Raw genomic sequence first — 72089 nt, forward strand, 5'->3', positions numbered from 1 at the left:
ATGAGTTTCACATTTTGAACTGAATTACTGACATAAAGTAACTTTTCAATGATATTAATTTTTTTTGAGATGCACTAGTATATCCTGATAGTAGATAAAGTGAACCCAGTTAAACATATTAGACTTGCTTGTTCATTTATTGAGGAAAATCATCATATATTAGAAATTTGAAAGGAGTTCATTCTGTGCCAGATTATAAACCTATTGAAAAAAAAAACTGACAAAAATAAAACAGAAGCAAACTTCTAGAAGTCGCAATCCACAAAAACACAGAAATTAAAGAAAAGCCTGCCAAAATTCATACACACATCATATTTTTTAAATAACAAGCAAGCAAATTATAATAATGTAAGCCAATTATATTTAAATATATAAATTTGATATACAGGGGTTGGAGAATGAAACTGAAACACCTGGTTTTAGAGCACAGTAATTGATTGTGGTGACGGACAGTTCTGGTGGAAACAGGAGAGTTGAGGTGCACATTGAATTCTGCGTGATTTGATCAGCCGTGGTTTTATGTTTTTTGGATACAATCCGGGTTAGCACCCGAACATCCCTTTCAGACAGCTTCCTCTTACAGCGTCCACAGTTAATCCTGTTGGATGTGGTTGGTGCTTCTTGGTGGTATGCTGACATTACCCTGGATACCGTGGCTCTTGATGCATCACAAAGACTTGCTGTCTTGGTCACAGATGCTCCAGCAAGACGTGCACCAACAATTTCTCCTCTTTTGAACTCTGGTATGTCTCCCATAATGTTGTGTGCATTGTAATATTTAGAGCAGAACTGTGCTCTTACCCTGCTAATTGAACCTTCACACTCTGCTCTTACTGGTGCAATGTGCAATTAATGAAGATTGAACACCAGGCTGCTCCAATTTAGCCATGAAACCTAAAATCCCACACTAAAATGATGACAGGTGTTTCAGTTTCATTCTCCAACTCCTGTATATTTTTTCAGTTTTGAGTTTGCATCATACTTCTTTTTCCTTTAAATTCTTAAACTTTTGATTGCACTGATTTTATTTCTGTGTGTCTTAACAAAATTAAATCTAGATTTTCCTGTTTAGGGATTTAAAAATGACATTTGAATGGTGAAATAATACTCGTCTCCTCTTTCGTGTTTGTAGTAAATGAGTTTGTGTTCTGCTGTCTGTACTGCGTTTATTTCTCCTGCTGTACCAGACAGTCGATTAGTGCGTGCAGCTCCTGCAGAAACGCTCAGGTGATGAATTCTAATGATGTCTATTTATTTATTCTACACACTTATCGTAAAATCGCACACTCCTTCATTGGTTCACCTCCACTCTCTGACTGATTGCACGTTGTTTTTGTGTCATTCTGTCAGCACAAAGGAATCCGGATGTTTTTTATGTGAAATAAGAGAGATATAAGATGATCGAGGCGTAATCAGTTAATCAAAAAATAATAAATCAACATATAAATAAATACAGAGACAAAAGTAAGAACGCAGGAACAAACGACATACATTTCTCAAGATCAGGCGAGACGTGGACCTCAGCCGCTCTGCTGCAGACCGGCGCTATGCTAATTACTGCTGCGGCAGGCGGGAGATGATTGCAATTACTGAATAAAATGGGCGTCATTGTGCTGATAATGAATCAGCGATGTTAAACAGAGCGACGGAGCGACGGCGGCGTCAAGACAAAGAGACTCCACGTCTCTGCAGGAGTCAGACATTCACATTCTTTCCAGAAACACAATCTCTATACCGTCATTTTACTGTCAATAGTCGTGAGAGGGAAGTTTTTGAATGCAAAATCCTATTTTTTTAATGCAGCGCTCACAGATTTTATTTGCTCACGTGTAAAATAAACACAGCAAATTCTGTTTTTAAGTGTATTTTTAAAGCGTGACCATCGAATAAACTCTATGACAGAGTTAAAGTAACTCTTTTCTGGGAGTTTTAACTCTTTAAACTCTGTTCAGGAGTTAAATCTGAGCTGTTGTGGGAGTTAAATGATTTATCCCATCTAGAGTAAAATACAGCTCTCAGCTGCTAGAGTTAATTTTACCATGAACTCAACACTTCACAGTGTTAACAAATAATGCAAACGTTTATGTTATTAAACTAATATTATTAAACACACTGGAATATAAGGAATATAGGAGTTTAAATTACAACAAAAAGCATCATTACTGATTAAAATAACTCGATTAATTTCATACTCATCAAGTGGATGTCAATGTATAGTTATTTATTGCATGGGAACTTTAATCCTGCATTGCAGTTTTTAGTGCTTCCAGCACTTTGTCACTTTACAGTGCAGAAGATAACTTAAGGTAACTTGCTCTTATAGCCAACAACACGTCAGCTAGGCAAACAACCATTATATAAAATATCATGAAATACCCTAATGAAGGGAAGCCCTGGTGGGCAAGACTACACACTGATGGTAAGCTAGTATTGGGGGACACATATGGCGTCACATCAATGTCAAAAGTCGGGGGCGCAAAAAATTACCAGGTGAAAAAAATTAACCAGCGTGTTTTAACATTTTGCATGTGTAAACTTCTCACGAACGCTCATGTGAAGCTCACAAGCACAAAAAAGGGAATTGTGTGCGCGCTGAACAAAATATCGCTCTCAAGTTTCATTTTTTCTCCTCTCGAATTCACAGTCCTCCTCACACGCTATGCGAATAACCTGCGTTTTTTGTTTTTGCTCGAGTGAGTTTTTAGCACTCGAGTTTTGAAAGGGGTGGTTTTGACAGTTTGGAGGCGGAGTCAGGATCGCCTCCCTCAGCAAATGCTATTGGCTGATATCTCCAGGGTTTGTGACGGACCGCCTACCTCTACAAGCCGGAGGAGGGTGGAGAAAAAAGGACGACCCTAAAAAAAACAAAAATCAGCATCTCAGAAAATTAGAATATTATACAATAGGACCAATTGGTACTTTTGTTATGCAGTGTGGGGAGTGTGCCAAGTCCTGCTGGAAAATGAAATCCGCATCTCCATAAAAGTTGTCAGCAGCAGAGGGAAGCTGTAAGATATGAAGTGCTGTAAGATTTTGTGGGAAAACAAAACTGCACTGACTTTAGACTTGATAATAAAACACAGTGGATCAACACCAGCAGATGACAGACATGACTCTCCAAACCATCACTGATTGGTGGAAACTTCACACTAGACCTCGAGCAGTTTGGACTGTGTGTCTCTCCACTCTTCCTCCAGACTCTGATCCCTTGATTTTCTTTAAATGAAATGTAAAATGTAGTGATGATCAGTGATGGTTTGGAGAGTCATGTCTGTCATCTGCTGGTGTTGATCCACTGTGATTTGTGAATGTGATTCTCTCAGTTTGAGGGTAATGAATGGGTTGAGTAAGAGGTGCGGTTTCGTCCCTGGTCCAGCTGTGATTTAGACAGATGGATTTCTTTATTCAGCCTGACTGACAGCTCGCCACCTGTCAATCATACCTGAGATGATGAATGGAGGGGGATGAAGATCAGTGGAGCATGAGCCTCCTCCTCCTCCTCCACACACTCCCCGTCAAACGGAACAGTACCTGAACAATTAACACCTTCACCAACTCAGAACATTATATTTATACTGCTTTTTATACCACTCACTGTGGCCACTTTATTGGAAACACCTTCGACAGTACCTTGCGATTCCAATAAGCCAGGTAACAGAAAACGTCATAAGAACGTTTAGCAATGTTCTGAAAAGGTTCCAATAAGGTTAGCCTGTAGCATTATAGTTATAGTAAACATCGTTTCAGGAACGTCCTGAAAACGTGTGATATCATAATGTTTTCCATTACAACGTTATTAAAACGTTTCTCACATAAAGTTTTAAGCTACATGGATTCTAACATTATGGAAACATTAAAAAGAAAACATTCCCAAAACTACAAATTGAAACACTGACATATGAAGTGACGCTGCAACATTGTTACCAAAACATTTTATTAAGGTTAAATTAAAATGTTCTAAGAATATCCAAAAAAAACATCTAAGGACGTTAACTGTAACATTCAGAAAACCTTCTACTTTCCACTGTAGAAATTGCCCTAGATTACTTCCAATAATGTCCTAGCTAACAGAGAACGTCATAAGAACGTTTAGCAATGTTTTACAAAAAGGTTCCAGCAAGGTTAGCCTGTAAAAATAATTTGAATCACAACATTAGTAAAACGTTTCTAACATAACATTCTCAGTTAGATAAATACTAACATTATGGAAACATTAAGTTAACATCCTCAAAATTAAAAAAAAAAAATTAAAACATTGACATGAGAGACGTTGCAGCAATGTTACCAGAATGCTAAAAGAAAACGTCTAAGGACGTTAACTATAACATTCAGAAAACGTTCTATTACCAAAAATAGTTTTCTGGGGTTCACTTTAATGGACACCTAATCAATTTTAACAACAAATAGTGGTTTGCATCACTTTATTAGAACATTAGAACATTTATTAGAACATTTCTCACATAACATTCCCAGGTATATGAATTCTAACATTATGCAAAAACTACAAATTAAAACACTGACATAAGATGAATACCAGCCCAGCTAGATGAATACTGACATTACGGAAACTGAAGTGGCGCTGCAGCGACATTATCAGAACGTTTAAAAATTGGACTAAAAATTAAGGACATTAATTGTAACATTTAGAGAGAATGTTATGAGAATGTTTAGTTCTTATTAACATTATGTCAACGTTAAAAGTAACATTCCCAAAAACTACAAATGAAAACACTGAAACAAGTGACATTGCAGCGAAGTTACAGAAAATTTAAACAGAACATCTGGAAGACGTGACTGAATACACATTAAAACATTGAAGTCATACTGTAGTGACTTTACCAGAATGTTTAAAAAATGTTCTAAGAACATCTAAATAACTTAGAACTTCAGAACGTTCTAAGAACTTAAACTGTAACGTTCAGAAAATGTTCTTCTAAAACAAAAATTGATATCTGGGATTTACTTTATTACTCCTCTGTCCTGCTCTTCCACTCACTGTGGCTAATTTATTATAAATGCCTATTTTCTGTATTGTGTTTTCACTGTTTTGCCACTTTATTAGGAACACTAGTTTACTATATTGTATTTTCACTTTACAGACACTTTATTAGGAACACTTACTCTGAAATCTCACTCCTCTGTCTGGTTTCTGTGTAAAAGTCTGTGTGTTTTGTAATGATTTTAATCAGCTCAGAGGTTTTTAGCATAATTTCGCCCACCGTTTTTTGGTGCAGAGATATTGTGAGCACTTGACGGGTGGAGAGCGCTCTCCGTCGCCTCTTCACCAGATCACAACTTGGTATAATAGTTCTGTTTACACTTGAAATGCTAAAAAACAATTCAGAGTTAATGTACTTCCCAGCTGGCCTGACCTTTCTCTCCTCTCTTGAAAAAGTTAGCCTAGCGCGACAGTTAGCCTAGCGCAACAGCTTCTGTAATGAGTAAACAACAGCGTTTCTTGGCAGCAGATTGAGAGAATATGTTGTAACGATTGGCCTTTAAAAGGGAGAAAAAAGAAAGAGAAAACTTGTATGAAAGAGTGTTTTTCTGAGGAGACGAGACGGAATCAGAAGCTTTAGCATTTTTATCTGGAATAAATAAGTTATAATAATGAGGAAATGCATTTATACTCTCAGAAAAAGAGAGTTATTGATGCTCATCAGGCTGCAAAAGAGTAACAACTCCACCAATCCACAGTCAGACAGAGTGTTTCTGATAAAGTGGCCACTGATGGTCGTTTATAAGACTAGTGTTTCTAATAAAGTGACCACTGATGGTCGTGTATAAGGGCTGGTGTTTCTAATAAAGTGGCCACTGATGGTCGTGTATAAGGGCTGGTGTTTCTAATAAAGTGGCCACTGATGGTCGTGTATAAGGACTGGTGTTTCTAATAAAGTGGCCACTGATGGTCGAGTATAAGGGCTGGTGTTTCTAATAAAGTGGCCACTGATGGTCGTGTATAAGGGCTGGTGTTTCTAATAAAGTGGCCACTGATGGTCGTGTATAAGGGCTGGTGTTTCTAATAAAGTGGCCACTGATGGTCGTGTATAAGGACTGGTGTTTCTAATAAAGTGGCCACTGATGGTCGTGTATAAGGGCTAGTGTTTCTGATAAAGTGGCCACTGATGGTCGTGTATAAGGGCTGGTGTTTCTAATAAAGTGGCCACTGATGGTCGTGTATAAGGGCTGGTGTTTCTAATAAAGTGGCCACTGATGGTCGTGTATAAGGGCTGGTGTTTCTAATAAAGTGGCCACTGATGGTCGTGTATAAGGGCTGGTGTTTCTGATAAAGTGGCCACTGATGGTTGTGTATAAGGGCTGGTGTTTCTGATAAAGTGGCCACTGATGGTCGTTTATGAGACTAGTGTTTCTAATAAAGTGGCCACTGATGGTCGTGTATAAGGGCTGGTGTTTCTAATAAAGTGGCCACTGATGGTCTTGTATAAGGGCTGGTGTTTCTAATAAAGTGGCCACTGATGGTCGTGTATAAGGGCTAGTGTTTCTAATAAAGTGGCCACTGATGGTCGAGTATAAGGGCTAGTGTTTCTAATAAAGTGGCCACTGATGGTCATGTATAAGGGCTAGTGTTTCTAATAAAGTGGCCACTGATGGTCTTGTATAAGGGCTGGTGTTTCTAATAAAGTGGCCACTGATGGTCGCGTATAAGGACTGGTGTTTCTAATAAAGTGGCCACTGATGGTTGTGTATAAGGGCTAGTGTTTCTAATAAAGTGACCAAAATAGAAAATAGGTGTTTCTAATAAAGTGGCCACTGATGGTCGTGTATAAGGGCTGGTGTTTCTAATAAAGTGGCCACTGATGGTCGAGTATAAGGGCTAGTGTTTCTAATAAAGTGGCCACTGATGGTCGTGTATAAGGGCTGGTGTTTCTAATAAAGTGGCCACTGATGGTCGTTTATGAGACTAGTGTTTCTAATAAAGTGGCCACTGATGGTCGTGTATAAGGGCTGGTGTTTCTAATAAAGTGGCCACTGATGGTCGCGTATAAGGACTGGTGTTTCTAATAAAGTGGCCACTGATGGTCGTGTATAAGGGCTAGTGTTTCTAATAAAGTGACCAAAATAGAAAATAGGTGTTTCTAATAAAGTGGCCACTGATGGTCGTGTATAAGGGCTGGTGTTTCTAATAAAGTGGCCACTGATGGTCGAGTATAAGGGCTAGTGTTTCTAATAAAGTGGCCACTGATGGTCGCGTATAAGGACTGGTGTTTCTAATAAAGTGGCCACTGATGGTTGTGTATAAGGGCTAGTGTTTCTAATAAAGTGACCAAAATAGAAAATAGGTGTTTCTAATAAAGTGGCCACTGATGGTCGTGTATAAGGGCTGGTGTTTCTAATAAAGTGGCCACTGATGGTCGAGTATAAGGGCTAGTGTTTCTAATAAAGTGGCCACTGATGGTCGTGTATAAGGGCTGGTGTTTCTAATAAAGTGGCCACTGATGGTCGAGTATAAGGGCTGGTGTTTCTAATAAAGTGGCCACTGATGGTCGTGTATAAGGGCTGGTGTTTCTAATAAAGTGGCCACTGATGGTCGTGTATAAGGGCTAGTGTTTCTAATAAAGTGGCCACTGATGGTTGTGTATAAGGGCTAGTGTTTCTGATAAAGTGGCCACTGATGGTTGTGTATAAGGGCTGGTGTTTCTGATAAAGTGGCCACTGATGGTCGTTTATGAGACTAGTGTTTCTAATAAAGTGGCCACTGATGGTCTTGTATAAGGACTGGTGTTTCTAATAAAGTGGCCACTGATGGTTGTGTATAAGGGCTAGTGTTTCTAATAAAGTGGCCACTGATGGTTGTGTATAAGGGCTAGTGTTTCTGATAAAGTGGCCACTGATGGTTGTGTATAAGGGCTGGTGTTTCTGATAAAGTGGCCACTGATGGTCGTTTATGAGACTAGTGTTTCTAATAAAGTGGCCACTGATGGTCGTGTATAAGGGCTGGTGTTTCTAATAAAGTGGCCACTGATGGTCTTGTATAAGGACTGGTGTTTCTAATAAAGTGGCCACTGATGGTCGTGTATAATTGCTAGTGTTTCTAATAAAGTGGCCACTGATGGTCTTGTATAAGGGCTGGTGTTTCTAATAAAGTGGCCACTGATGGTCGTGTATAAGGACTGGTGTTTCTAATAAAGTGGCCACTGATGGTTGTGTATAAGGGCTAGTGTTTCTAATAAAGTGACCAAAATAGAAAATAGGTGTTTCTAATAAAGTGGCCACTGATGGTCGTGTATAAGGGCTAGTGTTTCTGATAAAGTGGCCACTGATGGTTGTGTATGAGGCTGGTGTTTCTAATAAAGTGGCCACTGATTGTTGTGTACGAGGCTGGTGTTTCTAATAAAGTGTCCAAAATAGAAAATAGGTGTTTCTAATAAAGTGGCCACTAATGGTGGTGTATGAGGCTGGTGTTTCTAATAAAGTGACCCAAATAGAAAAAAGGTGTTTCTAATAAAGTGGCCACTGTTGGTCGTGCATGAGGCTGGTGTTTCTAATAAAGTGACCAAAATAGAAAATAAGTGTTTCTGATAAAGTGGCCACTGATGGTCGTGTAAGAGGCAGGTGTTTCTGACAAAGTGGCCAAGCTGTAGTTGTTGAGTGTTATGTTGGGGTGTAAATGATGTTCCCCTTCGCAGTGAATTCAGTGCAGCTGTATTTTCTGTGGATTCCTCTTAATCTGGGTCAGACAATCCGGGTCTGTTCAGAACCCGCGGCACGTTCCCGGTTCTGATAGCCGTCCAGAACACAGCGCCAAAACCCTGCCGCCTGTTCTCTCCCGGCTGATTGACATGGGCTGCGCGGTGTCGCTGCAGATATCACAGACCTGTCCTAGAAATCGGGCCGGCGGGTTCTGAGCCGTGTTATTGGGACGAGCGGTACCGGGCCGGTCGGGCTGATAAATGACTAATGGAGTTGTACGTCGGCCCCAAAGGGCAGGAAAATATTCAAATCTGCACTAATTACCCTGCTTTAACGAGGGATGTGGAGCGTGGATATTAAACACGGCGTTCTCCGTGTTCCGGCTTAATGACGGGCTGCAGAGGTGGATTTCCATTTGTCAGACGGTTCTAGACGACTGCAGTCCCGTCTCACTGTTTCTCTCCCGGGAGACGCCGTGTTCTCGCGCTAAATCGACACCTACATGACATCTTTCTGGCGAGGCTTTCAGCAGCAGCACACTCGTTATTACATCCTCTAAAACTCTCCTCTCTCTATACCTTCTGTTTAAAGACCAGTCCTTACACTTCCTCTTACACTGCTCTCACAAAAACACAGATCTTACCTGATACAGAGACAGCTGTGCTAAGCTAACTGCTACGCTACAAAAATTACATATTTTTAATGATGTAGGGAACTACAAGCAAAAAGTAGTTATTGTACATTACTGTTGTTTTTGCCATTTTTAACAACCCTAATTATGATAAAAATGGCAAAGCAATGCAAAACTATACTCTTATCTGTGTTAATATTAGTATAACAACACCTTAGTGATCACTTAGCAACACCCTAGCAACCAACACCAGTTAAAGTTTAATCTCTTTTTCACAATTACCACAGAATAACAGTTTAAGGCAGTTGAACTTTGTGTTTTTCTGCAGTAGTGCTGAAGGAATACTGTATACGTTTGGAAATGTCAGTGCTTTCTTTATAGGCTAAGCTGTTCTACAGTAGCAGTGCCTCTGGTTTCACTGTGTATACTCTATTAACCTTATATATTGTGTCCACTCACCCCAAACACAACTACAAATCAGAGGGTTTCTGCGCTGAACTGAACCACTGCCCATCCTGTCTGATGGTTGTTCCTGATGGCCTACATCTCTCAGACCAGCCTGGCCACTTAGCGACGGAATACATTCCACACAACTCTAAACCAGGAAAAGCTGGGACAGTGGGAAAAATTAAAATTAAAAAAAAAGAAAATTAGAAAAAAACAAAATATTTAAGGCTCAATCCCCTCTCTTCTACCCCTAACCCTTGTTGATGTTATAACACAGTAAAAGCAAACTTCATGTAGCTTCAGATTAGCGCAAAAACGTAATGGAATGGAATGGAAAGCTTCCATGGCCAAACAACTCATCCAACATCCAAGCCTTACCAAAATCACCAAACCAAACACAATGCAAAGTGTTGTATGCAGTGATGTAAAGCACATCATCACTGACCTCTAGTGCAATCTGAGATTGGCAGTTGCTAAAAGAACAATACTTATCTAACTGCATTGTGCCTAAGTGTAAAGTTTGGTAGAGGGGGGGGATCATTATGAAATGGGGTTGTTTTTCGGTGAAATGAACTTTTTTTGCTTCAGCAGACTAAGAGAGTTTGGACAATTTCATGCCTCAAATCATTTAACAGTTTCAAGCTCCATGAAGACATGCATGAACTTTTTGAGTTTGGTGTGGAAGAACTTGACTGGCATGTACAGAGTCCTGATCTCAATCTAATAGATCTAATTTGGGAAGAATTAAAATGGAGACTGTGAGCCATGCCTTCTCGTACAAATCACCAAACGCAATGAAAAGCATCCGATTCAGCATTTCACCAACAGACTCTAGTGCAATCTGAGTTTGGCATTTGCTAGGAGAATGGTACTTGTCTGATTGCACTGTGCGAGTGCGTAAAGTTTGGTAGAGGGGGGATTATGGTATGGGGTTTATTTATAAACCCAAACCACTATAGTGCCTGCTAAATAAGGCTCCCAATGCAAGAATGATGAAAGATGTCTTGAAAAAAGAGACGTTTAGAAATCCTCTTTCTTTCCTGCACATTCTTCCTGGTGAATATCACCAAATCAAAGCTGGAGAGAGAAAAATACTGCCTTTGGGCCCCAATCTAATCTTTCTCCACTCATCTATCACAGGCCATATTGTGAGCTGCTCTCAGAGGCTGATTTGAAGCAGTGGGATTAAATGTCTGTCAGGCAGGGTTATTGTTGTGAATAACAGCATGCGGGAGGAAATGGTAACCATCCCAGGAAATTAGTTGTCTAGCAGTGACAGAGGCACCATCTGTCTGAGAAAGAGAAAAGTAAAATAATTAAAGCGGGAGCAGCGAGTTGGACAAAAAAAGGCTCCACTGCATCGAGCTGCCATGTGCTTCGCTGCTATTGTGCTTTATGTGTTTAAAATAAATAAATAAAGCAGTAAAAGAGCCCGGCGTGAGCTAACAGCGAGCGCGAGAGCCGGCGCCTGAACGCACTGCACGCTAAATAAACACACATTTCAGCCAAACTACTCAAACCTCCCGCTGAAAACTAACACCACAGTTTCCCATTAAAATTACTGAAATAAAACTGAGGACAGGCATTGAAATGTGACGTAAAGTCTGGGAACTAGAGCTTCTCTCACAAATCAGATATTTTAAAACAGAAAAATGAACGGAGATCAAATTTTTGTGCATCTTTTAGAACTAGGATATTATCTCATATATTAATAATATCAATTAAAATCAGAGTTTATCACTAATCAGGCAACAGAGGTGTGTAATGAAGTACTAATACTAATACTATGTTATTTAAAGTATCAGTCCATAATATTATTTTTTGTTTCTAAACTGAAAGAAAAAGCATTTCTGAGTGGAGAAGAATATGGATAAAATACTGTGTTTAATTAATGGTACCTGCTAATCCTAATTCTAATATATTTACTCTAAAAACTGAATGTCGGGTTACTTTTCGTGTGAGTTCTTCTTCTTCTGGCCACGTCACACGTCTTTACGTACTTACGTCACAAGTACAGCCTCTAAAAGAGGATCCGGCTCAGTTTTATTGAACGCGAGCGGCTGGTGGAGCAGTGGGGACTTCAGAAGAGGAAACTCAGAGCTCAGTAGCTCCTCCATTCACTCATAGTAAAACCAAAGAAACGAAGGAGTGAAGTTTCTGACTGAGCTCTCTCTCTCTCTCTCTTTTTCTCTCTCTCTCTGACTGAACATAACCTGGAATTGGATTCATCCACTCTAAAAGGAGACCGCATCACACCCACCCAGTTTAAAATGATTCTTACGCATGCTCAGTGCAATTACCCATTCTCACCAGAGAGGGCCCCAAAACTTACAGACATCAACTTTACGTGAGAAACGTTTTTTTATCTAGACTTTACTGAAGTAATTATTATTATTATTATTATCTAAACTTTCTATTCCTTACATTTTAAAAATAGCCTCTTTACTCCTATTTCGTTTTTTCATTTTTTGCAGAGACTCAAGAGAACTCCAGACAAACTCCAGTCCAACTAAGCTTTTTTAATAGATTTACATTGTTCTGTATGTAAAATACATTCATTTTAATAAGCATAGATGCAGCTGAAACAGGGAACGGCCTAGTGCATTTTATTTTATATATTCAACCATAAAAGTTCAATATTTTATCATTATAGTCATTATAGCTTTTAGAAAAATATGTGTTTGTGGGTAGTGCACTAAAGGACTCTGTGGGCGTGGCCTAAGCTTTTGTTCTTAATGGCTTTTTTAATTTTTTCCCCTTATGTCACTTTTACTTTTATATTTTAAGTAGTTTTGAATCCAGTCCTTTTTTAAATTACTTTTGCTTAAAGAGTAAAAAGCTTGAGTTGATACTTTTTCTAATTTCCACAGAAGTATTTTATTAAACACTAGTATCTATACTCTATTCTACCTACAGAGTAATGAATGGAGATACTTTACACACCTTTGGTAATCAGATCAATGCATTCACTTGCACTCTATAATTTAAGACAATTCAAGTCAATGATTTAAGTAATAATCAGATTTTTGATTTTGCAACCAGCCAATAAAACATCACAGAATAAGAATAAAGCTCCGACTGAAACCAACAACAAACATGAGATCAGATTTTAATGCAGCTTTTGGGGCCTGGGATCAAATCTGAGATGTGATTCCCGAGAACAGAGACGCAGAGATATCAATTTAAATCCGAGCTCCTGTAAGAATATCCCGTCCTCCCGCTGATGGGAATTTGATTGAACACGGATATCTGAAGACAAACACAAACCACCAACAAATACAGTGTGGATTACAGAGTTATAAAACCTCCGAGAAGAAACAAACAGCTCTAGTAGACACAATTTTCAAGATATAAAGACAAATTAGCAACCACTTAGTGACACCATAGCAACCAACAAAAAATCCATAGCAACACCACAGCAACCTCCTAGCAACAGCTTAGCAAAAAACGACGGATTCCATAGCAAAACATTATTCACCACTTAGCAACACAACACACAAGCAACCACCGCAGATTTCATGGCAACCACATAGCAACACCTTAGCAACCACCTTGGAGACATTAGCTAACACTTATGAACACCATAGCAACAACCAGAAGTACCATAGCAACACCATAGAAGCCACTGAGCCACAGCTTAGCAACCAACTGGGATACCTTAGCGATTGGTATACTCACAGGGCACTACTCACAGAACGCTCCCACAGGATGCTGGCCACAGGACGAAGGACACAGGACGCTGCACACACGTCACTGCCCACAGAACGCTGGCCACAGGATGCTGCCCACAGGACACCATCTATTGGACGGCACCCACAGGACACTGCCTACAGGATGCTGCCCCCAATATGTTGGCCATGGGAGGCTGCCTAAAAGGCACTGACCACAGGACACTGCATACCGGATGCCGCACACAGGATGATGGTCACAGGACACTGCCTGTAGGATGCTGCCCACAGGATGCCGCACCCAGGACATTGCCCACAGGATGCTGCCCACAGGACAAAGGCCCACAGGACGCCGCCCCCAGGACACCGCCCACAGGACACTGCCCACAGGACAAAGGCCCACAGGACACCACCCAAAGGATGCTGCCTATAGGACAAAGGCCACAGGATGCCGTCCACCGGATGGACACTACCCACAGGACAAAAGGCACTGTCAACAGGATGCTGCCCACAGAACACTGGCCGCATAATGTTGGCCACAGGACACCACCCAAAGGATGCTGCCCACAGGACAAAGGTCACAGGATGCCGTCCACCGGATGGACACTACCCACAGGACAAAAGGCACTGTCAACAGGATGCTGCCCACAGCACACTGGCCGCATGATGCTGCCTACAGGATAGTGCCTACAGAATGCTATCTAAAGGAGGCTGCCTACAGGACACTGGCATCCGGACACTGGTCACAGGACACCACACACAGGAAAAAGGCCACAAGATGCTGGCCACTGGATGCTGCCCACAGGACACTGACCACATGATGATGGCCACAGGATGCCTCCCTTAGAATAATGACCAAAGCACGGCACATACAGGACACTGGCCACAAGACGTTGCCCACAAGATGCTGCTAATAATAATAATAATTCTAGGTATTGAAGAACATGCTAAAAGAAATATAGAGGAGAATAATAAAGTATACAAAGAAACTGATACAGGAAAACATTACAGTATTATACAACTACACAGAGTCATATATATAATATTATAATATAATAATAATATTTAATAATATGTTTATGTGAAATATTAAGGACTCAAAAGTTGTTAATGTTGAGTTAAGTTCACTAAGTGCATTAGTGTCTGATTTCTGATTGGAGGGTAATCTGGCCCATTTGTCTGGATCTCCTCAGAGAAATCTCTCTCTCTGAGGAACTAAAACTCAAACTGTGACAGTTTAGCATCTAAAACCCTCTGTACTGCAGCCATTTAAATTCAGCTTCATGTTCAGCACCACTATACCATCTGTCCAGCTCTCAGGGCTCCTCACCGCTTCTCAACACGCAGAACTGACTAAACGTTTCCTGCTAAAAAATGACTATTTAAGAAAATGGGTTTTCACATCTTTGTTGAATTAGAATTGGCTGTCCTGATCTGAACTAGAGGACCAGCGTCCATCCAGACATGAGTTTATAGACTGATTATGAGCTAAAATATATTCCCAGATACAAGACCGGTTAAAATACCAGTTAAAAGTTTTACAACACTCCCAGTTTGATCTCTCTAAGTATCAGTCTGTATTATTTAGTTTCTAAACTGAAAGCAGAAGCATTTCTGAGTGGAGAAGAAAATGGATAAAATATAGTGGTTATAATATATTGGTCCTAATATATTCATTCTAAAAACTGGGGTATCGGGTCGCTTTTTCACGGGAGTTCTTTTTCTGGCCACGTCACGCGTCTTTACGTACTTATGCCACACGTACAGCCTTTAAAAGAGGATCCGGCTCAGTTTTACTGAACGCGAGCGGCTGGTGGAGCAATGGAGACTTCAGAAGAGGAAACCCAGAGGTCAGTAGCTCATTCACTCATAGTAAAACCTCTCTCTCTCTTCCGCTCTCTCTCTCTCTCTCTCTGACTGAACATAACCTGGAATCGGATTCATCCACTCTGAAAGGAGACCGCATCACACCCACCCAGTTTAAAATGATTCTTCTGCACGCTCGGTGCAATTACCCATTCTCACCAGAGAGGCACTAAATCCCCCAAATCACAAAATTAACGGGCATCAGCTTTAAACTCTTCAGGTCCAGTCAGTAACCAGAAAACCTAAAAAAATTAGAATATCATTAAAAAGTTACTTTATTTCAGTAATTCAATTCAAAATGTGAAATATATTATATTATATATTATATAGATTATATAGATTATATTATATAATATTATATATTATATAGATGTATTAAACACAGAGTGATCTATTTTAAGCGTTTATTTATTTTATTGTTAATAATTATTATTATTATGGCTTACAGCTAATGAACCCCCCCCCCCCCCCCCCCCTTATTATATTAGAATATTATATAATAAGACCAATTGGTATTTTTGGCCGTACTATGGGCAGTGTGCCAAGTATCTCAATAAAAGTTGTCAGGAAATCACTGCACTGACTTTGAACTTGATATACATAATGGGAAGTTGTTTGTGAGGAAGAGAGTCAGGTAGAGATTTATAAGGAAAATGTTGTCTGGAGTTATCTGAAGTACACAAACTATTTTAATTTAATTTTATTTCTATTGCAAATGTATCTGATAATTTTTTTAAAATCAATTTTAATGTCAAAATCATTATTTTTGCTACTTATATGCTTATATAAGTATTTAACTCCTTTAAACTTGTGTGTAGGAGGCAGTAAGAATTTTAAAAGTCTAACCCTGGCTAGCACTGCTAGAGCAGCATTAGCATTATCCGCTAAACATGCTAGCTCTTTCATTGTTCAGAGGTTAGTACATCAAGCCGTAGTCTGTGTTTTTACCATCTTAAAACAAGCTACGTAATATTGTCCTGGCTTACCAGACCACTCAGGGTTGCTCAGTGTAGCGCTGCTAGCAGATAGCCACTAATGCTAATTCTTAGAAATGCTAATGCTAAGAAATTTGGGAATCTAAGCTTACTGTAGATAAACAAAAGGGCTTTACTCACCCAAATAAACAGTTTTCATTAGAGAAATCTGTGTACATTAACATCCAGCACTTGTTTGACTTTAAAAGAAAGTCTTTTTTTATTACAGTTTTGTTTACTTAGCTTAGCTTTACTTAACTTAGTTAGCGACGAGATCTGGTGAATTAGGAGCTCCTGATAGTGTCTCTTAAAATCTGGTGCACCTTATAGTGCGAAAAATACGGTACTATTGACTAAAAATGGGCATCTTCTCAAAGCATAAGGACTTTCAATAAAAAAATCTAATTTTATCCACAGATTTGCTGTTTTTTGGAAGGTTAGACGTCTGTATATCACAGGTTTTAAACAAAAGAAAAGAGCAGTCAGGAGGGAAAACAGTGTTTTTATTAAACACGTCGTGTAGTCGGAGAAACAGGGAAGAGAAGAGCTGAAATTAGTCCCGTTTTCAGTGCTGTTGTTGGTAAAAATGCACCTGGGGCCTCTTTATGGCGCTACATCATTTTTGAATATGAAGTGGGAGGCTGAGTCAGTGAGCAATTACACAGAGCTGGTGGGGATTGGGGTTTTGCTCGGTGGGGCTGGGGGACGGCTCAGTGTGCTGAATGCAACCAATCAGCACGGCTTATTTATGCATTTATTACAGTCTCAGCCATATAACAACCACCACCACTCAACCGTCCAGCCGAATATATACGAGCTTCTGCAGGATAGACTGGACTTTCCATTCATAATTGGCAAAAAGTGCACCAAGCAAAGTCAGAAGAGTTTAAACACTTTAAATTCAGTTTTTTTTTTATTTTAAAATGTTCTGCATTGTAGATTACAATATGCCACTATGATCAGGAGATTGATGGTTCGAATCCTGTTCATGCACCATGCCCTTAGCTGCCGGAGCCCCGAGAGAGCACAGTTGGTCTTGCTCTCTCTCTGGGTGGGTACAGAAGATGGCGCTCTTTCTTTCCCCTCATCACTCCTAGGGTGATGTGGATCAGCACAAGGCTGCGTCTGATGTATCAGAACCGAGTCGCTGCGCTTTCCTCTGAGCGTTAGCGCTGTGATGCTACTCAGCAATGCTGCATCAGCAGCAGTTCAAAAAGAGGCAGAGTGTTATATATATATATAATGTTTACGCGGGCGAGTGACGCGGTGAGTGACGCAGCTTCCGGCCTGCGAACCTGCTTGCTGTTTGTTTAGCTCCTCTCTGTTTTAGCTATTTGTTTACGTTTTCTACTACTTATTAACTTTTAACCGTCTTATAACCCTCCTAAACTTATAAAATCCCTCAGGTAGCCATTATTTTTGTGTTATTTATCGATTTTTGCCGTTTTTTTTGTGTGTTTTGTGCTTACTTCGAGGTAATGGCGTGTGCGGAGGATCGTGCTCTCCTGACACTCAGCGAGGAGCTCATCCGTCTGGATCAGCAGATCCACCGCCTGCTCGAGAGGCAGTCGGAGCTCCACAGGCAGAGGACGAGGCTGGAGGAATCCCGCGACGCCGCCTTCGCGGCCGTCTCCACCCCGGTGTTGCCGGCGCGGCGGACCCCGGCGGTCGTTTGCTTCACCCCCGCTCCGGGAGGGGCCTGGGAGCGGCAGCGCGGCCGAGGAAAGCGGGTTTCCCCCCTACCTTCTCAGCCGGATTTTGCCTCCGCAAACCGGTTTGAGGTCCTCAGCTCGTCGCCGTCGCCTCCTTCACCTCCCCCAGCCCCGAGGAAAACAGATAAGGGCAGTACCCTCATTGTCGGAGATTCCATTGTTAGGCATTTAAAGGTGTCTAACGCTAAGTGTAATGCTGCAGTGTCGTGTTTTCCAGGAGCTCGGGTCCTGGACTTCGCCCGGCGGCTTCCTACGGTGCTTCGGCATCGCGGGGACCCCGGCACCGTCATCCTGCATGTGGGTACCAACACTTTCGCACTCTTCTGGACACCGCTCGCAGACTGACCCGCGCCCGCCTCCTCATCTCTGGTCCGATGCCCACCTATCGCCGCGGGAGCCAGCCGTTCAGCCGCCTCTACGCTCTGCACTGCTGGCTGCGGGACTGGTGCTCTGCTAGTGGAGTTGGCTACGTGGACAACTGGGAGAGTTTTCGGGAACGTCCAGCCCTCTTCCACCGAGACGGGCTTCACCCCAGCCGCCTGGGATCCACCGTCCTCTCTGGTAACATTGAGGCGGTGCTACGCCGGGACTGACTGGCTCTAACCAGTCATACCGGCCAGGTTAGTGGTCTAAGTAATGGGCAGTTTAGTAATATGCATTGTTCTAATGAGTTATCTTGCCACTTTCCTGTGCATAAGGCTGTGAGTTTTAATTATGTGCCTTTTTCAGATACAAGTGCATTTTTACCTTGTAGGATTGAGACTGTGTCTGTCCCCCGTGTCGCTCGAAACCGAAAAACTCAGAAAATCTGTTTTAATAATCTTATTAAAATTAAAACAACAGCATCCGTCTCTCAGAGTACCAGCAGCGTCCGTATGAAACTAGGGCTATTAAATATAAGATCGCTAGCACCAAAATCAGTTATTGTTAATGATATTATTACTGATAATCACCTTAATGCACTATGTCTGTGTGAAACCTGGATTAAACCTGATGAATATATCGCTTTAAATGAGTCTACCCCCCCAGGTTTTAGCTATTTCAGTTACCCACGCAGCTCTGGTCGTGGCGGTGGTGTTGCCACAATCTATGACTCAATGTTAGGTATATCTCAAAACTCACAATTGGATGCTAAGTCGTTTGAAGTTCTTAGTCTTAAAGTAGCAGGCCCGTCTCCTGCTTCCAAAACGCAGCATTCGTTCCTGCTTATAACACTGTATCGTCCTCCTGGACCCTACTCAAATTTTATTAGTGAATTTGCTGACTTTCTAGCAGCAGTAATTCTTCTTTCTGATAAGATCATAATTGTTGGAGACTTTAATATCCACTTTGAAAAGGACCAGGATCCACTAAAAAAATTGCATTTAAATCAGTTTTAGATGCTCTAGGCTTTAAACAAAATGTAATTGGCCCCACTCACCGATGTAGTCATACATTAGACTTAGTTTTGACACTGGGTATTGAGGCTGAGAATATAGTTACTCTTTCTCAACATGACTCAATATCCGATCATTATCTAATTATGTTTGAAATAGTTTTTAATCAAAATATCCTCCTCCCGCCCCGCTATATCAGCAAGCGTAAAATAACAACCGCAATTGCTAATGAATTTGTAAATAAACTCCCCGACTTAACCATCTCCCTTCCGTCCTATGAGCATGATCTCGAGCACAAAACAGAAAATCTACAAACTGTGCTCCGCTCTAACCTTGACCGCGTAGCGCCGACAAAAATAAAACAAATCAGGGATAAAAAGCTAGCACCGTGGTATAATGACCACACACGCACATTAAAACAAACCGCTCGTAACTTTGAACGTAAATGGCGACACACAAAACTAGAATTTTTCCGGCTAGCATGGCAGCACAGTCTCACAGACTACAAAAAAGCCCTAATTAAAACAAAATCCCAGTATATTTCATCGCTTATTGAGAAAAATAGAGACAATCCTAGATTCCTTTTCACTACTGTGGCTAAACTCACCGGCAGTCAAAAACAAACTAGCTCCGTTATCCCTGTCGACATTAATAGTAATGATTTCATGAAGTTCTTTGATGATAAAATTAATAGCATTAGACAAAAAATTCAGTATCACCCCCAAAATTTACTTATAGATATCGATGAATGCTGCTCCAGCTCTGAGACACACCTAGAGTGTTTCAGCCCGGTTACAGAAAAAGATTTACTTAGTGTAATTAACTCATCAAAATCAACATCATGTATATTAGATCCAGTACCCACACAATTATTGAAACAGGCACTGCCAAAGGTGGGAAAATCATTACTAGAAATAGTAAATTCATCCCTTAGCATGGGCTACGTACCCAATTCTCTTAAATTGGCGGTCATTAAGCCCATTATCAAAAAGCCAAATCTGGACCCCCGCGAGCTTGCTAATTATAGACCAATTTCTAATCTTTCCTTTATAGCCAAAATCCTAGAAAAAATTGTGTTTAACCAGCTGCGCTTGTATCTACAAAGTAATAGTATGCATGAGGTTTTTCAATCTGGATTTAGACAAAACCATAGTACTGAAACAGCTCTACTTAGAGTAACTAATGATTTACTTTCAGCTCTTGATAGGGGCAGTAATGCCATCCTTGTACTGCTAGATCTAAGTGCTGCCTTTGACACCATAGATCACGCTATTCTACTTGATAGGTTAGAAAATCTTATAGGAATTAAAGGATCAGCCCTCACCTGGTTCAGATCTTATCTGAGAGATCGATTCCAGTGTGTTTACTTAAATAACGAATGCTCTTATCAGTCTAGAGTAAAATATGGTGTCCCTCAAGGATCAATACTGGGTCCATTACTCTTTACACTTTATATGCTACCACTGGGTAAAATTATCCGTAGGCATGGTATTAACTTTCACTGCTATGCTGACGACACGCAACTTTACATATCTGCTAAACCCAACGAGGAGTTCTGTATAAATCAAATAACAGACTGTATTAAAGACATTAAAAATTGGATGACACACAACTTTCTCTTACTTAATTCTGATAAAACTGAGGTCCTTCTATTAGGTCCTAATATTGATAAAAACATAAATGTTAATACTGTAGACATAGACGGTCACTTAATTATACCTGGTAAAACTGTGAGAAACCTTGGGGTCATCTTTGACCCAATTCTTTCGTTTGATGCTCACATATGTAGCATAGTCAAAACTGCATTCTTCCATTTAAGAAATATAGCTAAAATCCGCAGTATACTCTCTCTGGAAGATGCTGAGAAGCTGGTACATGCATTCATAACCTCCAGGCTGGACTACTGCAACGCGCTGTTGGCTGGAAGTCCACATAAATTACTCCATAAACTCCAGCTAGTTCAGAATGCAGCCGCAAGAGTGCTTACCAGAGCTAGAAAGTTCGATCACATTACACCTATTCTTTCATCCCTACATTGGCTACCTGTTAGATTTCGTATAGATTATAAAATACTTCTCCTGACGTATAAATCCCTTAATGGTCTGGCCCCGCATTATCTACAGGAACTCCTTACTCCTTACAATCCGCCGCGTTCACTCCGCTCCCAAGACGCTGGCCTGTTATTAGTCCCGCGTATTAGAAAAAACTATGCAGGAGGAAGAGCGTTCTTTTATAAAGCTCCCCAACTTTGGAATAGCCTCCCTATTAATATACGGGACTCAGACACACTCTCAATCTTTAAATCTAGACTCAAAACATTTCTATTTGCTCAAGCTTTTGATTAATGTCTCATTACAATTTTCTTCCTCTTACAGCTTATCCAGCAAATATAAACCCTGTCCTAATCATCTGCTTTCTCTTTCTCTCCCCATGTCCTGAGCTGCTGCTACCAGTGCCCATCCCACTCCAGCAGAGTTTTATAAAACCATTCTAACCCCTTTCTCTTCCCTCCCCTCTCTGTTCTCTCTCTCTGTCTTTCACACGTGTGCTGAGACGCCTGGCCGGCCGGTCTTCCTGGATGTGTCCGTCTGTGGTTCCAGCTTTCAGGAATCAGCCCTGTCCTTCTACTCAGAATTATTACACAGCCCTTCTAACTTCTGCTTTTTTTTTTTTTTTTCTCTTCCTTTCCTTTCTGTTTTCTCTATCTATCTCTTTTACATGTATGGAGATGCTGTTCCTGATGTTCCCAGCCTGGCTCTCCACTGCCCGCTGTGTCGTTCTCCGGCTCTGCAACCCTGCACTGATTACCATTAACACACTCAGTATCTGTTTCTGTATTAGCCATAGCTCTATAGTTTTTGCCCATCACATTCTTATATTCATAAATTAGTACCTGTTATATTAGCCATAGTTCACATTAATTCTCTGTGCTGTTTTGTTCTGTTATTTGTTTGTTGTTTGTTGTTTGTTTGTACTGAGCGGGTCGACCCGAGTAGGATGGGTTCCTCGGACTGAGTCTTGGTTCCTTCCAAGGTTTCTTCCTCTTAAAGGGAGTTTTTCCTTGCCACTGTGTCACCATAAAATTGGCATCTCTGTGGTGCTGCTCATAAGAGGCGTGGACCTGTTTTTCCTGTAAAGCTGCTTTGTGACAACCTTTGTTGTAAAAAGCGCTATATAAATAAAATTGAATTGAATTGAATTGAATTGAATTGAATATATAATATATATATATTCTTTTATTTCCCCAAAAAAATTGTCAGTGCTCCTTATGTATGAATTCTATCAGTCAGGTATTAAGGAGCAGTAAAGTCACTGAGTACAGAGTTATACAGGAGTTTTAGTTAAGTTTAGTTCTCCAGCAGTATTAGCATTAGCCGCGAACCATGCGAAGTGCTAGCTCTTTTACCGTTCAGAGGTGAGTATATCAGACTGTAGTCTGAGTGTTTACTGTGTTAAAACAAGCTACATGGGATGAACCGCTAGCTAATATCACGCTGGTTTATCGGAAAACTCAGGGTTTCTCAGTGTAGCGCTGTAGTCTGGCAGCGGTTAGCCGCTAACCGCTAATGCTAATGCTGCTGCACCCAGCCTTAGTGGAAATCTGGAAATCTAAGCTTACTGTAAATAAACAGAATAAAAGCGCTTTACTCACCCAAATAAACAGTTTTCAGGAGTGAAATCTGTGTAGATTAACATTCAGCACTTGTCACCTGGAATTAATGCTTTCAGTTAACAGCTGTGCTGAACTCATCAAGGGTTAATTACTTGAATTTCTTGTCTCTTAATAAAGTGTTTGAGAGCATCAGTTAAAGTAAAGTAGTGAAGAGGTAGAGTTACAGGTATACAGTGAATAGCCCTTTGAAGGAACTTTGAAGATTTTTTTTAAAGTATCCTCAGGTGCAGTCTCTGCAAAAAACAATAAAAACATTATAATGGTGAAACTGGCACTCATCAGGACCACTCCAAGGAAAGGACGAGGCAGAGTTTTCTCTGTTGTACAGAGTTACCAGCCTCAGAAACTGCACGTTAACAAACAGATCCCCAGATAAGAGCATCTAAATGCTTCACAGAGTATTTTGGTTTCTTTAAAACATTTTTAAGTTGCTATGTAGGATCAATTAAAATGTAAAAAAAATAATTTTAAAAATGAATGAGACGGTGTGTTCATACTTTTGACCGGTACTGTACAGCTGCTACTGGGAGCTTCTGGACCCGAACATACAGTCAGATCTGTTGTTGAGTGAATAAGCATCATCGCATCTCAAAATAGCTCACTAGCCCCTCCCCCCTCTCCCCTCAGGACAGGTACAGGTGTTAATTACTGTCAAACTGAGTGGAGACTGAAGAGCCTCGGGCTGAACTGTCTGAGAAACACCTCCAACACAACAGAGCAGACTGTCCTTCACACGACTTTACAGAGATTTCAGCATTAGCACAGACACGGACGGGTTTGATGGACACCGGACTGAATTCAGAGTGATTTCACTCCCACACACTCTCTCACACTGTCGGCCCCAATTTACACACCACAGACTTTTATATCACACTCGTCTTTTGAAGATCAGCTTTAAAAGAAAAGTTAGTTAGTTATCTTCAGGGTCAAAGTAGGCCCAGAACCAGTGCCTTATGTGCCAAAACCCCGGTTGCAGAGTATAATATGGAAAACAGCCTAAGCTATATGTGTCAAAACTCTGGTTGCAGAATATAATAACGGAATCAGCCTAAGCTATATGTGTCAAAACTCTAGCCGCTAGTGCCAAAATCTTGATTGCTGAGTATAATATGGGAATCAGCCCAAGCCCCATGTGCCAACACCCCGGTTACAGAGTATAATATGGAAATCGGCCCAAGCATTATATGCCAAAATCACGGTTGCAGAGTATAATATGGGAATTGGCCAAAACCACATGTGCCAAAACCCCGGTTACAGAGTATAATATAGGAATCGGCCAAAACCACATGTGCCAACACCCCGGTTACAGAGTATAATATGGGAATCGGCCCAAGCCCCATGTGCCAACACCCCGGTTAAAGAGTATTATATAGGAATCGGCCAAAACCACATGTGCCCACACCCCGGTTACAGAGTATAATATGGGAATCGGCCCAAGCAATATGTGCCAAAATCCCGGCTACAAAGTATAATATGGGAATTGTCCTAAGCAATATATGCCAAAACCCTGGTTGCAGAGTATAATATGGGAATTGGCCCAAGCCACAGGTGCCAAAACCCTGGTTGCTAAGCTTTTGCCTTTTTTGCCTTTTTACTTTATATACTGTTCATTTGCACCCCTGGACACTTTGTCACTTTACTGTACATCCTGTACATTTGCACCCCGGTCACTACACTACGCACCTAACTTAAATACAATACTTGCACAGGTTTATGTTTAATATTGTCATATCTGCTGATACCCGTTATATCCTATACTAAAATTATTCTTTTACTGCACTACCTCATATCTACGACTCATTACTTCCACACTTTGTGTAGTTTTTGTATTCATATATTTATGTATATATCTGTATATAAGTCTCAGTTTATAATTTTAATTTTATAGTTTAGAGTCTTATATCCCTTAATGTGCTCTCGTACTACACTTATTGTTTGTTTCTACTGTGTTGTGTAACTGCTACTGGCTGCTACATTTATTTCGGGATCAATAAAGTATCTATCTATCTATCCATCCATCCATCCATCCATCCATCCATCTATAATATGGAAATCGGCAACACCCCGGTTGCAGAATATAAGAATTATGCAGAGTATAACATGGGAATCGCCCAAGGCCACATGTGCCAACACCCCAGTTGCAGTGCATAATAAAATAACTGGCACAAGCAATATGTGCCAAAACACCCCGGTTGCAGAATATGATAATTATGCAGATTATAATATGGGAATCGATGTGAGACACATGTGAAAACACTTAGGTTGCTGAGTATAATGTGGGAATTAGTCCAAAACCTGTACCAAAACCCTGGTTACAGAGTATAACATGGGAATTGGTCTGAGCCAATATGTGCCAACACCCCGGTTGCTGAGTATAATATGGGAATCAGTCTGATCCATATGCGCAAACATGAGTTCTGCAGAGTATAATATGGGAATTAGCTGGAGTTGCATGTTTTTACGCCCCGGTTGCTGAGTATAAACCACATTAGGCCCAATTCCACCAGCTCGACGTAGAGTTGCAACTGATGATCAGTCATACATAGTTGTCTGAGAATGCATTTATTCGAGAGCTGCCTACAAACATTTGGAAATATAGTCTCCTAAGTATCACCTGACTCAGCTTATCAGCTCTGGATAATGAAAATAGCAGCGTTTCAGGGCGAGGGTGTTTTGGCGGGTCCGTGTGAGCAGGTCTTTACGTTCAGGCGGTGTTTCTGCGGGTTTCTGAGAGCTGGAGTGTTTTCTTTGACTGCTTAATGCACGGGCTCTCCCCTGGGCCGGGGCTGAGCGGCGCTATCACAGTCGAGTGGTCTCCACGCTAATGCGTTTTTCATCACCTCAGCCAAAGCAAGGTCCTCATCAAAGACTCATGAAATTCAGATGCTGCGCTGCTCTTCTTATCGCGCATCTCGCCGCCGCATTATTCACCAGCCTGCAGTGGCTCACGCCGAAAAAATCAAATAAATAAAACACTCACTCGCGGCTCTGAAAAACACCCCCACGTTTACACTGCGCTCTGTTTATCCGTCCTTTTAGAGAAAGTGACCGCGTGTCACCGGCTACGATCTGCGGGTTTTAATAGCTGTGTAAACTCCTGAAGTCGGACGCGAGACGCAAGCTAATACTCCAGAGCAGATCAGGCAGAGTCCACATACAGCACCAGTCAAAAGTTTGGACACATCTCTTTTTCTCATTCAGTGAGATTTCATTCTTTTTATGTATATTTTGAAATTTTACATTGTAAATTAAACATTGAAGACTATATTAAAGCTATACCCTATCTATCTATCTATCTATCTATCTATCTATCTATCTATCTATCTATCTATCTATCTATCTATCTATCTATCTATCTTTAATTTAGTGCGTTTTCTTGCTTTTTATGATATAAATTTAACATTGAAGAATACATTAAAGCTATACCCTATCTATCTATCTATCTATCTATCTATCTATCTATCTATCTATCTATCTATCTATCTATCTATCTATCTATCTATCTATCTATCTATCTTTAATTTAGTGCGTTTTCTTGCTTTTTATTATATAAATTTAACATTGAAGACTATAATAAAGTTATACAGGAACAAACGACAAATTAAAAAAATAAAAAATAATTTTATGTATATATTTTTTTTACATTTTGTAAATTTAACGTTGAAGAATATATTAAAACTATACAGGAACATACAGCAAATAAAAAAAAAAGATTCTATCTGCAGGACCGTCAAAACTTTTTATGATTTTTTACATTATAAATTTAACATTGAACACTATATCAAATGCTATACAGGAATATATGTCAAATAAAAAAGCTATTCCAAAACTAACATTTAAATATATTTACTGATCTATCTATCTGTCTGTCTGTCTGTCTGTCTGTCTGTCTGTCTGCAGTACCAGTCAAAAGTTTTAATTCAATGTGTTTTCTTTCTTTTTATGATTGTTTTATATAGTTTATACAGAGTGAATAACATATAGTTTATTCACTCTCGCTTTTCCTATTCCATCATTCTTTCTTTTCACTCACACCACCTCTCTTACTCCAACAATCACTCCATTTTTCTCTCACTTTATCTTCAGTATTTCCATGTTCCAGTTGTTTTTCTCTCTCTCCTTCAGGCTCTTTTTCTCTTTCCATCATTCTTCCGTTTCTTTTTCCTTCACCTTTGTTCTCTAATGTTCAATCTTTTCCCCTTTCTTTCTGTCTTCAGTCATCTCTAACACTCTTTATCTCCTTTCACTTCTGATTTCTTCTCTTTCTCTTTATGATTCTCTCTTTCTCTCTTTTACCTTTATGCGTTCGAACTGTAACCTCTTTTAAAAACTGAATTTCTTTAGTTATAATTTATTATAACTTTCTTTTAAATCGTTTTTATAAAGCTCTTTGAATTTCCTCTGTTTAAAAGGTGATACAGTAAAATAAATTTGCCTTGACTTTTCTTTAACTCCTTTCTTTCTCTCTCTCTTTTCTCTCTCTCTTTTTTTAATGTATTATTGTCTTTTTAACTCTTTCACTCAACCTGTTTTTTTTTCACTTTTCACACTGTTCAGCTCTCTCCATCATTATCTCTCTTTCTCTCTTTCTTTTTTAACGAGGAGTAAATTAGCCTTTCTTACAATAAAAGTATCTCTGTCTCACACACACACATTTATACACACACACACACACACACACAAACTGGGAGTGAGTGTAGTGCTGAGAATCGATCATTCTAATTAGTCATTGTGAAAAGTCATTATGATAATTGGTTGATAATACTGTGTGATGACTGGTTAATGCGGCGGGATAATTAAGAGCTGCTGGAATACAAAAGCATAACGACTATAAACAGCAGCGTCGCTTTGATCTGCAGGGAAATATATAAATATATATCAATTAACTGAGCCGACCGACGCCGTCCAATCACACGGCCCCGTTAACCAATTACTGCACTCAACGAGAATCACACAACTCTGATCACTCCAACACTATCACTCTACCAGATCACCTCAACTCTAATCACCACAACACTATCACTCCAACTCTAATCACTACAACATATTTCCATACCTCTATCACTTATCACTATCACTCCAACACTGATCACTCCAACTCTGATCACTCCAACTCTAATCACTCTAGCAGATCACTAGAACACTATCACTGTAACTCTATCACTTCATTACTATCACTACAACTCTGATCACTCCAACAGATCACTACTACACTATAACTCTAACTCTGACCACACCAACACTATCACTTCAAGTCTAGTCACTACAACACTACCACTTCATTACTATCACTCCAACTCTGATCACTCCAACTCTGATCACTACAACAGATCACTGCAAACCTCTCACTCCAACACTCTCTCTCTTACTCCAGCACTATAAATACAGCACTATCATTCCAACTCCCATCACTTTACCAGATCACCACTACCCTATCACTCCATCACTATCACTACAACTTTGATCACTCTACCAGATCAGCACAAAACTCTCACTCCAACTCTGATCCTTCCAACTCTGATCATTTTGCCATATCACTACAACGCTATCACTCCAACTTTAATCAATCCAACAGATCACCACTACACTATCACTCCAACTCTGATTATTCTATCACTGATCATTCCAACTTAATCACTCAAATAGATCACCAGAACAGTATCACTCCAAATCTGATCACTACAACAGATCACCACAACACTATCACTCCAACACTGATCACTTCAACACTATCACTCCAACTCTGATCACTTCAACACTATCACTCCAACTCTGATCACTCCAACAGGTCAGCACTACACTATAACTCTAACTCTGATCACTCTACCCGAACAATAGAACACTCACTCCAATACCACTCTCTCACTGCATCATTCACTCCATCTCTATCACTCCAACACTATTACTCCAACACTCACTCCATCGCTTTCACTCCAACACTATTACTCCAACACTCACTCCATCTCTATCACTCAACACAATTACTCCAACACTCACTCCATCTCTATCACTCCAACACTATTACTCCAACACTCACTCCATCTCTATCACTCCAACACTATTACTCCAACACTCACTCCATCGCTTTCACTCCAACACTATTACTCCAACACTCACTCCATCGCTTTCACTCCAACACTATTACTCCAACACTCACTCCATCTCTATCACTCAACACAATTACTCCAACACTCACTCCATCTCTATCACTCCAACACTATTACTCCAACACTCACTCCATCTCTATCACTCCAACACTATTACTCCAACACTCACTCCATCGCTTTCACTCCAACACTATTACTCCAACACTCACTCCATCTCTATCACTCCAACACTATTACTCCAACACTCACTCCATCTCTATCACTCCAACACTATTACTCCTACACTCACTCCATCGCTTTCACTCCAACACTATTACTCCTACACTCACTCCATCGCTTTCACTCCAACACTATTACTCCAACACTCACTCCATCTCTATTACTCCAACACTCACTCCATCGCTTTCACTCCAACACTATTACTCCAACACTCACTCCATCTCTATCACTCAACACTATTACTCCTACACTCATTCCATCTCTATTACTCCAACACTATTACTCCAACACTCACTCCATCTCTATTACTCCAACACTATTACTCCAACACTCACTCCATCTCTATTACTCCAACACTATTACTCCAACACTCACTCCATCTCTATCACTCCAACACTATTACTCCAACACTCACTCCATCTCTATCACTCCAACAGTATTACTCCTACACTCACTCCATCTCTATCACTCCAACACTATTACTCCAACACTCACTCCATCTCTATTACTCCAACACTATTACTCCAACACTCACTCCATCGCTTTCACTCCAACACTATTACTCCAACACTCACTCCATCGCTTTCACTCCAACACTATTACTCCAACACTCACTCCATCTCTATTACTCCAACACTCACTCCATCGCTTTCACTCCAACACTATTACTCCAACACTCACTCCATCTCTATCACTCAACACAATTACTCCAACACTCACTCCATCTCTATCACTCCAACACTATTACTCCAACACTCACTCCATCGCTTTCACTCCAACACTATTACTCCAACACTCACTCCATCTCTATCACTCCAACACTCACTCCATCGCTTTCACTCCAACACTATTACTCCAACACTCACTCCATCTCTATTACTCCAACACTCACTCCATCTCTATCACTTCAACACTATTACTCCAACACTCACTCCATCTCTATCACTCCAACACTATTACTCCTACACTCACTCCATCTCTATCACTCCAACACTATTACTCCAACACTCACTCCATCTCTATCACTCCAACACTCACTCCATCGCTTTCACTCCAACACTATTACTCCAACACTCACTCCATCGCTTTCACTCCAACACTATTACTCCAACACTCACTCCATCTCTATCACTCCAACACTATTACTCCAACACTCACTCCATCTCTATTACTCCAACACTATTACTCCAACACTCACTCCATCTCTATCACTCCAACACTATTACTCCTACACTCACTCCATCGCTTTCACTCCAACACTATTACTCCAACACTCACTCCATCTCTATCACTCAACACAATTACTCCAACACTCACTCCATCTCTATCACTCCAACACTATTACTCCAACACTCACTCCATCTCTATCACTCCAACACTATTACTCCAACACTCACTCCATCTCTATCACTCCAACACTCACTCCATCGCTTTCACTCCAACACTATTACTCCAACACTCACTCCATCTCTATCACTTCAACACTATTACTCCAACACTCACTCCATCTCTATTACTCCAACACTATTACTCCTACACTCACTCCATCTCTATTACTCCAACACTCACTCCATCTCTATCACTTCAACACTATTACTCCAACACTCACTCCATCTCTATCACTCCAACACTATTACTCCTACACTCACTCCATCTCTATCACTCCAACACTATTACTCCAACACTCACTCCATCTCTATCACTCCAACACTCACTCCATCGCTTTCACTCCAACACTATTACTCCAACACTCACTCCATCGCTTTCACTCCAACACTATTACTCCAACACTCACTCCATCTCTATCACTCCAACACTATTACTCCAACACTCACTCCATCTCTATTACTCCAACACTATTACTCCAACACTCACTCCATCTCTATCACTCCAACACTATTACTCCTACACTCACTCCATCGCTTTCACTCCAACACTATTACTCCAACACTCACTCCATCTCTATCACTCAACACAATTACTCCAACACTCACTCCATCTCTATCACTCCAACACTATTACTCCAACACTCACTCCATCTCTATCACTCCAACACTATTACTCCAACACTCACTCCATCTCTATCACTCCAACACTCACTCCATCGCTTTCACTCCAACACAATTACTCCAACACTCACTCCATCTCTATCACTCCAACACTATTACTCCAACACTCACTCCATCTCTATTACTCCAACACTATTACTCCAACACTCACTCCATCTCTATCACTCCAACACTATTACTCCTACACTCACTCCATCTCTATTACTCCAACACTCACTCCATCTCTATCACTCAACACTATTACTCCAACACTCACTCCATCTCTATCACTCCAACATTATTACTCCAGCACTCACTCCATCTCTATCACTCCAACACTCACTCCATCTCTATTACTCCAACACTCACTCCATCGCTTTCACTCCAACACTATTACTCCAACACTCACTCCATCTCTATTACTCCAACACTCACTCCATCGCTTTCACTCCAACACTATTACTCCAACACTCACTCCATCTCTATCACTCAACACTATTACTCCTACACTCATTCCATCTCTATTACTCCAACACTATTACTCCAACACTCACTCCATCTCTATCACTCCAACACTATTACTCCTACACTCACTCCATCTCTATCACTCCAACACTATTACTCCAACACTCACTCCATCTCTATCACTCCAACACTCACTCCATCGCTTTCACTCCAACACTATTACTCCAACACTCACTCCATCGCTTTCACTCCAACACTATTACTCCAACACTCACTCCATCTCTATCACTCCAACACTATTACTCCAACACTCACTCCATCTCTATTACTCCAACACTATTACTCCAACACTCACTCCATCTCTATCACTCCAACACTATTACTCCTACACTCACTCCATCGCTTTCACTCCAACACTATTACTCCAACACTCACTCCATCTCTATCACTCAACACAATTACTCCAACACTCACTCCATCTCTATCACTCCAACACTATTACTCCAACACTCACTCCATCTCTATCACTCCAACACTATTACTCCAACACTCACTCCATCTCTATCACTCCAACACTATTACTCCAACACTCACTCCATCTCTATCACTTCAACACTATTACTCCAACACTCACTCCATCTCTATTACTCCAACACTCACTCCATCTCTATCACTCCAACACTATTACTCCAACACTCACTCCATCTCTATCACTCAACACTATTACTCCAACACTCACTCCATCTCTATCACTCCAACATTATTACTCCAGCACTCACTCCATCTCTATCACTCCAACACTCACTCCATCTCTATTACTCCAACACTCACTCCATCGCTTTCACTCCAACACTATTACTCCAACACTCACTCCATCTCTATCACTCAACACTATTACTCCAACACTCACTCCATCTCTATCACTCCAACACTATTACTCCAACACTCACTCCATCTCTATCACTCCAACACTATTACTCCAACACTCACTCCATCTCTATCACTCCAACACTATTACTCCTACACTCACTCCATCTCTATCACTCCAACACTATTACTCCAACACTCACTCCATCTCTATCACTCCAACACTATTACTCCTACACTCACTCCATCTCTATCACTCCATCACTATCACTCCAATACACATTCTATCTCATTCCATCGCTATCACTCCATCACTATCACTCCAATACTTAATCTGTCTCATTCCATCAGTATCACTCCATCTCAATCAATTCAACAGTAACTACATCTTTAACAAATACATCACCTCTATCACTCTAACTGTGACATCATCCTTATCACTAAAACCATGACTCCACCCTAATTTCATCTCTATCACTCCATCACTCTATCACCTTAACAAATACATCACCACAATCACTCTAACTGTGACTCCAGCTTAACCCTAACAATTACTTCGTCTATATCACCCCAACTTTATCACACCACCACTCACTCTCTCTCTCTCTCACTCACTCCATCTCCATTACTCCAAAAGTACCTACAGCTCTATCACTTTAACAAATACATCACCTCTATCACTCCATCCTTATCACTAAAACCATCACTCCATCACTCCAACAGTAACTTCAGCTTAACCCTAACAATTACTTCATCCTCATCACCCCAACTTTATCACACCACCACTCACTCTCTCTCTCTCTCACTCTCTCTCTCACTCCATCTCCAGTACGCCAACTGTACCTACAGCTCTATCACCTTAACAAATACATCACCTCTATCACTCTAACAGTGTCTATCACTAAAACCATCACTCTATCTCACTCCATCTCCATTACTCCAACCCAACAAACAAGCTCCCACATCACTTTCTGATTCTGTGAATCTGAATGCTGAAAGAAGCTGGACGGACTCAGGAACTGCACTTCATGCTCTACTTTTTTGGACATTAAAGAATTTTATGTATGATATTATTTGTTACGCTGCATTAATCAGACTCATTATTCATTTACAGCAACAGCCCACTGCTAAAAAAGCTTGAGAGCAGCACTGCTGCGCCCCTAAACCTTTACGATGCTGCTTTGTTGGGGTAATGTTGGCGTAAACAAAGCTATATAATATAAAAATAATGGGCTCTCTTGTAGTTTTAGCATTTCCATCTCATATCTGTAAAATACGGCATCGTTTTAACCGCCGGGGCTCCGCTGTTCCTGCCCGTAGATCTGGCCAATTATTTCGCAGGCCGACCACTTTACAACTGACCGGGATCAGCAGTAAACCCCCGTAAACAAAGGGAATGGAGTTTGTTGGCGCAATAAACATTTAAATTATGTACAGCCATAAAGAGCTTTAAAATGCCCTCTAAAAACGCCACATCGGCGTGATGCACAGGCGACTGCAGGCTGGCAGAGTGAAATACTGCTGACGCAGGGCTTCACCACGTCGCCAGCGCTTCACACACTCACACACACTCATACACACTCGCTGGGCAGGGAGTGTGAGGTGCCCAGCAGCTGGTGTGTCTGAATCAGTGGCTTCTTTTTCATTGCAGAACCCAATAAAAACTAGTTCTGTGCTACTTTTACTCTTGGATTTCAGAATTTCCTAGTTCTAAGTAGGAAATCTTTTTAGGTTTCCTTTATTTTTTTTGGCTTTTAGGTTTCTTTATTTTTCTTTATTTATTTTATAATTACTTTTTTACATATTGTTTTGTTTTTTTAGTTATTTTTTTAATTTTTAATTGTTGATTTGTTTTAGCAGTTTTTTTCACATTCCTTTTTAGTTTCTTGCTTTTCTTTTATTATTTTTAGGTATTGCTTATTTATATTTTACTCTTTTATTAGTTTTATTACCTTTTATACCTATGATTTTATGATTCCTACTCTTAAATAATTTTTACCTTATTTGTTTTATATCCTTATATTTTTAAAATGATCCATTTTTTTAATAATTCTTATACCCTATTAAAATGCTGTTTTTTTATTTCTCTTACTTATTTTATTCTATGTAAATTTTTTGTTGTTGTTGTTGTTGCTGTCAATCCCTTCTCTATGTAAAGGAATCATGTAGTAACTTAAAAGTATAATATAAACCAACATACTCTAATTTCTTTGATTTTACCAAATTAAAAACCTCTGGAATATAATCAAGAGGAAGATGGATGATCACAAACCATCAAACCACCAAACTGAACTGCTTGAATTTTTGCACCAGTAGTAAAGCAGCATAAAGTTATCCAAAAGCAGTGTGTAAGACTGGTGGAGGAGAACATGATGCCAAGATGCATGAAAAATAAACTGTGATTAAAAACCACCAGGGTTATTCCACCAAATATTGATTATTTCTGAACTCTTAAATCTTTATGAATATGAACTTGTTTTCTTTGCATTATTTGAGGTCTGAAAGCTCTGCATCTTTTTGTTATTTCAGTCATTTCTCATTTTCTGTAAATAAATGCTCTAAATGAGAATATTTTTATTTGGAATTTTGGAGAAATGTTGTTTGTAGTTTATAGAATAAAACAACAATGTTCATTTTACTCAAACATAAACCTATAAATAGCAAAATCAGAGAAACTGATTCAGAAACTGAAGTGCTCTCTTTATATTTTTTTCTAGAGCTGTATAAACATTTTTGATGGTCTTTGCGTTGACTGCAATTGAGGATACTTTCAAAGCTTTTAATTTTTTGGTCTGACCTTGTGATACTGTAAAAATGTCCATATTTGACGCCACATATTGGTAAATATCAGCAGATCTTCTGAATATATCTACACTGATGGGCGTGGTGTTCTGGAAATGAGTTTTGCTTGTTTATCTTGGTAACAGAAAACACAGGAGCTCCACTGACTGAATACAACCTAGACAGACGCCAACAGTCAGATGTTCATTGCTATCTTGGCAACACAGCAGCACAAACCCAACTTTTACATCAACAATAAACAGAATAGTAAATAAAATAACATTGCTGTTCCCGTAAATGAGCTGCTGGAGCTCCTTCACAGCGTCAACCAGCAGCTCAGTTTCCTCTGCTGAGAAGTGTTTGTTGAACACGTCCAGGTAGCTGCACCGTTAAAATAGCAATCCACCAAAGTCAGAACTCACCTGATCTACTCTTAAAGAGAATGATGAGCAAGAGAAACTCTGAATGGTTTATTTCATGTTACGCCCACAATTAACCACACCCATGTCTCATCAATTAAGAGAATTAGTACATGCCTTTTGAGCATTGTGAGCCCCACAAGGTGTACTTTTCCTGTCATTAAGATAGCAAAGACACACTAACACACCCTAAATCAAGCTGCATAGTGCACAATTGACGCTCGCCTATAGATAACTAAAATAGAGCACTCTGAGATCACCTGAGATTATCTCAGAAACAAAGCCAGCAGCTCAGTTTCCTCTGCTGAGAAGAGTTTGTTGGACACTTCCAGGTAGCTGCACCGTTAAAATAGCAATCCACCAAAGTCAGAGCTCACCTGGTTCTACTCTTAAAGGTAATGATGAGCAAGAGATACTCTGATTGGTTTATGTGACACTCTGATTGGTTTATTTTACATTACGCCTAGAATTAAACACACCCATGATTAATTAAGAGAATTAGTACATGACTTTTGAGTGTTTTGAAATGCACAAGGTGTACTTTTCCTGTCGTTAAGATAGCAAAGACACAATGATATTGCCTACAGATCACTGAAATAGAGTTGAGTAATAATCTACAATGCAGAACTTTTTAAAAATAATTTAAAAAACAAACTTTTGACTGGTACTGTATTGCAAAATAATTCCCGTTTGCGCTGCGTTTTGAGCTGTGCAAGGTGTACTTTTCCTGTCGTTATGATAGCAAAGACACACTGATACTCCCTAAATCAAGCTGCACGGTGCACGGTTGACGCTCGCCTGTAAATCACTAAAATAGAGCACTCTCAGTCTGAAACAAAGCCGGAGTCTGAAGAGTTGAGTAATCTGTGGAGAAAGCGCCGCTGCTCACAAACGTGCCAAAAACTCACGACTTCAAACAAAGCAAATTCCACATTCCCAAACATTCCTTCATCCTCAAATCAACAAACTCTACAGAATACTCTCACAACTACACAAAACTAACGGAGGGAACGCCACTCAGTCGCTGGAGAGACGAGAGACGCTTTTCTTTACTAACAGAAGAAACAGAGAGTTTTTACTGAAGGTGTTCAGTAGAGTCTGAATACGGCACGCTCTGTTATCAACAGCACACAGGAGGAGCTTCATTTAACATGCCTACACTGCGTAAGAGTGTGTGTGTGTGTGTGTGTGTGTGTGTGTTTGTGTGTGTGACTGTGAATAAAACACACCTCACCTGCTCTTTCCACCTTATTCTGAATAACACCAAAGAAAAGGCCACGTTTGTTTATCTGTAGTAAATCACTGATACAGATTAGAACCACAGTAATAATTAACCTACAGCAGGGGTGTCCAAACTTTTTTTGTTGGGGGCCAGAAGGAGAAATATATTTGAAGTCACGGGCCACAGACTCTGTAATAAAACAAATAATGAAATATACCACTTTAAATAATACATTTTCCTGATTATTTCATTTACACACCATTTTACATGACTTACTATCTTTATCTTTGACAGTGTTGTGTAAACTAAGATTTTTCAAACTGATGTTTAATTTCAAGATGTCTCTTAATATTAAACTCCTTAATTACGACAACTTTTAGACTCTTTGGCCCGTTTTTCTGCGCTAAAACTGAGCACTCTCTCTGCTTTTAGACTCTTTGGCCCCGTTTTTCTGCGCTAGAAATGCGTACTCTCTGTTCTTTTAGACTCTTTGGCACGTTTTTCTGTGCTAGAAATGCGCACTCTCTCTGCTTTTAGACTCTTTGGCACGTTTTTCTGTGCTAGAAATGCGCACTCTCTCCGCTTTTAGACTCTTTGGCCCGTTTTTCTGCGCTAGAAATGCACACTCTCTCTGCTTTTAGACTCTTTGGCCCGATTTTGTGCACTAAAACTGCGCACCCTCTTTGCTTTTAGACTCTTTGGCCTGTTTTTCTGCGCTAAAACTTCACCCTCTCCGCTTTTAGACTTTTTGGCCCGTTTCTGACACCTAGCGTTCAAACTTTGAATCTCACATTATAAAAACCTGCTTAACAGCGGGCCAACTTTCATTCTATTTCTAAAATACCTCGCGGGCCGCTCCAAAAAAGGAAACGGGCCGCAAATGGCCCGCGGGCCGTAGTTTGGACACCTCTGACCTACAGAATAAGTAATACAATTTACTGTATTTTTGCACTATAAGGCGCACCAGATTATAAGGCGCATTATGCCTTCTTATGGGGAAGCACCTAAGTAAAAAAACATGTTCTTTTAAAGTTAAACAAGGGCTGGATGTTAATCTACACAGATTTTTCTCCTGAAAGTGGTTTATTTGGGTGATTAAAGTGCTTTTGTTTATTTACAGTAAGCTTATATTTCCAATATTTTGTCTAAGGGTGAATTTTCAGTGAAGTTTCTCCAGCACTAAGGCTGGGTGCAGCAGCATTAGCATTAGCATTAGCCGCTAACCACTACCAGCACTAGCAAGATGTAAATGCCGCCTGATAGCACTAGACTGAGGAACCTTGAGTTTTTTGGTAACCCAGGGTGATATTAGTTAGCGGTTCTTCCCACGTAGCTTTAGTTTTAACAGCGGCTAATGCTAATAATGCTCCAGCCTTAGTGCTGGAGAAACTTTACTGAAAACTCACCACCATTATAACACTGTACTTCAGCAGAGTGGCTTAACTGCTCTGTGCCCTGTCGATTTTTGGGAAAATTAAAGGATTTTATAGTCCAAAAAATATGTAAATCCATTAGTTGAAGGGCAGTAGTAAAAAACTGAAATAAAGGCTAAATCAGCAGAGTTACTAACACAACACCCAAAGATCTCAGTGTTGAGGAGCTCTATATAAATCCTATCCATCACCTTCCACAGAGGAGGAGCTGCGTCTGTGGTTGAATTAATGCTAAAATAATGCTAATTAAATCTTATAGCTCTCAATCATATTTTTAATACAAATTTAAACATCTTAAAAAATTGGAGTATGCTGATTATGTGACTACATTTATAATCTGATTACTAAATTAAAATCCTGCTTTCTTAATCAGATTTTTACACCTTATTCTGATCTAGGAATTGAAAGTATGCCGTTTTCTACTACTTGAATAAATTAGATAACTTAAGAAATCTGATTACTGAATTAAAATACAAATCTAAATCAGACTTCTTAAATCAGATTTCTTAATCAGATTTTCTTTTAGATTATTATTATAAAATAAGAAATTGGAGTATGCTGTTTGCATGATTAACTGCAAAAAATGAGATGACTGCAAAAATATGATTATTGAGTTAAAATCCATCTCTATCTTTTTAATCAGATTTTTAAATCAGAGTTCATTGCTCAATGTATTACTTTAATAATCAGAGTATTAGTGCAGTAATCGGATCATGATTTTTCAGAGCACAAAGTTACTTTAATAAAAGCAGGACAAACTGAGCATGCGTCCAAATCGTTTTGTCCATATAAATATAAATAATTTCTATGTAAAATATGATGTAACGCGTGTGTTGCTTGTGTGCGACGGTGTTTACAGATAGATACTGCAGAAGTGCTCAGAGCTGCTATAGATTATATAGCGCAGATTAGGAGGTTTACACGCTGCTCCAGCAGCACTGCAGCCTCTTACTGTTATTCAGATTTCACGCTATGCAGCAGAGCACAGGCGCAGAGATAAGGGGATGAGGAAGAGAGGGGGAGGAGTGTATGGAGTTTATCTTTTCTTCTACAGCAGCGGTCAAAAGTCACAAACAACATTTTTCTTTTTATAGTTTTCTCTCTGCTTTAACCCTTTCAGACCTGAATTATGTGCCAGTGATGGAAAAATGTAAATAATTAGGGCTATCAATGTTAACGCGTTAACGCACATTGATTAATTTGGAATCAGTAACGTATTATTTTTTTGTATTTACACAGTTAATTACACCACCAAATTTGACCCCAACTTCTGCCACAATCTGCCCCACCTGATTGATTTTCTAAAGTGGTTTGCCTGTGGTGAGAACGTGATCTGGTCTCGATCTGACACAACTATCAAATATACTCCTTTAATACAGCTCTGCAAAAAATAAGATTTTACTTAAAATGATGAGTTTCTTTGATTTTACCAAATTTGAATTTTTGCACCAGGAGTAAAGCAGCATAAAGTTATCCAAAAGCAGTGTGTAAGACTGGTGGAGGAGAACATGATGCCAAGATGCAAGGAAAAAACTGATAAAAACCAGGGTTATTCCACCAAATATTGATTATTTCTGAACTCTTAAAACTTTATGAATATGAACTTGTTTTCTTTGCATTATTTGAGGTCTGAAAGCTCTGCATCTTTTTTGTTATTTCAGTCATTTCTCATTTTCTGTAAATAAATGCTCTAAATGAGAATATTTTTATTTGTAATTTGGGAGAAATGTTGTCTGTAGTTTATAGAATAAAACAACAATGTTCATTTTACTCAAACATAAACCTATAAATAGCAAAATCAGAGAAACTGATTCAGAAACTGAAATGATCGCTTCATTTTTTTTCAGAGCTGTGTTAGCCAGATAATATACTGCCATGAAGAAACACTGTCTCTGCTGCTCCATGCTGTTTACACACTAAGAGGGTGTATGTGCTGTGTTCACTGCTCACATCTGCGCTGCACGACCCATTAAAAACACTGTGTTTAAAAGCACAGCGGCAGATTTTCAGTGTTTTGTGTTAAATCTGTGCTTCACACTGCACAGATATAGGTTGATTGATTGATATACACACTGGAACTGTAAGAACCAACCAAGGAGATTTGGATGCAAACGCAGGCAGGCTTTATTAATCCAAAACGCAAGGCAAAAATCGTAATTCAAAATACAGGCAGTAGTTCAAAACCAGGAATAAATCACTAGGCAAAATCGTAGTCAAAAAACAGGCAAGGATCAAAAAAACAGATATAATAAACACAGACGTAAACGCTCGATAAGACACTAGAGTGGCAATATCTCGCAACTAGACTTAGTAAAAGTCCCAGTATAAATAGTCTCAGTAATAAGCTGATGTCCCACAGGTGTGTGGGAGGGGCGGAGTCAGCTTATTAGTACTCCGGCGAAGCTGATCTTAAAGGTGCAGGTGTGACAGGAACACAGAATCTTCTACCTATATTTACTTTCTCGTTCCCGCACCAGACAGCTCTGGCCAATCAGAGGAGACAATGTGCTTGTGTGGTTTATTGGTGCACCTTTTGGTGTGTTTAGGTTTATACCTGTGTTAAACCAAACCAAACAGAGGGAGAAATGCTCCAAATAAACAAACTCATCAACTGATCCTGCTTTCTATGGTATTTTATGATTCATAACAACAGCTAGGAGACTGAAGTACAGCATTATACCAACACCGAGGCAGAAGCAGTATTAGCATTAGCCGCTAACCCTTCTAAGCGCTAGCTCTTTCGCTGTTCAAAGGTTAGTATATTGGACTGTAATCTGCGTGTTTACCATGTTAAAACCAGCTACTAGCAGTTAGCCGCTAATGCTAATGCTCCAGCCTTAGTGCTGGAGAAATTTGAGAACCTAAGCCTACTGTAAATAAATGGAAGTGCTTTACAAAGAGTTCCTAAACTAAATCTTAAAAATAAAAAGAAATCTGGTAAGGTTCTAAACATTATCTAAGCTTGGTGTATCTCTTGGTGCTAGTCTTTACAAGTATTCTAAACAACAAGGCACTGTTACTGTAAGTCGCTCTGGATAAGGCCGTCAGCTAAATACAGTAAATGAATTTGCAAGAATGTAAAATATAAAACATATTCTGATCTGTATTAGCATTAGACGATAACCACTCTAAGCGCTAGCTCTTTCAGCCATTCAAAGGTGAGTATATTGCTTGTTTACCGTGTTAAAAAAAGCTACTAGCAGTTAGCCGCTAATGCTAATGCTCCAGCCTGAGTGCTGGAGAAATTTGGAAATCTAAGCTTACTGTAGATAAACAGAAGTGCTTTACAAAGAGGTCCTTATCTAATCTTTTAAAAAACAAATAAAAAGAAATCTCTAAAGGTTCTAAACATTATCTAAGCTTGGTGTATCTCTTGATCCTAGTCTCTAAAAAATAGCGATAGATGTTTTGAAGTTAACAACAAAGCACTGCTACTGTAAGTCACTCTGGAAAAGAGCATCTGCTAAATACAGTAAATGTAAATGTAAGAATGTAAAATATAAAACATACTCTGATCTGTATTAGCATTAGCAGATAACCACTCTAAGCACTAGCTCTTAAGCTGTTCACAGGTGAGTATTATCGGCCTGTAGCCTGCTGCTAACCCCAGCTAACCACTGCTGGAGGAGTATTAGCATTAGCCGCTAACCACGCTAAGTGCTAGCTCTTTCACCTGTTCAAAGGTGAGTATATTGGACTGTAGTCTGCGTGTTTATCGTGTTAAAACCAGCTACTAGCAGTAAGCTGCTAATGCTAATGCTCCAGCCTTAGTGCTGGAGAAATTTGGAAATTTAAGCTTACTGCAGATAAACGGAAGTGCTCTACAAAGAGGACCTTATCTAATCTTTTAAAAAAATGAAAAGAAATCTCTAAAGGTTCTAAACATTATCTAAGCTTGGTGTATCTCTTGATCCTAGTCTCTTAAAAAATAGTGATAGATGTTTTGAAGCACTGTTACTGTAAGTCACTCTGGATGAGGGCGTCTGCTAAATACAGTAAATGTTAATGTAAGAATGTAAAATATTAAACATATTGTGGTGTCATGCCCACACTCAGCTCTACTTACGATTTCCAGTCACAGGACTACACTACCCAGAACGCCTCATTCAGCGACTTCTACGATCCTGTGACTCCTTCAGGAAGTAAATCACCTGAGTACTAGCACCTGGGGATCCAGGTACAAAAAACAACCCAGAATTCCAGAAGTTGAAGTTCTGAGTATTGCTTCGGTTTGTCCAGAATTACTACACGTTTCTCTTTGCCTTGTATTCTTTTTTTGGTCCCACTTTATAATAAGTGTCCCTAAGTACTATCTAGTTACACGGTAACAATCCATGTAACTACAGTGTAACTACTGATGAAGTACACATTGTTACAGATTAACTACAGAGGTACAGGTTATGTAATTACACATGTGTATTAAGGTTAATTTTGACTTGTGTAAGTACACGTGTGTACTAGGCTGAGTGTACTTACACATGTAGTAGAGCAAGTGTACATACACATGTGTAACAATGTGTGTGTACTTACACATATGCAATAGTGTGTGTAGTAGACAATAGCTGTTAGATAAGTTTATACTCAAATTATCACATGCATTGTTACACATGTGTAAGTACACTTTCTCTATTACTTGTGTAAGTACATTTACCCTGAATTAACCCAAAATTAACCTTGATACACATGTGTAATTACATAACCTGCACCACTGTAGTTAATCTGTAACAATGTGTACTTCATCGGTAGTTACACTGTAGTTACATGGATTGTTACCGTGTAACTACATAGTACTTAGGGACACTTATTATAAAGTGGGACCTTTTTTTTCCGTGTGCCTCTTTTTTACTTTTTGCCTGCCTTTTTTTTTTTTGCTTCTCTACCTGTTTACCAAACTCTGGACTGTTTATATCGACCCTGGTATGTTTTCTCCTGTACGACTTTCTGTATTCCTTCTTTTGTTATTAAAGCTTTGATTTTTACATCTGCGCTTATCTGAGTTCTGCCCAAATATGAGATCTGGTCTGTTTAACATTTTTTTTATTGTTAAAAATAATCTTTTTTACATTTACAGGAATCATTTATGTATTTGCTTTGGCTGTGAGTCTTTTATTTTTTATTACTTGCAGCAAAAATGCATGAAAGAGATTGGATTTTCTGTTGGACTCGGACTGAGGCTGAACGCGCCTCATTAGCATTTTGATTTGTCTTTGTTTTTGGACGCTATTTTCTGCTGTGTATCTGAAAACCCATTCGATTCCTCGTTTCCTGTTAAACGGGAGACTTTTTTTTCTGCTTATTTACATCGTGAAGGTTAGATGTACAGTCTCGCAGTGTTTCCCCTCCGCCGCTCTGATAATCGCTGTGTGAATTGTGTAATTGCACGGCGGCACTTTAAAGTGGCGTGTAAACAGTGGTGTACGGAAGGCGGGAGCGTCTCGAGCTGCAGAGGTGCTGCGGGTTAATGTACTGCTGGGCTTCGGGCTTTTCACTAAACGCATGTCGCATTTCCCAGGTGCTGAAGGAGCTGCAACACTCGCGCGCACTTTTTATGACAAGCTGTGAAAATTCGCCCTCTGAGGAAAACACAACTCCTGACCTTCCCCTCCGCAGTCGAGTGGAGTCTATCACCAGAGTTCAGCATTTCACTAACTCACACTGATTATACCATTTACACAGTTACTATATTCACTAATACCACATTACTACAACTTTACTACTGTTCACAACACAAGCCTTATAACAAGTTCACCATGTCCAGAAGAAGCTCTGCCCACTTCTCTACTACAATACAGAGCTACTATATTCACTAATACCACTTTACTACAACTTTACTACTGTACACAACACAAGCCTTATGTTCACCATGACCAGAAGAAGCTCCGCCCACTTCTCTTCTGTACAATACAGGGGAGAAGAGGAGGAATAGAGGGAGGAATGGAGGGATGGATGGAGGGATGGATGGAGGGATGGATGGGCTGAGTTAGAGCGTGAAGGATGACGGACTATTTACGGAGGAATATTGATTGGATCAGTCAGTGCAGACAGGATAGAGATGAAGTGAGAACATCAGGCCGGTTCAGCCGGGAATTGTGGGGGATAAGTCAAAGGCACGGCAGGAGAACGAGCTCAGGGAAAAGAAAAAACACTCAAACTGCAGGAACAAAAAGAACAGATAAAATAAAGAGAGAGAGAAAATGCCTACCAGGAGACTGCTTATTTAATGAACTATTACTCTCTTTAATTATATTATTGCACTGTATTTATATAGTATTGTGAGTTGTGTCGTGTATTAGTGTGTATTATCCTGGCATTACTGTCCTGCTTGCTTTTTTTCTATTCTATCAATCACTGAACTGAATATCTGGAGCCGAATCACAATAGAGTTGAATTGAATTTAATATTTTAATGCTATTTAAGCAACAATACACTCTAGGTTTGTGCTATAATCTGCAATATTGGCACTGCTGTGCTGTGGTGAGAGGCACGTTATAGCACGAAGCTTGAGTGTATTATTGCGATTATACCACAGTTCAATTATCGAACGCCTCTCAGCCAATCACATTGCAGGGTTGGAATTAACTGTGGTATAATTAACGGTAATTGAAGCACAAATCTCATTATTTAAAAGCTCTTACATCTCCCTCATCTGCTGACCTGTTACGGACAGTGGGTACAGATCCCTACAGTATCTCACTGTAGAATTTGAGCGGCGTGTACACCCCTCACATTTTTGTGAATGTTTTTATAAATTTTTATGGGAAAACACTGAAGATATGACACTTTGGGACAGTTTGATACCGTGAGGGTGCAAAAAATGCGCCTTGCATGGCTCAAAAGCATGGCAAAGTGCATATATTAATTCTCTTAATTAATCATGTGTGTGTTTTGGGTGTAATATGAAATAAACCAATCAGTGTGTCAGTTCTCATTCCCTTTAAGAGGAAGGTGAGCTCTGACTTTGCTCTCTGGCACGTTCATATCTTAAGAGTGCAGCACTTTTAAACTGCTGGTTCATGCTGTGAAGATACACTAGCAGCTTATTAAGGGAACAGCAATTTTTTATTTTAAGTTATTTTATACTTTATTCTTCATGGTTAAAGATAGGATTGTACGGCTAACTGGTGACTGTTGTCAGGGTTTTAATCAGTCAGTGGCGCACCTGTATTTCCCGACGACAAGATAGAAACACAGCAGAAATTTACCTGAACACACCTCACTTTCAGGCCACCGCAACCAACCATCAGTGTAGATATGTTCATAAACTCTGACGCTATTTTAACAGTGCAGGCACAAGGTGTGAAAATAGACTGTTGACAGAGTGTACAATAGCGCCCTTGGGTACAATGTAAAGTAATATAGTTTGTATAACAGTGTAAATTTGCTGTGCCCTTAAAATAACGTCCAGCAGATTCTAATGTAATATCGACCCCAAACACACCTCCAAGATGACAAAGTTGCTTTGCTGAAGAAGCTGAAGATAAAAGTGATGCACTGACTGGCCCTATTGAGCATCTGTGGGGCATCCTCAAACGGAAGTTGGAAAACTGCAAGGTCTCTCTAACATCCACCAGCTTTATGATGTCATAATAAAGTGAAAGAAGATTTTAGTAGCATCCAGTAAAGCTCTAGTGAACTCCATGCTCAAGCGAGTTAAGGTAGTGCTGGAAAATAATGGTGACCACATAAAATATTGATACTTTGGGCAAAATTTGGCCATTTTCACTTTTGGCCATTTACTTGCTCTTAATAGCCGTATGTTATTGTTGAGTTATTTTGAGGGCACAGTAAATTACAGGGTTCATACACTTTTTAACCAATACATTTCCATGATTTTTCCATGCCTTCAAGGCAAATTTTCACGACCATACAATTTTTAAAACAGTGCAGACATGGACAATAAAACCAAAAATCAGCTAAATAAACTTTAATCCAAATTGATTAAAGTAGACTTAAATGAATCTGACACACAATCTTTAATAATAAAATGTGTGTCAGATCCTGAGAGCTCCATTTAGGTCTAAAGAACTGAATTAACTCTGAGCTGATATATGTTCGCTCAAAATAGATTTTCTCCATCAATAAACTGAAACACAAATATTTCTAGACCAAATTTCCATAACTCTTCCCAAAACTTTCTGTGTCTTTTTTATTTTTCCAAAACTTATCCAGACCTGGAAATGGCTATTTTCAAATTCCATGACTTTTCCATGTTTTTCATGATCATACGAACCCTGAAATTAACACTGTTATACTATAGCCATACACGGACTACTTCACACTGTATTAAAGAGTCATATCTTCAGTTTTTCCCATTAAAAAATATAATAAAATATTTTCAAAAATGTGAAGGGTGTGAAATACTGTATATAACCATTGCGTTTACTAAAATAACCATTCTAAACCCCATTTTTAACAGTGTACTCTATGGTATCCAGCTGTGAGCCGCTGGAGTCCCATCACCCCCACCTCCTCAGGAAATGCTGCTGGGAGGTGATGAGTTAGCATGTTTGTGATTGGACGTTGAGAATTTGCACCTTCTACAGTTTTTTTCTGCTTGTTTGTGTGAAGTTTACCTCAGAAATAATGAAACTGAGTGTACGAGCCGATGTTTTAAGACGTATACGCCCTGGGGCCACGAGCAGAGCTAACCATTCAGTATAGAAGCAGGCAATGGCCTCATATAGGTCAAAAGCCCTATACAGCGCCCCCCGCGAGAACTGGGCAAACTGCAGGGTGTGCGGAAAATATTACACTTATTAATACAAATAAAATAAGAGAGCACTCAAAAATGATGAGTTTCTTTTACCAAATTTTACCAAACTAAAAACCTCTGGAATATAATCAAGAGGAAGATGGATGATCACAAACCATCAAACCTCCAAACTGAACTGCTTGAATTTTTGCACCAGGAGTAAAGCAGCATAAAGTTATCCAAAAGCAGTGTGTAAGACTGGTGGAGGAGAACATGATGCCAAGATGCATGAAAAAAACTGTGATTAAAAACCAGGGATATTCCACCAAATATTGATTTCCAAACTTTGATAATTTATATATGCATATATACAGCTCTGGAAAAAATAAGAGATCACTTCAGTTTCTGAATCAGTTTCTCTGATTTTGCTATTTATAGGTTTATGTTTGAGTAAAATGAACATTGTTGTTTTATTCTATAAACTACAAACAACATTTCCCCCAAATTCCAAATAAAAATATTGTCATTTAGAGCATTTATTTACAGAAAATGAGAAATGTCTGAAATAACAAAAAAGATGCAGAGCTTTCAGACCTCAAATAATGCAAAGAAAACAAGTTCATATTCATAAAGTTCAGAAATCAATATTTGGTGGAATAAACCAAATTGCATCTTGGCATCATGTTCTCCTCCACCAGTCTTACACACTGCTTTTGGATAACTTTATGCTGCTTTACTCCTGGTGCAAAAATTCAAGCAGTTCAGTTTGGTGGTTTGATGGTTTGTGATCATCCATCTTCCTCTTGATTATATTCCAGAGGTTTTTAATTTTGTAAAATCAAAGAAACTCATCATTTTTAAGTGCTCTGTTTTTTTCCCCAGAGCTGTATATGTGAATTCGAAGGCATAGATTGTTAACATGAGGGCACCTTTAGAGGAGCATTTTTGTTAAATTATTCATGGTATAAAGAGCACATTATCTTAATTTATTGCAAGAAGTTTTAGCCACTAAAAAGGGTATTTTAATGCATGGAGAGTCACTAGAGAAGGGGCAGTTGCCCCCCCCCCCCTGCCCCCCTCTATTAAGTTTTAGAGTGATAAAAGCCTTCACTTGACTTTTTGTTTGGCTTTTGACACAAACAAAGGCAAACAAAACGACTCATATCAGAGCGCTGCAGTGGCTGCAGAGCAATTGGTCGGACAGCAGCGATAAATAAAATCGGAGAGATTTGATTGGTGCAGAGATGAAGGAGGCGCGAGGCAGCTGTACGGACTAAATGGCTCCACAGAGCAGAATGAAGAACTGCAGTTTACATCTCAGTACACCATTCAGGTGCGCCTGTGGTGTCATTTATAGAAAATAATGAGGGTAAAGTATGAATTATGAGTCTCTGTGTGTCATAAGTGTTATTATTTGTCATATTTCTTGGAAACAAGAGGAAGAACAGTGTGAAAAGTGCTGACTGTTAACTTTCAATCCATCCTACATCAGTGTTTACAAGCAGAAAAGGAGATATCTGATAATCTGATAAAAAAATTAGGTGTTTACTATTGTGTATGTCACCACTGTGCACCTTGGACACGTTAAAAAAACTTAAATTCATTGTTTTCTCATTGTTTTAAAATGTTCTAAATTGTAGATTAATACTAAAGTCATCCTAACTTTGAAGAAAGTCATATTGAATTCATTTATTAAACAAAAAAAGTGTTAAACCAGAATATGTTTTATATTTTGGGGGCACTGTATTGTCCAAAATCTTTTTGTATACTGAAGCATTAAGAGTTCCTTACACTGAACTAAGGGGCTGAGCCCAGTTCCTAAATATCAAACCCCACCATAATCATAATGATCCCCCCTCTACCAAACTTTACACTCAGCACAATGCAGTCAGACAAGTACAGATCTCCTGAAAACCACCAACCCTAGAACTCATCCATCAAATAATAAGAGTGAGAGAGAGAGTCTCTATTTTAAATATATATATATATATATATATATATATATATATATATATATAAAACCAGTGAAAAGTTTGGACACACTCTAAATTCATTGTTTTTTTTATTATTTTAAAATGTTCTACATTGCTTATTAATACTAAACACATGGAACTATTTAGTAAACCAAAAAGTGTTAAACAAACCAGAATATGTTTTATATTTTAGATTATTTTAATTCAAAGTAGCACCTCTTGTTTAAATGATCAGTTTTGAACATCTCTGCTGGATTTTCTCAGTCAGTTTTATGAGGTAGAGTCTCCTGGAATTCAGGCTTTCAGTTAACAGCTGTGCTGAACTCATCAAGAGTTAATTACTTGAATGTCTTGTCTCTTAATGTAAAGTTTGAGAGCATCAGTTAAAGTAAAGTAGTGAAGAGGTAGAGTTACAGGTATACAGTGAATAGTGAATATTTGAGTGATATAAGTTCGAATCCAGATTATGAGAAGCAAGAACAATCCGAAAAGAAGAATAAAAAAAAAATTGAAAGTATCCTCAAGTGCAGTCACCGCAAAGATCATCAAAAATGTTATAATGATGGAACTGGCACTTATCAGGGCCGTACCAGGAAAAGAAGAGCGAGATATATTCTGGTGTGTATTTGGTGTCACTCTGTAAAGCAGCTATTCAGCTTTGGGGTACAGTTTGGTGTAGCAGCGCTAAAGCTAACCTTAGTGAGGGGACAAGTGAGCGGGTCAGAACCGGTCAGAACACACACACACACACACACTCTCTCACACACACACACACACACACACACACACACACACACACACTGGACAGGCTGTTTGTTATGCCGCTCGGTCCGCGGGTACTCTGCTCATTTGTTCTGAGCGTTTGGTCACAGCTGGTTCTGCTCTACAGAGAATGATAAGCGAGCGCTAGCAGGACTACAGGACCACTGGGCAGCAGAAACAGAGGACAGCAGGACTCTAGAACCACAGGACCTCAGAACTGCAGGACATCAGCAAGACCATGTGACCGCAGGACTGTAGGAACACAGTACTAGAGGACAATCAGCTTGTGAAGAACCATAGGACCAAAGGAACAGAAGGACAACAAGACTGCAAAACTGCAGGTCCAGAGAACTACAGGACTGCAGGACCTACAGAAGTGCAGAACAGAAGGACAGCAGGACTACAGGACAAATGGACTGCATGACCACAGGATCAGAGAACTGTAGGACTGTAGGACTACAGAACAGCAAGACCACAGTACAAAACTGTGTAACAGACAGATCAGAGGATCACAGGACAGCAGGACGATAGTGTCGTTGGACTGCAGAACTGCAAAACTACAGGATTAAATGACAGCAGGACCAAAGAACAGCAGAACAAGATGATCACAGGCCAACAGAACAAATGTGTGGCAGGACAACAGGGCAGAAGGACAGCAAGACTAGACACATGAACTGCAGGACAAGAGGCCAGAAAGTCAGGAAAGCTACAGAACTGAAAACCACAGGATTACAGGACCACAGAGGTCTGTGATTCTGTTTTATATGTATTTTATATGTATCTGTATTATATAGTAAACGCTGTATCCAGTGTTATGCATTAGCAGAATCAGCACTGAGGACGATGCTGTTAGTGACACTGGCCGTGAGATAAATGATGATTCATTAAACCGGCTGAGATGAGAAGAGTCTGACCGGCCGGTGTCTGAGATCCAGCTCTGTGAAGAATAACCACACACACGTCTGATTAACCACACACACGTCTGATTAACCACACACACGTCTGATTAACCACACACACGTCTGATTCTGTGTGAAGCGTTAAATGAACTCGTGTGGTGAAGCAGAGTTAAATGCATGCCCAGGGTTTAATGATGCTTGCTTTAAAAGTGTCTAAAATGCCTATATTTATATCTTTCTCACTCAAATAATTTTAGTACAACAGGTGAAGAAATAGCAGAAGCTTAAATGAATACAATAAGAAATAAGATTAATAAACCATTTAAAAATTAATTGTTTTGTTTGGCCAACTGGACACTTGGCAAAAGAGTCCAGGCCAAATACTGTATTATACTCAGCAACTGCGTTGTTGGTACAGGTAGCTTGGGCCGATTTCCATATTATACTCTGCAACCAGAGTGTTGGCACAAGACTTTTGGGCCAATTCCTGTATTATACTCAGCAACTGGAGAGTTGGCAAAAGTGGCTCGAGCCAGTTCCTGTATTTTACTTGGCAAACGTGATGTTGGCAAGAGTCGCTCAGGCCAATTCCCGATTCCCACGGTGTTAGCAAAAGCATCTGGGACTCTTTCTGTATTATAATTTGCAACCAGAGTGTTGCCACAAAAAGCGCAAGCCAATTCCTGTTTTATACTCAGCAACTCGAGAGTTGGCAAAAGTGGCTCGGGCAAATTTGCATATTACGGTAAGCAACTGGAGATTGGCTAAAGCTTCCTGGACCGATTACTGTATTATACTTTGCAACCAGGGTGTTGGCACAAGTGTCAGAGACTAATCCTCGTATTATAATCGGCAAACGTGGTGCTGGAAAAGGGGCTCGGGCCGTTTTGTGTATTATACTTAATAACTGTGGTGTGGGGGGGAGGGGTGGGGTTTGGGGGGTTACATGTATCTCTGTGTTTGGGCCCCATTCAAAAGCTCCTGAGCTTCCTAGGGTGTCCCTTTTCACATGATATAAATGTTGAAGTTTGTCTTGTTGTTCTGAACATGTGTGTGTGAATAAATAAATGATGATGATGATGATGATGGTGTTGAGAGCTAGAGACCGGGCAAAAGCATCCTGGACCGATTTTTGTATTATACTGAGCAACCAGGGTGTTGGCACAAGCAGCTTGGGTCATTTCCTGTTATATACTTAGCATCCGGAGTGTTGCGACAAGAGCCTCGAGCCGATTCCTGTATTATAGTCAGCAACTTGGGGGTTAGCAAAAATGGCTTGGGCCAATTTGCATATTATACTTAGTAACTGAAGAGTTGGTAAAAGCATCCTGGACTGATTCCTGGATTATACTGAGCAACCAGGGTGTTGGCAAAAGTGCCCTAGACCGTAACCCTCCTATTATAATCGGCAAATGTGGTGTTGGAAAAGAGTCTTGGGCCGTTTCACATATTATTCTCGGCAACGGAGGTTTTGGCACAAGCATCTCAGGCCAATTCCTGTATAATACTCAGCAACCGAAGAGTTGGCACAAGCAGCTTGGGCCGATTCCCTGTATTACACTAAGCAACCAGGGTATTGGCAAATAAAAAACAGATTCCTGTATTATACTCCGCAACCAAAGTGGTTTTGGCCGATTTGCATAAAAGTGCCAAAGATTTGCCAAAAGTGCCCGGATTGATTCCCATATTGTAATCGGCAAACATGGTGTTGGAAAAGTGGCTTGGGCCATTTCCCATATTATACTCGGCAAACAGGGTGTTTAAACGAGCAGCTCGGGCCATATCTTGTATTATATATATATATATATATATATATAAACGGAGAATTGGCACAAGTTTTCCAGAATGGTTATTTTATTTTATTGCAGATAATATACATAGCATGAAAGTATGGGGTCATCATCATTTTTTATTTTAAATCTGGTGGTTTTGATGTTATGGCTGATTTGGTATACAGATTCTAAATCTCCTGCTGCATGTGCTCTGCAATGCCATGTCTAATCAGAGTGTAAATGTCGTTTAATGGTGTGATTTACAGGTTTTTACAGCACCAGTAAATTCCCTCATCTAACATGCAGGACAGTCCAGCAGTCTGTCTCCCGCTCGGCTCCCACTGGCTAAACTCCTAATTGAATCCCAAAGTCCAGAGCAGAGCTGCCCTGTCTGATCTCTGGCAGCAGCAGCACCAGGAAATTAAAATGCTTTATTTCTGCTTTTCTACTGAATTCAGACAGATTTATATGGTGAAAACACTGCGTTCTTAAAGACCTACAAAGTCCTGAGTCATTCTGGGGCTGGTGTACTGCCCTTATTAGGAGCTCTTACAGACGTGCAGAATTGGGCTGAATGTGGTTTATACTCCAACCAACGTGTGGTGACAAACATCTCAGGATGATTCCCATATTTTCGTATTATCTTTAGCAACTGGGGTGTTGGCACATACAGCCCGGGCTTATTCCCATATTATACCTGGCAACTGGTGTTGGAAAAAGAATCCGGGATCAATTCCAGTATTCTAATCGCCAACCAGGATGATGACAAATATGGCTTGGGCTGATTCCCATATTATACTCAGCAACCGTGGACTTGGCACAAGTGTCCTAGATGGATTCCCAATTAAAATCACATTCAGGGCGTTGGCAAAATGTCTGGGACTAATTCCCATATTCTAATTAGCAACCAAAGTGTTGGCAAAAGTGGATTGGGTCGATTTCCATATTATGCTTGGCAACCAGAGACTTAGTAAAAGTTCCCCAGACCGATTTTGGTATTATACTTGGCAACCGGGGTATTAGAAAAAAAAGCGTCTGAGACCAATTTCCATATTATACTCAGCAACCAGAGACTTGGCAAAAGCGTCCGGGATCAGTTCCTGTATTCTAATTGCCAAATGTGGTGTTAGCAAAAGTGGCTTGGGCCGATTCCCATATTATACTTGGCAACCGTGGACCAATTCCCATATTCAATTAGCAACTAGGGTGTTGGCAAAAGTGGCTTGAGCCAGTTACAACTGGAGACTTAGTAAAAGTGCCTCAGACTGATTGCTGTATTATACTAGGCAACCGGGGTATTAGAAACGTAAATGTGTCTTGGGCCAATTCCCATATTATACTCAGCAACTAGAGACTTATTAAATGTGTCCCAGAATGATTCTCATATTATACTAGGGAACCGAGGTATTGGAACCAGTGGCTCAGGCCGATTCCCATTTTATACTAGGTAACCGAGGGCATTGGAATGAGTGGCTCGGGACGATTCCCATAGTATACTAGGGAACCGAGGTATTGGAACGAGTGTCTCGGGACGAGTCCCATATTATACTAGGGAACCGATGTATTGGAATGAGTGGCTCGGGCCAATTCCCATATTATACTAGGCAACCGGGGTGTTGGCAAATTTGGTTTGGGCTAATTCTCATATTATACTCAGCAACCGGGGTATTGGAACGAGTGCCTCAAGTCATTTCCCATATTATACTCGGAAACTAGGGTGTTGGCACTGGATGTAAGCTAAGAATTTGGGCCAGAATCAGGGCAATATTTAAACCACAACTTTGCAGATGCAACTACAAGATAAACTATAAGGATATTGACGTTTTAAAATGTGAAAATCTGATGTGTTTCCTGATGTTTAATCCTTAAATTTTAGAAATGCTTTCCAAAGCTTTCTTATTTGCTTTAAGTATTGAAGAAAAGGGTAAAAGAAGCAGAATAATAAAGTATACAGAGAAACAGATATAGAACTACAGTCTGTAATTATTACAGAACTACAGACTCGTCTGTAGGATCAGCAGAGCTGAAAATAAAATGGATAAAGGGTGTAGAAACAAGCATATGTTCTTCTTTGTCCTTAAAAGACTTCTATTTATCATTGTAAAAAGTGTAAATCTGGCAGACTGTGGGTCTCTGTGTTTAAGTGTCGGTGCGGGAGACGGTTTAAATTTGTAGACTGTGTGAAAGTTCCCCTTTTTATATATTCATATAAAGGTAATATCTCCGGGTGTTGAGTGAAGATCTGCTCTGGGCCGGGCGACGCCGGCTGGCTGCCTCCAGAATTAAATTTAACAGCTTGAGGAAACTCAATCCATCAAAATTCCCTTCCTATTACTTTCATCTGGGGGTTTTATGCAGAGCGAGTCTGAAAGACTGCAGCGACTCTCCGGCAGACGGGCACAAGCTGGCACCGCCGACACGTCCCTGAACCCGCCTCATAAAGCAGGTCTGACTGTGCACAGAAGATCAGGTGTTAAATCAGGTGTAGGTGAGTCAGCAGAGGCGATGAGTGAAGTCCTGGTTCTGCTGTTTCTGGGTTACACTGCTGCTGCTGCATATTCATCAAACATGCATTATAAAAAAATAGGAACTCAAATGTTCCAGACCTGAATCCCATTTAAAAAACCTTTGGAATATAATCAAGAGGAAGATGGATGATCACAAGCCATCAAACCACCAAACAGAACTGCTTGAATTTGTGCACTAGAAGCTGCATAAGGTCACCCAAAAGCAGTGTGTAAGACTGGTGGAGGAGAACATGATGCCAATACACATGAAAACTGTGATCAAAAACCAGGGTTATTCCACCAAATATTGATTTCTGAACTCTTAAAACTTTATGAATATGAATTTGTTTTCTTTGCGTTATTTGAGGTCTGAAAGCATCTTTTTGCATATTTTGACCGTTTCTCATTTTCTGCAAATAATCAGAATCACTTTATTTCGCCAAGTATGTTACACATACAAGGAATTTGGCTTAGTGAGAGCTACACATGTATGTCATGTAACAGTTACACAGACTATTGACAAACATTACACTACTAAAGAAGGTACAATAAACAATAAATAAAATAAGACTGTAGTTGAAAGTACTAAAGGAATAAAGAGCACTGAAGAGCAACAGAAGCTAAGAGACAAATGACATTATGATATGATATTTTTCATATTCATATGTGTACAGTTCTAAATGTATTTTATTTTATTATATTAATATACATGAATATATATGAATGTTATTCATATTCATATTATGTTCATTTTACTCAAACATAAACCTATAAATAGAAAAATCAGAGAAACTGATTCAGAAACTGAAGTGCTCTCTTAATGTTTTCTGGAGCTGAATATATATATATATATATATATTAGTGCTGTCAAAATTAATGTAATTAAACTTTGATTAATCTGAGAACCTTAACGTTTAATTTTTTAACGCATTAATCATTTTACCCATTTTGGCCCCAACATGTCATAATTTACTCTTTTTACAGAGCTTATTTATTTAGCAATATAAACATAAACACAAGTTTAGAAGGTAAATTACTTTCTATTTAAAAATATTGTACCAAAAGTCAAAGGTTTGGACACACACACACACACACACACACACACACACACTGAATACGGAAATCATCCAGACCATAAAGGAGCACATAAGGAATCATGTAGTAACTTAATAGTGTTAAACAAACCAAAATATTTTTTCGAAGTATTTAGGAGCTCTTATCTGGGGAGCTTTTAATTTGCGGTGTCTGAGGCTGGTAACTCTTGCTCTTTTCCTCCTAGGGCGGTCCTGATGAGTGCCAGTTTCATCATTTATGATATTTTTGATGGCTATTGCAGTGACTGCACTTGAGGATACTTTCAAAGTTCTTGAAATTCTTCTTCTTTTTTCGGATCGACGACACAAAGAAACGTCCTTCTTCTGATTCTGCTCAGGAAATTAAAGATGCTGAATCTGATTAAACTCATAGAGAAGCATCGTCTACTACTACTTTATCTCCTTTAAAGCCACATTCCAATATATACATATATATATATATATATACACTGTGGAGTGCAGAGCTGACTGACGCCACAGAATGGAAGGTATTTTGCGTCCTCCTTTAAAAGATCAACCTCTATAAGTTTCTCCATAAAGCCGCAGCCTTTTATTACATGCCGTGCGCTCGTACGGAGCGGGACGCTCCGCTCCGGATGTGTCAAATCCATCATCCTGCACAGTGAGAGTAATTGGATTTCCGATTTGATTAGCTGTTCACAGCGGATCTCCATACCTGTTCTTTCGGCGGAAGATTTATTGAGCTTGCCAAAGCGCAGAACCACCGAACGGGTTCTCCGCCCGACAGACACTGACATACAGTCAATTACTCCATGAGAAATGCTGGAGGTGGCACTTCCTGAGGGGGCGGAGATAATTCTCCCAGGATTCCTCCTTCATTTCCCACGGCTGATGGCTGATGGCTATCCCAGCGGTCAGCGGAGGAGCGGGACAAGACCTGGACGTACATCATGTGTTCTAACAAAACATCCCATTACTCATCCGGCTTATCGGAGAGACAGACCGTGTGGAAACACAGTTGTGTAGCAGCGTATCTGAGTATAAAAGCCTGTAGGCGTTCAGGTTCCTCTACTGGCTCAGTCTACAAGTTTATACTGTTGCTGGACTGAAAACACTCTTCCTATTCAGAGTTTAGATAAGGCCAACACTAAATAACAGCACTTTTATTAATATTAACCTTAAATAGAGGCTCTACTTCACCTCCGTGTTCACGCCCATCAACTCTACATGCAGTTATCATCATCTATAGATGAATAAAATATGTAGGTAAAAAGGATATAAAATAGGAAATTCCAACAAATGTAGGTAAAAATAATAAAATATGTAAAAAGGGTGTAAAATAGGAAATTGCAAGAAATATAGGTAAAAAGGATAAAGTATATAAGTAAAAAGTATATAAAATAGGAAATTGTAGGTAATATATATGTAAAAAGGATAAAATATGTAGGTAAAAATGATATAAAATAGAAAATTACAAAAAATGTAGGTAAAAATAATGAAATATGTAGGTAAACAGGATATAAAATAGGAAATTCCAAAACATTTAAGTAAAAAGGATAAAATACGTAGCTAAAAATGATATAAAATGGGAAATTGCAAAAAATATAGGTAAAAAGTATAAAATATGTAAAAAGGATACAAAAAGGAAATTCCAAAAAGACCATACAAAGTAAAAAAAATATAAAATATAAAATGAAGAAAACGATAATAATACTAAATTAAAGTAAAATTATAAAAATAATAAGAAATGATAAAATGAATAATAATTTGCTAAACAGAATAAATGGCTAAACAAATAAATAAAAATTAATAAAACAATTAAACAAATAAAAACATAAACTCATTTAAAAACTCAGTTAAAACAATCACAGGCTTTTTCAGATGGTGTCAAGAAACTAGAAATTTAAAATGATTCAAAATTATCTCAGAAAGATGAGCTTTAAAGTTTCCTGTAGAGAATTTCCCAATTCCCCAGCTCCCAATTAAAAAAAAAATGCATTTGTGCCAAAAGTTGTACACAAAAAATATTAAATCTGTAATCAAAAGAAGTATATGCTGCAAATTCAAAGCACAAAGAATTTATCAAATACATATTTTAAATATACTTTACTTTACTTTATTATACTTTGCAGTTCCGTCTACAAGTTTATATTGTTGCTAGACTGGAAAACACTGGTTCTATTTAGAGTTTAGATATGGCCAACACTAAATAACAGCACTTTTATTAATACTTTTATTAATATACCCTAAATAGAGGCTCCTGTTCACCTCCATGTTTCCGCCCATCAACTCTACATGCAGTTACATCTATGCAGTGGTGTGAAAAAATGTTTGCCCCCTTCCTGATTTCCTAATTTCCTGATTTTTTGCATTTTTGTCACACTTAAATGTTTCTAAACATCAAACCAATTTACATATTATTCAAAGACAACACAGGTAAACACAAAATGCTGTTTTAAATAAAGGTGTTCATTGTTAAGGGAGAAAAAAACAAACCTACTCTGCCCTGTGTGAAAAAGTGAACGCCCCCTTGTTAAAACATACCGTCACTGTGGTTTCTGAAACCTGAGTACACTGTCTCTAGCCACACCCTGGCCTGATTATTGCCACACCTGTTCTCAATCAAGACATCACTCAAATAGAACCTGCCTGACAAAGTGAAATATCTCCACCAAAAGATCCTTAAAAGCTACACATAATGCAGAGATCCAAATAAATTCAGGAACAATTGAGAAAGAAGGTACTTAAGATCTATCAGTCTGGAAAGTGTTATAAAGCCATATCCACAAATGGTGAAGACATGGAACAGTGGTGAACCTTCCCAGGAGTGGCCAGCCGGCCAAAAAAATTAACCACAAGAGTGCAGCGACAATTGATCAAAGAGGTCACAAAAGACCCCACAACAACATCCAGGGTACCTCAGTTAAGGTCAGTGTTCATGCCTCCATCATCAGAAAGAAACTGGGCAAAAATGGCCTACATAGCGGAGTTTCCTAGACGAAAACCACAGCTGAGCAAAAAGAACATTAAAGCTTGTGTCAACTTTTCCAGAACACATCTGGAAATGTGATGATCCCCAAGACTTTTGGGAAAACATTCTGTGGACCGATGAGACAAAAGTTGAACTCTTTGGAAGGTGTGTCCCTCAGTACATCTGGCGTAAAAGATTAAACACTTCATTCCAGAAAAAGAACATTATACCAACAGTAAAACATGGTGGTGGTAGTGTTATGATGGTCTGGGGCTGTTTTTCTGCATCAGGACCTGGAAGACTTGCTGTGATAAATAAATGGAACTATAAATTCTGTTGTCTACCAAAAGATCCTGAAGGAGAATGATGTCCGGCCATCTGTTCGTGAACTCAAGATGAAACGAACTTGGGTTCTGCAGCAGGACAATGACCCAAAACACACCAGCAAGTCCTTCACCTCTGATTGGCTGAAGAAAAACTAAATAAAGACTTTGGAGTGGCCTAGTCAAAGTCCTGCCCTGAATCAGATTGAGACGCTGTGGCTGATCTTAAAAAGGTCGTTTATGCTGAAAACCCTCCACTGTGGCTGAATTACAACAATTCTGTAAAGATGAGTTGAGCCAAAATTCCTCCACAGCACTGTAAAAGAGGGTGACCCGACCAGCTATTAGGGGCTATTGGGGGGCAATCACTTTTTCACACAGGCTCATGTAGGTTATGATAAACACTTTCACTTAAAAATAGCATTTTGTGTTTAGCTGTGTTCTCTTTGACTAATATTTAAATTAGATAGATAGATAGATAGATAGATAGATAGATAGATAGATAGATAGATAGATAGATAGATAGATAGATAGATAGATAGATACTTTATTGATCCCCGAGGGGAAATTCTAGACATCCTGCAGCAGACACAGAGTTACAAATCAAATACACAAGGTTACAAAATAAAATATATAAAATATAAAGATACATATAAATACAATCAAATAAAAAATAGAATGTACAATGTAAAAATGCAGTCTTTAGTGTGTGTGTGATGTAGAATGGAGGTGGTGCAGTTGAACACAATAGACAGTGAACACCAGTTGATAAAGTGCATAGAGTAAGGATAACTGATGTCAGACATACAGAAAGTGCAAATACACAGTTATATAATGATTTAAATTCAGCAGTGCAAAAGATACGTAAACAGCAGATGGATGAACTAGTGAATGAACTACTAGTGCGAAATAGGGTAGAACTATAAAAATAGTGTTATAGGCATCAGCAAGTCTGAGAGTGTGTCCATAGCTGAGGGTGTGTCCATGGTGTGGCCAGAGTTACCAGAGTGAAAAAGTGTCACAGAGTCTTTAGTTTGCTGTGCTGAGATGAGTTGAAAGCCTTATGGCCTGAGGGACAAAAGACTTTCGGAGTCTGTCTTGATTTGATGTTTAAAAACATTTAAGTGAGACAAACATGCAAGAAATCAGGAAATCAGGAAATCAAGAAGGGGGCAAACACTTTTTCACACCACCGTATATATATATGTGTGTATATATGTATGTATATGTATGTGTATTTGTATGGGCATATATGTATTTATTTTTTTTTCATGTATTTTGTGGGTGATTCAATGCAATGAAATTTTGTTTTGCGTACACGTATGTATTAAGAATGACAATAAAGGAAGTCTAAAGTTAAGTTTTTTCATCGTAATCAGCCTCTTTCATGCTCTTCTTTCCAGAAAACTCCAAAATATCTGTAGGCTTTTTTTTTTTTTGCACTATTCAGGATGCCAGGTTGGCACAGTTCGTTCAGTCCTGTGCCCGGTGCCAGGCTCCAGACCCGCGACTTTAACTTCCAGCCCCTCCTGCTCTGCGGTTCTCAGAGCTCAGGTACGGGAAGTCAAGACTGAGAGTCAAGAGGCTCAAATTAAAGGGATTAGTTCATTGGTATTGGCCTAAACCCCTTATCTCCGTCTCCCACGTGTGATTACATTTCCACGCCGCTGTTTACGCTCAGCCCTCGCGCTGACGGACACGGGCGGCGCCGTTCTAATGCGCGTTATTACGCTAATCTCCACACACCCCTCTGCTGAGAGCCCGGCAACAGGTCTCACGCTAATAAACACACAAACAAACACACAGAAAACAAGCAAACAAAAGCAGCAGCAGCGTCTCCTCGCTTAACCCTTACAATCCTACTGACTGATTTTCCCTCCAAAATCTCACCTTGTGTTCTCAGCTTAATTACTCAGGAATCCCTTCACACATTAACATAATCCATATATGGTTAGAAAGGGCGGAGCTTACTCTTTCTAAAAATAGTGATCACATCCCAGTGCGGTAAAGCTAAATCTACAAGAAACCCATTGAGAGAAACACCTAAAAAAGTGAAAAATCTCCTTCCCCAACCAATATTATTTACCTTTAGTGCTTCAAACATATTTATATGATGTTTCAAACCAAATAATATCAGTAAATAAAGACTCAAAAGTGTCCACAGAAAAAACAGTGTGAAACTACCTGCTTTACTCAAACTAAAGCTAGGTATGGTGTGCGCACTACTTTATATAGTTTTTATTATTTTATTCGCACATTTTTACTTTGAGTAGTTATTTCACACTAAACATTTTTATATTTATTTAGACTAAAAAGTTTACATTTTTGTATATAGTTTACTATAGTTTTCTTTGTGTGTCCTGATTAAAATACTGAAAGGCATAGGCTGCTCTGAGTATCAGGTTTTTAGTATCTACATGTATCCTAGAGGTGTGATTATTGATTATCAAGATAAATAAATAAATAACTCCGCCTGATGCTGTTTCTCCATGTATTTTATCAAAGTAATTATTAATAATCCATGTAATTAACTATATATCATCAATATTCTTATGATTTTAACTCATAAACACTCTAGTCTAATAGTCATTTTTGAAAATATATCTTAGGTGTGAATATATTTAAAGTCTATACATTCAAAAATAAGTTAAAAAAAAAACAGGCGCTTGGTAAAATTTTGAGCGAAACATGATCAGTTGCAGGAAAATATAACAATTCTGCTTCCTTTTACATTTTAAATGATGATATTTTTGAGCAGCCGTATGTCTTCTGGAGTAAAAGAGATCAGGGCATGTGTCTGTCTGATATAATTACTGTGTTATAAGACCTGAAAGAGGAACTGAAAACAAAAACAGAGAAAAAACAGTTCAAAACAGTTCAAAACAGGTCAGGGACTATAAAGGATATAAAGAATATAAAGGATGCTTGTGTTTGTCCAGACGATGTCCAGCGAGGACTCGCCGTACAGAGACTTGTCCTTCTGGGTGATTTGAGGAGGTAATTAAAGGTCCAAGGTTCTGTACAGATCTGGCTCACAGCTTCTGTTTTCTAAAGCAAACCAGCAGAAATGATGCTGAGACACGAAAGGACCTTTTGAGACAAGCTGTCCACTGTAAAGCTATTCAGTGGGACGTCTTAATTGTCTTTACACTTCTCTGCTTCTCACCTTGGACATTAGCATCTTTCAACAGACAGGAATGAGCCTAAATGTGCTGAATTTTAGAGTACATTGGTCTCAGTGAAGAATTGTATTTTTCGCAGTCTAACACTAGTAAGGAACAGGGGTGTCGCCATGTTTTCCTTCTTATTGAGTCTCATTTTACGGGTAGCCAGGGCGCTATCAGCTAGCGGTTTGTCCCACGTAGCTTTTTATATGAACGTCCGACTGTTGACATCTGTCTAGGTTGTATTCAGTCAGTAACACAACAATTCACCATCCACATGATTTTTTTTTTTTTTTAAGATTCCATTCCATTGTGCATGTATATTTATTTTATTCATAAGAAGTTGTTTAAGCAACACTAGTAAGGAACAGGGGTGTCACCATGTTTCCCTTCTAATTCAGTAAAGCTAAGTTGAGTGAATAAAACGTAAACTTTTAATTCCTAAAGTTAAACGAGTGCTGGATGTTAATCTACACAGATTTCTCCCCTGAAAACTGTTTATCTGGTTGATTAAAGCACTTCCGTTTATTTACAGTAAGCTTTAGATTTCCAGATTTTCAATAAGGCTGGGTGCAACAGCATTAGCAAAAGCATTAGCAACTGCTAGCGCTAGCCATAATTAGTGCTAGTAAATTCTGTCTGACAGAGCTACACTGAGGAACTTTTAACAGGGTAAACACACAAACTACAGTCTAATAGTACTTAGCATGGTTAGAGACTAATGCTAATGCTGCACCAGCAGTGCTAGCCAGGGTTAGCAGGTTAGCAGCAGGTTACTGTCCGATATACTCACCTCTTAAATACGGTAACGTAACTGTTGCATCTAGGTAAGATTGGTTCAGGTCCGGGTTTATAACTGAATCAGAGACGTGCAGCCGATACTTCGTGTTCAAAGCTGAATTAAACTACAATACAAAACATCCTAATCCTGCTTTCCTTCACCTCAAAAACACTCCCAGTGTCTCCAGGGGGACGGAGAGCGGTGTCCCGTCCCAGCGGCACCCCCCCTGAGCCGGGGAAGGGGTGTAATCCCCGTCCCCCAATCACAGCAGGGCTTTATTGTAGTGTAATTAATAAGTGCAGGGTGAGCAGGAACAGAGCTGCTGTACAGCAAGCAGATACCAGTCCCCAGAGAACACCTAAAACAATACAGCGCACACACACACACAAACACACACACTATACACACACACACACACACACACACTATACACACACACTATACACACACACACACTATACACACACACACACAATAACACACCTATAACAATACAGCACACACACACACACAAACACACACACTATACACACACACACACTATACACACACACACACACACTATACACACACACACACAATAACACACCTATAACAATACAGCACACACACACACACACACACACACACACACACACACACACTATACACACACACACACACACAATAACACACCTATAACAATACAGCACACACACACTACACACACACACACACACACACACACACACACACACACACACACACACACACTATACACACACACACACACACTATACACACACACACACACACACACACACACTATACACACACACACTACACACACACACACTACAAACACACACTATATACACACACACACACACTATACACACACACACACACACACACACACACTATACACACACACACTACACACACACACACTACACACACACACACTATACACACACACACACACACACACACTATACACACACACACACACACTATACACACACACACACACACACACACACACACACTATACACACACACACACACACACACACTATACACACACAATAACACACCTATAACAATACAGCACACACACACACACACACTACACACACACACACACACACTATACACACACAATAACACACCTATAACAATACAGCACACACACACACACTATACACACACACACACTATACACACACACAATAACACACCTATAACAATACAGCACACACACACTACACACACACACACTATACACACACACACAATAACACACCTATAACAATACAGCACACACAGACACTATACACACACACACTACACACACACACACACACACAATAACACACCTATAACAATACAGCACACACACACACACTATACACACACACACTATACACACACACACTATACACACACACACTATACACACACACACACTACACACACACTATACACACACACACTATACACACACACACTATACACACACACACTATACACACACACACACTACACACACACTATACACACACACATACACACACAATAACACACCTATAACAATACAGCACACACACACACACTATACACACAGACACTATACACACACACACACACAATAACACATCTATAACAATACAGCACACACAGACACTATACACACACACACACACACAATAACACACCTATAACAATACAGCACACACAGACACTATACACACACACACACACAATAACACACCTATAACAATACAGCACACACACACACACTATACACACACACACTACACACACACAGTACTGTTGGGTGTTGTTGGAGACCATTCAATGCAACCAAACTATTAAATGTAGGTAAAATATAAATATCTTACTACTGAATACAGTATTAGGCCATCATCTGTGCACGTTGCAGTTTGATTTGAGTGTGTCAGTGTGTCTTTGCTATTGTTATGATGGGAAAAGTACACCTTGCTCAGCTTCAAACACAACGCAAAAGGCATGTACTAATTCTCTTAATAAATCATGGGTGTGGTAAATTTTGGGCGTAACATGAAATAAACCATTCAGAGTGTCTCTTTCTCATCATTCCTTTTAAGGAAAAAAAATAGTCAGGTGAGCTCTGACTTTGGTGGATTGCTATTTTAACGGTGCAGCTACCTGGACGTGTCCAACAAACAAACTCTTCTCAGCAGAGGAAACTGAGCTGCTGGTTGACGCTGTGAAGGAGCTCCAGCAGCTCATTTACGGGAACAGCAATGTTATTTTATTTACTATTCTGTTTATTGTTGATGTAAAAGTTGGGTTTTTGCACTACTGCGCTGTGTGCTGCCGAGATAGCGATAAACGTCTGAGTGTTGATGGTTTTCTGACTAGGTTGTATTCAGTCAGTGGAGCTCTTGTGTTTTCTGTTACCAAGATAAACAAGATAAAACTCCAGAAATGTACCTGAACACACCTCATTTCCAGAACACCACGCCCATCAGTGTAGATATATTCAGAAGATCTGCTGCTGTTTAACAGAAGAGTAATAAATCTGCACCTCCACCTCTCTCAGACCTGTAAAGTCATTACGAATAGAGAGAGAGAGGGATAGAGAAAGAGAGAGAGAGAGAGAGAGACACTGGCATGTCGGTTGACCGCTCACAGCCAAGAGCTGCCAGCCACTCAACACTAATATGATTTCTGTGATGAGAAATTATTAAATGTGTTGAAGGGTACATTAAATGTCAATTAAAAGTAAATTAAAAGAGCAGGCTGGCAAGCTTGTCTGAGACAGAGAGACAGAGGCAGAATGCCAGGATGAGCGAGGGGGGGGGGGGGGGGTGTAATTGGTATGTTCAGTAATGATTTGGACCCCTACTGATTAAGGAAGAACCAGCCCTGGTGCATTTTTTATATATTTTTTTATTTTTTTGAGGATGTGCACCAACACCAAGTGCACTGACAGCGCCATACATACTGTGCATACTGCACATTATGCGACACTAGTAAGGAACAGGGGTGCCGCCATGTTTTCCTTCTAATTCAGCAGGTCTCAGCAGGTTAAGAAAAGCTAAGCTAAACTAAGCAAAGAAAACTATTAATTTCTGTTAAAGTGAAACGAGTGCTAGATGATAATCTACACAAATTTCCCTTCTGAAAACTGTTTATTTGGTTGAGTAAAGAGCTTCTGTTTATTTACAGTAAGTTTAGATTTCCAGATTTTCATTAAGGTTGGGTGCAGCAGCATTAGCTTTAGCAGCTAACTGCTAAATGTTGCTAACTGTCACCCGACAGCGCCACACTGAGGAACCCTGAGTGTTCCAGTAGGTCAGTGGGATTTTAGCTAGTGGTTTGTCTCACGTAGCTTGTTTTAACACGGTAAGAACTTAGCTCTAGAACTTAGCACTGTGATTGGTGAGTAATGCTAATGCTGCTCCAGAAGTGCTAGCTGGGGTTAGTAGCAGGCTACAGTCTGATCATTTTCTGAGACACTGATTTTTGGGTTTTCATTGTCTGTAAGCCGTAATCATCAACAATATAAGAAATAAAGGCTTAAAATAGATCACTCTTTGTTTAATACATCTATATAATATATGAGTTTCACATTTTGAACTGAATTACTGAAATAAAGTAACTTTTTAATGATATTCTAACAGCTCTGAGAAAAATGAAGATACCACTTCAGTTTCTGAATCCCTGATTTTGTTTCCCTGATTTTGCTATTTATAGGTTTATGTTTGAGTAAAATGAACATTGTGGTTTATTTTATAAACTACAGACAACATTTCTCCCAAATTCCTGAAATAACGAAAAATATGCAGAGCTTTCGGACCTCAAATAATGCAAAGAAAACAAGTTCATATTCATAAAGTTTTAAATGTTCAAAATCAATATTTGGTGGAATAATAGAGTCTTGGCATCATGTTCTCCTCCACCAGTCTTACACACTGCTTTTGGATAACTTTATGCCATCACTCTTAGCTTGGTTTGATTTGGTAAAATCAAAGAAACTCATCTAAAAGAGAGTTTAAAATGTAGAAAAGGTGCAGGAAGCAGCCCGAGATCAAAGCTATACACGGAAACACAATTACTCTAAATGTTCTTGTGCTCTGAAAGCAGGCCGATATCTACCGCCGTGCTGTAGAGCAGTCTGAGCAGCGCCGTGTCACTGACAAACGACCCGGCCCTCTTTTCCATTAAGACAAAACCAGCTAAGCTTGGGTAAATATAAACACTGGTGCAGGAAAAAGAGCTGTAACACAGCCCAGCGCTCGGCCCGAACCTCTAAACCGGCTCTTTATATTTACACCATACATTTACTTTATATTCCAGTTCTGAGAGAGAGAGCGTCGCCTGAACCCGTGCAGAGAGCCTGGTGTGGTAATAGCTCTCCGGTTCACGTAAACATGCACTTTTCCACGCTTTAGAGCATGAAGCTGATTATCAGCATGCTGGCGTCTGACCAGCCGTAGTTCACCCTGCAGCAACACTGCTTCAGAGAGAGCACCGAGTTCCAGAGTTACAGAGTATAGCTGCAAAATATCCATGTAAATCAGGCATTTTATAGAATTCACCCGATATATAATGTGTTTTTAGTTTAGTTAAAGATACTGCACCTAATTTATGCTCCACTGGTCATGCTCATTTATTCATATTCTCAATGCCCCATTGATTCACCTCTATCTCTTCAACTTTCCGGGATTTTACCACTAATCTCCAACATGATCTTCTCAATACCCCATTACTTCATCCAGTACCTTTAATACTACCAATACCCGATTACTCCAAACCATCTCCTCAGTGCTCCATTGGTTCTTCATCCCAATCTCCTCCCAAACCCAATCTTATGCAACACCCCCACTGTGTCAAAGCTCCACTGGCCAATCTGCCAATCATCAATGGATCCACAGATTGGTCCACCCCATCTAATCCTCGCTTTAATTGGTGGACATCCATATCCTCACCCACTTATCGTATCTTATCATCTTTTGCCAACCCAACTTTTTCAAAGCATTAAGGTCAATTCTAATTCTTCTCTTTACAAACTCAATCTTATGCCAACCCAATCTTCTCAACACTCCATTGGTCCATACCGATCTTCTCTCAAACCCATTACTATGCCAAACCAGGTCAATACTAATGTCTGCAATACACCACTACTCCACCCCTAACTTCCTTACTGTCTGATTACTCCACCCATGTCCTTAACCTAATGTTCTCAATTGTCCATTGATCCATCCCCATCTCCTCAACACTCCATTATTTCATCTCCAATCACCTCAGTGCCCAATTATTCCATGTCATTTCCTCAATGCCTCATTACTCCACCCCTAGCTGCCTTAATCTGTTAATATTACATTACTACAGCTCAATAACTCAACCCACAGCACACAATGTTCCCAACAATGCTGATTTGTATTTAATGGTATTTTCTAGAGTGTTCTCCAACATGTTTGGTCTCAGAAGCGATTACTGATGAACACACACACACACACTCACTCAGCTGATTAGTTCACATATTAATAAGCTCATTCTGATCTGTATGGAATAAGCTTCAGATGTCCTCGAGATCGACTTGACTTTTATAAGAATGGCTCTGAACGATGCTCAGCCAAGCTTGAGACGAACGTCCGTCAGATGAAGCCCCAAAGTCATCTGACAGCACTATCAGACCCGTCCACACTCTCGCTCAGTGCTGAATCTGATAGCAGCCTGGACGCGCTGATGTTCCCGTGCATTCGGCGGCGCGTTACAAAACATCTTCATGGTCAAACAGCAGCAGAATGCTAACACACTCGCGCTCTCCTGCCCTTCGGCTCGCAGGAATATGGATGCATAATCACAGCGTCCCACGGTGCATTAAACATGCATGGCTTCGGAGCATCATTTGGACACTCTAAAGAGATGAACTGGCACATAATGCAAACACTTAAAGCCACAGATCATATGCAAATTAGAACTCCCATGATTCCTCGGTGCAGGGTGTATGGCGTGTGATGTTTGGATAGCGGCTGCAGAATGTGAATGAATGTACTGCATACATAGAGGCATGCTACGTCCAAAACCATACAGTGTACCGTATTTTTCACTCTATAAGGCGCACTTAAAATCATTTAACTTTCCCAAAAATCAGCTTTGCGCCTTAGATATAAATTCTACCAGTCAGGTATTTAGGAGCAGTAAATCCACTCTGAATGCTGAAGTACAGAGTTATATAGGAGTTTCAGTTTAGTTCTCCAGCACTGAGGCTGGGTTATCATTAGCATTAGCTGCTAACCACTATTTCCACTTTCAGACGTGACTATTATCGACCGGTAGCCTGCTGCTAACCGCAGCATTAGCATTACCCGCTAACCGCGCTAGCTCTTTCATCGTTCAGAGGTGAGTATTATCAACGCACAATTTTTTCCCACCCCATCCAGTCAGTCCTTCACTGGTCCATCCCATTCCATCAATGCTAAATTGGTTTACCCCATCTTGTCAATGCTCAATTGGTCTACATCATCTCACCAATACTCCATTGCTCAACTCCCATTTCTTCATTTGTTCCGTCCTATCTTCTCAATACTCCATTAGTCTACTCCCATCTCGTCAATGCTCCATTGGTCTACACCATCTCACCAACATTTAATTTTGTCCACCATATTCAGTCAAAGCTCCACTGGTCTACAGCAAAACCATATACTGTATTTTTCGCACTATAAGGTGCACTTTAAATTCCTTTAATTTTCCCAAATACCATCAGTGCGCCTTATAATTTGGTGCTCCTTATGTAAATAAATGGAAAAATAAGCTTACTGTAAATAAACGGAAGCGTTTTACTCACCCAAATAAACATTTTGGAGAAGAGAAATCTGTGTAGATTAACATCCAGCACTTGTTTAGTTTAATTGTAATTGAAAACCTCTGGAATATAATCAGGAGGATTGATGATCACATTTTTTTGCACCAGGAGTAAAGCAGCATAAAGTTATCCAAAAGCAGTGTGTAAGACTGGTGGAGGAGAACATGATGCCAAGATGCATGAAAAAAACTGTGATTAAAAACCAACCAGGATTATTCCACCAAATATTGATTATTTCTGAACTCTTAAAACTTTATGAATATGAACTTGTTTGGTTTCTTTGCATTATTTGAGGTCTGAAAGCTCTGCATCTTTTTTGTTTGTTTTATTTCAGCCATTTCTCATTTTCTGCAAATAAATGATCTAAATAACAATATTTTTTTTTATTTGTAATTTGGGAGAAATGTTGTCTGTAGTTTATAGAATAAAACAACAATGTTCATTTTACTCAAACATAAACCTATAAATAGCAAAATCAGAGAAACTGATTCAGAAACTGAAGTGCTCTCTTCATTTTTTCCAGAGCTGTATAATGTCTATACACTGCATTTTCCATATACTCCTATATTCATGCTTTATTTATGGGGTTTATTATTATTCTTGGCTTTCTTGTCCATTTTTAGTGACACCTTTTCAAAATGTATGTGTGTGTGTGGTGTGTGTGTGTGTGGTGTTTGCGTGCATGTTCTGAAGGTGAAGAGGGGATACACTAGAAGGAAGCATGTATAACCCAAACAATAGCAGAGATACCATCAAATATTTAACAAGGACAGAAGAGGGGAGGAAAAAATAGCAGGAAAAAAAAGGCACAGAAAGGAAAGAATAGGGAAAAAGAGGAGTAAAGTTCTGGATCTGAATAGACCGGGCTGAACAGCACCAGTCTGGACCCCACTGATGGAAAAGCACTTCACCTGAAACCAGGTACAAACACTTCCCTTTTCCTCAGCACTTCCAGAAAGAGGCCATTAACACGCCTCTCTCTCTCTCTCTCTCTCTCTCTCTCTCTCTATTATCACTATTTTACACAAAGTGTCTGCTTTCATCCACAAGCCCATCTGTCAGTGTGTTAAGTGGACAGGAAAGAGGGTCATGTGATCGGATTTGAATGAGCTCCGGCGAATCAGAGTGCAGCCGAGCCCGGAGAGAGTCCGAACGCACTGTAGAGGAACAGCCATTTACACGCCTGTCTATAATCATCTATACACTCATCTATAGCTCAGAAAAAATGAGGAGAGCACTATGTTTGAGTAAAATGAACATTGTTGTTTTATTCTATAAACTACAGACAACATTTCTCCCAAATTCCAAATAAAAATATTCTCATTTAGAGCATTTATTTACAGAAAATGAGAAATAAATGCTGAAATAAAACAAACAAACAAAAAAGATGCAGAGCTTTCAGACCTCAAATAATAAAGCAAAGAAAAAACACGTTCAAATTCATAAAGTTTTAAGAGTTCAGAAATAATCCATATTTGGTGGGGTCCCACTTTATAATAAGTGTCCCTAAGTACTATCTAGTTACAAGGTAACAATCCATGTAACTACAGTGTAACTACTGATGAAGTACACATTGTTACAGATTAACTACAGAGGTGCAGGTTATGTAATTACACATGTGTATTAAGGTTAATTTTGACTTGTGTAAGTACACGTGTGTACCAGGGTGAGTGTACTTACACATGTAGTAGAGCAAGTGTACTTACACATGTGTGTGTACTCAATCAGCCCTAATTACATACTAGACAATAGCTGTTACTCAACTAATCACACACACACTATTACACATGTG

The sequence above is a fragment of the Astyanax mexicanus genome, chromosome 14, assembly GCF_023375975.1.
Source record: "Astyanax mexicanus isolate ESR-SI-001 chromosome 14, AstMex3_surface, whole genome shotgun sequence".
Lineage (NCBI taxonomy): Eukaryota > Metazoa > Chordata > Actinopteri > Characiformes > Acestrorhamphidae > Astyanax > Astyanax mexicanus.